The 72,089-nt window shown below is 45.8% G+C and overlaps 1 long non-coding RNA gene across 1 annotated transcript; it reads left to right on the top strand.

Moving 5' to 3' along the window:
- Window positions 1-24,133: 24,133 nt before the first annotated feature.
- Window positions 24,134-36,575, top strand: LOC141102451 (uncharacterized). The gene is made up of 3 exons (XR_012235112.1): window positions 24,134-24,246; window positions 36,073-36,204; window positions 36,294-36,575. It is a non-coding gene; the product is annotated as an uncharacterized lncRNA (long non-coding RNA).
- Window positions 36,576-72,089: the final 35,514 nt, after the last annotated feature.

The raw sequence follows: 72,089 nt of genomic DNA, 5'->3' as shown, positions 1-72,089 counted from the left end.
AGATAAAAAGGACTAACACCAGCACCGAGATAGAAAGGACTGACACCAGCACCGAGATAGAGAGCACTGACACCAGCACCAAGATAGAGAGCACTGACACCAGCACCAAGATAGAGAGCACTGACACCAGCACCAAGATAGAGAGCACTGACACCAGCACCAAGATAAAAAGGACTGACACCAGCACCGAGATAGAAAGGACTGACACCAGCACTGAGATGGAGAGAACTGACACCAGCACTGAGATGGAGAGAACTGACACCAGCACTTTAAAGCTCTTAATGTATGCAATTTAGAAATTATTATTTTTCCCATTATAGGCATGAGGGGGGCCTCATGTCTAGGTTTTGCCTAAGGCCTCACAAAGTCTAGAGCCACCTCTGTCGAAGGTTACGAGATGACAGCCAGACCCTCTCTTCAACTTTGTAGGAAGGCGCAGGTAGGTGACAGCAGTCATCATGGAGTCTGTACCTATCATTGGCACGTCGCTAGGACTCATGGACCTGCACCCAAGTGGAACAGAGATCACGGAGATGCTCCTCTAATGCAGGAATTCTTTGAGGAACAAATGTGTCAGGACACATTGATGGCTGGAACCCATAATTCACCATAAACGGAGACAATCGGGAAGCAGCATTGACAGCACTTTTGTGAGCAAACTCCACCAAAGGCAAGAGGTCTGACCAGTTGTTATGGTGATCAGAAATATAGCAATTTAGAAACTGCTCCAAGACTTGGTTGGCTCGTTCTGCGGCCCCCTTGGACTGCGGGTGATACACTGAGGAGAAGAAAAGCTGAATTCCCAACTGTGCACAAAAGGCTTGCCAAAACCTGGAGACAAATTGGCTACCCCTGTCTGAGATGATAACCTTGGGTAGCCCATGTAACTGAAAGATCTCCAGAGCGAAAATGGATGCCAGTTCTTTGGATGTAGGCAACTTCTTAAGTGGAATACAATGTGACATTTTCGAGAACTGGTCAACCACCATAAGGATAACTGTGTTGCCCTGGGAGTTGGGTAACTCCAAAATAAAATCCATAGACAAGTCCAAGGCCTCTCTCCATTGGGTATGGGTTGTAGGATGCCCACTGGAAGGTGTTGTGGTATTTTACTCTGAGCACATACGGAACAAGCGGCTTCGAAGGTGGTTACATCAGCTCAAAGACTAGGCCACTAGAATTGTTGATAAATAGACCAGATGAGTTGATTTCTCCCAGAGTGACCAACTGCCTTGGGAGAATGATAAGTCTGGAGCAAAGCAGTGCGGAGATTCTCTGGGACAAAGCAGCGGTCACAAGGTTTCTTAGGAAGAGAATGGATCTGAGCTGCAAGAATTCTGTCACCCAAAGGGGAAGTGAGACTAGTGTTAATAGTGGCTAGAATGCAATCGGGGGGTATCACAGAAGTAGGAACTGACTCCATCTTGGAGGAGGAAGAAAATTGTCCTGACAATGCATCGACCCTTACATTCTTAGTACCGGGTAAGAATGAGACTATGTAATTGAAGCTTGACAGAAAAAGAGCCCATCGCGCCCTTCTGGGAGATAAGCATTTTGCCTCAGACAAGAATGTGGGATTCATATGGTCAGTCAAAATGAGGACCGGTACAGTGGTACCCTCGAGGAGATGCCTCCATTTCTTAGGAGCTAAAATTATAGCTAACAATTCTCTATCCCCAATCTCGTAATTGCATTCTGCAGGAGACAATTTCTTAGAAAAGTAGCCACAAGGATGCATATCCCTCTCAGAGGTAGGACTTTGAGACAGAAGGGTGCCTACTCCAGTCTCAAACGCATCAAGGGTAACGTAGGATCAGGATGTGCCAACACAGGAGCTGAAATGAAGGCAGCCTTGAGAGGCTCAAAGGCTTTAAGGGAATCTGGAGACCAATTCTGTGAGTTACCGTCCTTTCTGATCATATCAGTCAGGGGTTTCAAAAGCGTCTGTAACGCTATGGCAAAATGGTCTTGCTCATTCAATCTGGAAAAAATATTACCACTAGGTGGATTGCCTGCATCTTTTGAATTCATGGCCTTCGCCTAATGTCAGGAACCATGAATCAGATTGAAACAGAAAAATCACACCTTTTAATGTAATGGTAAAAATGATACAGATCAGTAAACGTAGTCAAAATATAGCCAATGTGGGTAGTCGGAGAGTAATCAGGAAACCAGAGATCAGCGTAGTCCGAGGAAGAAGAACAGGATCAGGAACCAGAAGGGACTTCAGCAGGGCAAAGTCTTTCACAGGAACACAGCAGAGAATCTTCAGCTATGTTGACCAAGGCAAAGGCATGAAAGTAATGAACAAGTCAGTTTAAATAGCTAGAGGGGGCTGGCTGTAGGGAGGATTGATGAGCAGGGAATGATCACCAAGTGAGCCACTGTGGAAACCATGAGTGCTGACAACTATCCATCAGCTGAGCAGCCTAAGCACAGAGAAGAGAGCTGCTGAGAGCCCAGCCCTAACAACCTGTATATTATAGGTAAGCATAATAATGAATGATAGGATGCAATTGGTAACAGTTGATATATAGTATATTTTATACTCTAAGATGATTAGATAAGATAATCAAAATATAGGAATTTAGGGGAAAATGTAAGAGAATTATATGCCCATTGAGATTATTTTTTGATATTTGTCGTAGCATGAAAATGGTGAACTCCTGGAGTGCTCCTGTGGTTTTCCCAAGTATATTAGCACTGGGTCAGCCTCTGCTAGTGGAACAAAGTTATTATTATTTTTTTTTTATTCAAAAGAGTACCTTGGTATAATGTATTGAATATTATTATAATTCAATATATGGCAACAATAAACTATATCACATTGCAGAGAGAATTGTACATTATCATTTTTACATTCGTGTCCTAGAATGTGAACTTAAAGTGATTGTAAAGTAATTTTTTTTATAACAAACATTAAATCAAATGTATACTAGAAAGTCAATGCTCAGAGGAAATAGGCAGCTAGCAAACAAATGGGTTGGTACTCAGACCCTATGTGAAATAGCGTGAAAATAAGTGGTAGAATTAGGGAGTGTGGTGGAATTCCCTAACCAGAAAGGAGGCTTCCAATTCAGTGATGATGTGGTCCATAAGTGCATTTCTGACTAGGTTGGTTGCCTCTATGGTGAATTGCGGTAGTGGGTTGATGCAGAGCTTGAAGTAGGTGTAGGTGTGCTTCTGAGACATAGTCAACTCTATTTTGTATAACTATGCCTCCTCCTTTGTCCGCAGATTTGATGACAAGTTGTTGGTGAGTGTGTCTAGAGCACGAGCCCCTAAGCATGTCCACTTATGCCAATTGGCACCATAGGTTTAGTCTACTTGCCTGTGTGTATGTGGGGATATAAAAAGGAGTGAGACCTCCTGCAGGGGCAGCTCTCTGGATATATTAACTCATCCATCACACTTACATTGTCCTCGATATATCATGTTCGTATGCTCACAGCAAAGACCATATAACTTTTTTATATATAGATATATATTTTTATATATTGTTTTCCTTACTTGTGACGTTGCTGAAACGTGCTGTCCCCTGCTGCACAGTATTTCATCTGTCCAGTTACTTTTATTATACTTGTTATCATATTTCCCCCATTTATGGTGTTGCTGACTCTTGTAGTCCCATGCTGCACACCTTGCATCCCATATGAGTGTTTACACTCTGTCTAAATCGAAATGTAAATTATCTATTTTCTACTTGCAGTTCTTTCAGGTAAGTGTTTATGCCTTGTGTATCTTTACCTTTACTACAGCAAGTTTTTTACTTTATTTGACTGTATTTTATTCCATTGCATACTGCCATCTAATGATCTGGCAGTCGTTATCGGTCCCGCCCACCCCCTGCCCATTTGTCACGCCCCCGACTCTCATATAAACCCCTTCCCCTTGCATTACTCCATTGGTTTGAAGATGGAGCGACTGGGCATGCTCCGAAACATGTCCTGACCACTCTGACATCACTTCCAGTTGCCTGGATTCCATGCTGGTACTCACAGCATGGCTCTCCGTCTTGAATCAGAGACACAGTATTTACCACCGCTGGTTGGCTGGAACTTCCACATGTAGCTGTCTTTACTCACAGGCAGCATCCCACTGGACGTTATGGATTCATTAATATGCCTGTTTTTCACTTCCATCCTGTAAGTGTTTTTAACCCTTCTTTGTCATTAACCACTTCAGCCCCGGAAGCTTTTACCCCCTTCCTTACCAGAGCACTTTTTACAATTTGCGCTGTTTTAACTGGTAATTGCGCGGTCATGCAATGCGGTACTCAAACAAAATTTGCATCCTTTTTTCCCACAAATAGAGCTTTCTTTTGGTGGTATTTGATATCCTCTGTGGTTTTTATTTTTTGCGCTATAAACAAAGAAAAGACAGAAAATTTGGAAAAAAATTGTATTTGCTACTTTTTGTTATAAAAAAATACAATAAACTCAATTTTAGTTATACATTTAGGCCACAATTATATATTGCTCACACATGACATGGGCATATGTGAAATTACTCACCAAAATAAATTTTGCTGCTTCTACTAAAGGCAGGGATACCACATGTGAGACTTTTTGGGAGCCTAGCCCCGTCCAGGACCCCAAAAACCAATCACTGCCTTCAGGCTTTCTAAGGGCATAAAATGGTGATTTCACTCCTCACTACCTATTACAGTTTCAGAGGCCATGATATGCCAAGATAGCACAACCCCCCCCCCCCCAATGACCCAATTTTGAGAAAGTAGACACCCCAAGCTATATGCTAAGAGGCACGTTGAGTCCATGGAATATTTTATATTTTGCAACAAGTTTTGGGAACATGACAAAAGTTATTTATTTTTTTCACAAAATTGTCTCTAAATGATACGCGGCTAGGCTCTCAAAAAGTACTCAGGAGAAGCAGCAGGATGTATTTTGGGGTGTAATTCCACATACACCCATGTCATGTGTGAGCAATATATCATTTAGTGACAACTTTGTGAAAAAAAAAGTTTGTCATTTTCCCGAAACTTGTGGCAAAATATAAAATATTCCATGGACTGAACATGCCTCTCAGCAAATAGCTTGGGGTGTCTACTTTCCAAAATGGGGTAATTTGGGGGGTTTTGAACTGTCCTGGTATTTTATGCACAACATTAGAAGCGTATGCATCATCCACTCTTCTAACCACTTGAAGACAAAGCCCTTTATGACCTTTTTTGTTTACATAGTTACATAATAGGTGAGGTTGAAAAAAGACACATCCAAAAAGTCCATCAAGTCCAACCTATGTGTGTGATTATATGTCAGTTTTACATTGTATATCCCTGTATGTTGTGGTCGTTCAGGTGCTTATCTAATAGTTTTTTGAAACTATTGATGCTCCCCGCTGAGACCACTGCCCGTGGAAGAGAATTCCACATCCTTGCCACTCTTAAAGTAAAGAACCCTCTACGTAGTTTAAGGTTAAACCTCTTTTCTTCTAATTTTAATGAGTGGCCATGTGTCTTGTTAAACTCCCTTCCGCGAAAAAGTTTTATCCCTATTGTGGGGTCACCAGTACGGTATACGGTACATGAATAAATATATATATTTTTTTTGCTAGAAAATGACTTTGAACTCCACAACATTATATATTTTTTCAAAGCAAAGACCCTACAGATTAAAATGGTGGGTGTTGCATAGGAGATTGACAGGGGGGCAAAGAGAGAGACACCAATGGAAGTGGTGGGTTGCGTTCCCCTTTAGGAGAAGTGAGGTTGGACAGGGTTTGACTTCCGTAAGCTGTAATTGGCACATAGGTGCCAAAAGGAAACTATGTGTTTCGCCCTCTAGTTCGGAACGGGGGGGATATGTGACAGTATAGTTCCCTGTCCTGGTAATTGTCGCCCAGGGTTCTCAAATAGGCAGGTTGAGGGGCTCCAGGTGTATTTAATATGGAGGAATCTGTTTTATCAGTTTCCTCCAAAGTTTGTAAAATCCAGTTGGGGACCTGGAGCCCAAAGATTCCATAGCGTTATGGGTGGGACGGAATCTCCAATCCTGGGACCGGGTTTTGGGAACAGCCAGGAGTCTGGCTGGTTTATTAAGCAGGTGGGTCCTGGGTAGGGATGAGCTGAACACCTCCCTGTTCCGTTCGCACCAGAACTTGCGAACAGGCAAAAAATTTGTTTGAACACGCGAACACCATTAAAGTCTATGGGACACGAACATGAATAATCAAAAGTGCTAATTTTAAAGGCTTATATGCAAGTTTTTGTCATAAAAAAGTATTTGGGGACCTGGGTCCTGCCCCAGGGGACAAGGATCAATGCAAAAAAAAGTTTTAAAAACTGCCTTTTTTCGGGAGCAGTGATTTTAATAATGCTTAAAGTGAAACAATAAAAGTGTAATATCCCTTTAAATTTCGTACCTGGGGGGTGTCTATATTATGCCTGTAAAGGGGCACATGTTTTCCGTGTTTAGAACAGTCTGACAGCAAAATGATATTTCAAAGGAAAAAAAGTCATTTAAAACTACTCGCGGCTATTAATGAATTGCCAGTCCGACAATACACATAAAAGTTCATTGATAAAAAGGGCATGGGAATTCCCCACAGGGGAACCCCGAACCAAAATTTAAAAAAAAAATGACGTGGGGGTCCCCCTAAATTCCATACCAGGCCCTTCAGGTCTGGTATGGATATTAAGGGGAACCCCGGCCCAAATTTTTTAAAAAAATGGCGTGGGGTCCCTATCAAAATCTATACCAGACCCTTCAGGTCTGGTATGGATTTTAAGGGGAACCCCGCGCCAAAAATTTTTATGATAATACCATGAATATAAGCCTTTAAAATTAGCACTTTTGATTTCTCCCATAGACTTTTAAAGGGTGTTCCGCGGCATTCGAATTTGCCGCGAACACCCCAAATTGTTCGCTGTTTGGCGAACTTGCGAACAACCGATATTCGAGTCGAACATAAGTTCGACTTGAACTCGAAGCTCATCCCTAGTCCTGGGCTTATAGCAGAGTCAGGACTAGGGTTCTGGGCTCCACCCTCCCGAGGAGTCCAGGCAAGCAAGGGAGAAGCACGCATGTCTGCATGGTATAGTCAGAGGGCCCAAAGCTGTGGGCTGAGCAGCAAGGAAGCTAAAAAGAGGTACAGTTGTTGTACGGGAACTCTGTTATATGGCCAAGAGGGCTGAAGCGTTAAGCCTAAGCGGTAGTACTGCTGAAGAGAGCCAGGTGGCTTGGTATTTTCTGTTTTACTTACATTAATGCTGTAGCAAATTTGAAACCCCCTGCGTGGGAATTCTCGATGGACATTTTCTTTCTTTAATAAAAGTGGGCCAACAAGCCCTTAAATGGCACAACTGGCATGGACTCTGCTCACTGGTGTGCTCTACACAGAAGCTAAACAACCTCCAATATTACAATATATATATATATATATATATATATATATACACAGTATCTCACAAAAGTTAGTACACACCTCACATTTTTGTAAATATTTTATTATATCTTTTCATGTGACAACACTGAAGAAATGACACTCTGCTACAATGTAAAGTAGTGAGTGTACAGCTTGTATAACAGTGTCAATTTGCTGTCCCCTCAAAGTAACTCATCACACAGCCATTCATGTCTAAATGGCTGGCAACAAAAGTGAGTACACCCCTAAGTTAAAATGTCCAAATTGGGCCCAATTATCCATTTTACCTCCCCGGTGTCATGTGACTCATTAGTGTTACAAGGTCTCAGGTGTGAATGGGAAGGAGGTGTGTTAAATTTGGTGTTATTGCTCTCACTCTCTCATACTGGTCACTGGAAGTTCAACATGGCACCTCATGGCAAAGAACTCTCTGAGAATCTGACAAAAAAAAATTGTTGCTCTACATAAAGATGGGCTAGGATATAAGAAGATTGCCAAGACCCTGAAACTGAGCTGAAGCACAGTTGCCAAGACCATATAGCAGTTTAACAGGACAGATTCCACTCAGAACAGGCCTCGCCATGGTCGACCAAAGAAGTTGAGTGCACGTGCTCAGCATCATATCCAGAGGTTGTCTTTGGGAAATAGACGTATGAGTGCTGCCAGCATTGCAGCAGAGGTTGAAGGGGAGGGGGGGTCAGCCTGTCAGTGCTCAGATCATATGCTGCACACTGCATCAAATTGGTCTGCATGCCTGTTGTCCCAGAAGGAAGCCGCTTCTAAAGATGATACACAAGAAAGCCTGCAAACAGTTTGCTAAAGACAATCAGACTAAGAACATGGATTATATTAAAAGGCAGTACAGCACTAAAAAGTAGAACTAACTGGAACATTCACAATAAAATAAATAGAAATAATAAAAAAGTCCTTTAGAGACAAAAGCAGATATCCGGTGATGAAAGTGAAGAGTTAAACATAAATGGTGACTTCTTCCACCAGCATACGAATTGGCCCTTACCTCATGTAGTGGACCCCTGAGTAAATCAGTCAGGTCTCAAACAGCATTCCCATAAAGTGAATGGTTCGGTAAGCGCAAACAGCAAATGCAGTGGGATGGCAATAGGTGTCTGGATGAGATCTCCTCTTCAACTCCAAAATATGGGTACATGAAATGAGATCGATAACATCTAGTGCTTTCCGAATAGTATATCAAACTCGTGTTTATTAAAAATTAATAAAAACTCACAAAGCTTGCACTGTTCCCCAGTGCTAAGGATGAATAGCATTGTATAACAAAGCGTGTCTACGAGGATCAGCATACAGAGACGTGAGTGAACAGGTCATGTGATGTCCTACGCGTTACGTCCCATAAAGTAGGCTGGACTTCATCAGCGGTAACGGCATGACGTTCATCACCCATTGTTATAGACATACTCAGCTGACCCGTCTAGCCTATGGCAATAGTTGTATACCCGTGGCTACGTGTAAGCCGTCACGATTGCCCCATGTTCTGCACGGGTTACTGCCTTTTTTATGCCGGCTTGTTTTTCATTGTTTTATTGCCTTACGGAGCGTGCACTCTCCGTTTTGGCTTGTATTTTTACCAATAAACTTGTAACGTTTTTACACTATTGGAGCCCCGCTCTTCTGCTTTTTCTTCTACCACACTGGGGGGCAAGGGAACCCTCTCTCCCCCCCTCTCCAGGCGCACTACTTGGACTGGCCCAGATCGGAGGCAGCATTCCTGTCAGCTGATACGGAGATCATCTCAACACGGTCCCTGCAGAGGGCAAAGTCTGCTCGCTCGATAGACCCTGCCAGTGAGAGGGTCCAACGCGGAGGGTAAGGGTCCATTTTTATTTTATTTTACTTCTACCTGTTGGAGCCACTGCCAGTGAAGTCTGTGTCATCCTGCATATCCCTTCTCCCTGCGGATCCATCTATAGGGATATTGTTTGCTGCAAAGTGGATGAAAGCGTTTTTTTCACTGATGAACTCCATATGATTCACTTCATGAACTGGGATTCTTTAGTTTTCACATTTTCATCCAAATTACATTTTCATTTATTTTTATGTGTACACTTTCACAGGTCCCATTTTGCTTTCACTTTATATTTTGATATTTTTCACGTTTTACCTGTACACATTATTTAACATATTGAGTTATCAGCCTGTTTTCTACACATCCTGTGTTGCATATTTGATTATTTGCATCTATATATGTTTTTCCACATTGTAAGCGCACTTTTTATATATTTTATACTTAATAGTTGTATACCCATCACCATAGCAACTGCCAAGCAACAGAACACTGAGAGTCAGGAAGTAAAGACGCTGAATCCCCATCAAGCACTGCTTCCCTATTATATCAAAGGACAGTCAGCAAAGGTTGTTAATATAAACATTACCTAAATGGATATAAATAAACCAACGTAACACCAGCGTCCCTGCTGATACCCCTAGACACCGACAATGAATGGTAAATAGCAATAAACATAATTCAATAAAAAATAACAATAAAAGATCAGAAAAAATGATTCAATTATTAAAAATAATAAAAACATTACCGATCAGAAATAAAACAATTTAGATCAAATTCAACATTCAAACCCCCAGGCACAAGTACCTTGGTGTCATGTATCCAATAAGGTTCCCTGCGACTAATTTGTCGCCGGAAATTAAATCCTCTCCAATGCTTGGCCACTCGCTCAATACTCCAAATATGGAGACATTTAGGGTTTTTGTCATGGACTAATCTGTAATGCTTAGATACATTATACACAGTGATTTAATTCCATTTTTGATATTATTTACATGCTCCCCCAATCTAGCGTGGAGGGGCCTAGAAGTGCTCCCAATATACTGGAGGTCACAGCCACATTGGAGCATGTAAACAACACCTACTGTCGCACATGTAATAAGTTGGTTGATCTTATACTCCTTATTAGTGGCCATTGCCACAAAATTCTTACGTTTTTTAAGATTACATTTAGAATGTCTGCAGGCTGTGCAACACCCACAGGCATAAAACTCAGAGAGGAAGGAGAACAATCTATTCTCTGATTGCACCGGTGGGTCCACCACCCCAGGTGCAAGCCTATCGCGTAAGGACGGGGCTTTTTTGTATATGAAGGCGGGACGTTGTGACAACAAAGGGCCCAGCACTTTGTCTTGTTTAAAGATAAACCAATTTTTTTCAATAACTTTCTCGAATTTCTTGTGCTGGACATTATAATCCAACACCATTCTGAAATTGGACACACTGGTGCTAGTATCTTTCACTTTATCAGCAACTAGTTTGGCCCTATCCATAGAACGCACAAGCTCTATGTCTTTTTCTAGGGTGGTCTTATCATAACCTTTTTTCTTGAAATCTAGAGGACAGCACTAGTGATTGAGAGATAAAATCATCCTCCCGTGTGCAATTACGCCTCAACCTAACAAACTGACCCCGGGGGATGTTGCATAACCAAGATTTATGATGCCAGCTCCGCAGGAGTATATATGAGTTTCGATCAGTCGGCTTAAAATAATTACACAACTGGAAACTGTCACCATCTTTCTTTATCTCAAGATCAAGAAACACTATCCTATCGGTGCTATGGTTCCATGTGAGCTGAATGTTCTTAGTATTAGAATTTAAGGTCTGAATGAATAGATCCAAGCTTCCTTGGTCACCCTCCCAAATAATGAAGAGATCATCTATAAACCTTTTATAGCACACCAACTCAGGGGGGCGACACTTAAAAACAACGTCCTCCTCCCAGTGGGCCATAAATAAATTGGCCACACTGGGAGCAAAACGCGCTCCCATCGCGACCCCCCTTATTTGTAAATAAAATTGTCGGTCGTACCAGAAATAGTTCCTGGCCAAGCAGAAACTTAAACTCTTCAAGATAAACTTTTGATGTTTGTGAGATCAGAAAAAGAAGACATCACCCACTGCACAGAGGACAGGGCATCTTCATGTCCAACAATAGTGTACAGTGATCCGACGTCTGCTGTAACCAGGATACTAGAAGAAGAACACTTTGCTGATTCAATAATTTGAATGATGTGCTTAGTATCTTAGAGGAACGCTTGCGTTTTAGACACCAGTGGTTGGAAGAAGCTATCAATATACTGCCCTACCCTAGAAGAGATGGAATCAATTCCATTCACGATAGGCCTTCCTAGAGGGTTGGTGCTATCCTTATGGATTTTAGGAAGGCAGTATATGATAGGGGTTCTGCAAAAAAGAGGATCAAGATACGCCGCCTCCTTCTTGTTGAGAATGTTAATACCTTTCCCTTCCTCAATCAATCAATGGAGTTCATCCTTATATGTCAGCATCGGGTCTTTATTAAGTACCCTATAGGTATCCTTATCATTTAATAATTTATTCATTTCAGCCAGATATTTGGTTTTATCTTGGATCACCAACCCACCCCCCTTATCAGCGGGGCGTATAATAATGTCATTTCTTTTTTCCAAAGATTCCATACCCTGTGTAATGTATTGGGGGTCAACTATCTTAAGAATTTTCATTTTATCCAAATCATTTAATTTCCTTTTTTTTTTTTGTAAAATCTTTATTTAGCAACATTTTAGTAGAAAACTACACACATTGTAGATATACAGAACAAAACATGTAGAAATTGTACCTTAATACAGGCCAGTGCAAGTGACTATTCCAGACTCAAAGTGACAATACAGCTAGTGGTCAATAAACAACACATTGAGTTAGGATAATCAAGGGATGAGAGTCCGGTAAGGTGCCAAGCTCATCACACCTGAGATGTTGAATGTTCAGGAGGGCAGGGGGGCGCCTCCCTCGGCGGCGGCCCGAGTAGAGGGGGGCTATTCGCCTCCATCAACCTCACCCGACCCGCCACTCCAGCAGAGAGCGCCCCCCGATCCCCGTCACCAGGAGGTAGAAACAAAAGCCCACCCCAATAAGGGAGGATCTCCTTCCCCCCAGCTAACCACTGTGACCCCAAGTCCGGGCAGTGCAACGAATAAAATAAATGGTTACATCCTGATATCAAGGAGGCATTAGGTAGTTAAGGAACTAAAAAGGAAAAAAAGGAGAGAAAGAGAGGAAGAGGTAAAAGGTTATAGGGGGAGAAAGGTAAGAGGAGGGAGGGGGATGGGGAATGGGGAGGGGGGGGTGGAGCAAACCTTTTGGTCTGGAGAAGTCTTGTAGATCTGTGCCAAGCGAGTTCCGCCAAAGACAGATCATCTGTATAGCAGGCAAGGGTGAAGGATGTCTTTCATTGGACATTATTACCATTAAGCGGGATCTTAGGGATGGTTCTGCTAGCTCCAGCAGGGCCAAGTCTAAGCTAGAGGTTACATGATCGGGGTCAGACATATAGTCTTTCCATGGTCTCTATATAGCATCAAAACATTCTACCTTTCCTTTACAGGTCGCTATCCAGTGCTCGGCCTCCCTAATATCATTTACTTTTTTGATCCAGTCTTCCCTTAAAGGGATCCTGGATTGTTTCCAGTAGATTGGGAGAAGGCATCTAGCCGCATTTAAAAGGTGTGGTAGGGCACTTTTTTTGTATCTACTAATCGGTATCTGGGGGACATGCAAGAGGAAGTAAGCTGGAGACAGAGGGATATCGAGATCTAAAATTTCTCTTATTAGAGATTTAATATCCGCCCAATATGGCTTGATCAAAGGGCACTCCCACCAGATGTGGAGGAGTGTACCTTTTTTTGCCACATTCCCTCCAGCATTGATCCGACACTGAGGCATAGATACGAGCTAGGTCAGCCGATACTCTGTACCAGTGTGACAAAATCTTGTTATTTGTTTCTTGGGTTTTGGATACCATAGAGCTCGAGTGAGTGAGCTGGTAGAGGTGTGTCAGTTGGGTTGTGGAAAAATCAAGCTCTAAGTCCCTCTCCCATGCCTGTATGTACGTTGGTCTAAGGTTGTCGGTGGCAGTGCTTAGCAGGCGATACATTTCTGAAATCATGTGTGTGATCGGATCTTCTTCTACGAAAAATTGTTTGAAGGGTGTAAGAGAAGTGATGTCTCTTATAGATTGCCCGCGGACTTAAAAAAAGTGATGGAGCTGCCTTTACCTCCAGAAGTTCATTTTGGAGCCCCCATGTCTAGTCTGCAGGGATTCAAAGCTCATCAGTTTACCATTGTTCATTAGCTTTCCACGACTGGCGTTACCATCATCCACCCAAGGGCCGAAAAAAGCCATTTGCTCACCTGGCGGAAACCACAGGAACCCCCCTAACGGTGCCAGCGGGGACATGGGAGGAGATAAATTGAAAGCCGAATTTATCCTGTCCCACGTGGAAAGAGCGTGCGTCGTCAGTGGGGATGTAGCATCTGACAGCCCTCTATATTCGGGGACAGCCATGGTGCATAGGCTAAATTGCTTCCCGCCAGCCATTTTTCTAGGGAGACCCAAAGTTTGGACTGGGTGTGGAAACGCCAACTGAGGATTCTCTGGAGAGCGATGGCCCTATGGTATTTCAAAATGTCAGGGATCCCTAGGCCTCCTGTCAGTTTTGAGTGTTTTAGCGTCTTCAGGGCTATTCTGGGTTTCCGTGCATTCCACACAAATCCAGATAGTGTGCTCTTAATCTGGGAGAAGAAATTTCTAGGCAGGGGGATTGGTATCATTTGTAAATAAAAAAGTATGCGGGGCAGAATATTCATTTTTATTATGTTAATACTGCCTATCCATGTAAAAGCGGTCTTGGTCCAGTGCGAGAGATCTTTTTTAATGGTGTTAAGTAAGAGGGGGAAGTTTGCGGCATAGAGGGTATCGTAACGGTCCGTTAATTGTATACCTAAGTATCTAATGGAAGATTTGGCCCAGGAGAAAGGAAAGGCGGATTGTAGGCTGCTTGTCAATGAGGGGGTCAAGTGGATAGGTAAAATTTCCGATTTAGAAATATGAATCTTGAAATTAGAAAGTGACCCGAATTTTTTTAGTTCCCTCATCAGGACTGGCAATGAGAGCAAGGCGTTCTGAGAGGTGGAATAGCACATCGCCCGACAGTTTGTGCTCAGTGTTTCCAACCCTTAAGCCCCTTATGTCCGTATTCGCTCTTACAGTACATAGCAATGGCTCAAGAACTAGAGCGAAGAGGAAGGGAGAAAGGGGGCACCCCTGTCTCGTGCCATTCCAATTTGGGAACTGGGAGTTCCACTCCATTCACTTTGACCTGTGCACAGGGAGTGGAGTCTAGGGCCAAAATAGAGGTCAGCATGCGCATTCTCAGCCCTAGAGCCTCCAATACCGCTTTTAGGTATGACCTGTCTCGTGCCATTCCGAATCGGGAACTGGGAGTTCCACTCCATTCACTTTGACCTGTGCACAGGGAGTGGAGTATAGGGCCAAAATAGAGGTCAGCATGCGCATTCTCAGCCCTAGAGCCTCCAATACCGCTTTTAGGTAGACCAATCAACCCGGTCTAAAGCCTTTTCGGCATCAGTGGAAAGAATTATGTAAGGTTTAGGGTAAGGGCCGGTGCGGGCCCAGTGGATGAGTTGGATGGCTCTAATGGAATTGTCCCTTGCCTCTGTCCCCGTGATAAACCCCGTTTGATCCGGGTGGATAATGTGTGACATAAGACTCCCAAGCCTGTTTGCCAAAACCTTTGCTAGAATCTTAAGGAGGGATATGGGACGTTAAGGAGGGATATGGGACGGTAGCTTTGGGGGATCATCGAATCTTTACCTTCTTTTGGCAGTACCGTAATATGTGCCAGAAGCGCCCCCGTGGGCATGGGAATCCCCTCCGCAATGAAGTTAAAATATTTGCACATGTGGGGCACTAGGAGGGGCAGAAAAGCTTTATAGTATGACCCGGTGTAACCATCCGGTCCGGGGCTCTTCCCCTTGGGTAGGGATTTCACTGTCAATTCAATCTCCCCCGGGGAAATCGGTAGTTTGAGGTCGATACATTGATTAGCACTCAAAGGTGGGATGCCAGCTGAGGCTAAATAATCTTGGATGTCAGCAGACCTGGGTGTCTGAGCGTCTAGAGAGTAATCAGGAGTCAGGTTATAAAGTTGTGTGTGATAGTCCTGAAACCCTGAGGCAATTTTAGAGGACTGGACCGAAATGTTGTCAGACGGGGAGCGGAGCTTTTGTACGTAAGTCTGAGCATGCTTCTTGCGAAGGGCCCTTGCAAGCATACGACCGCATTTATTGCCATGATCGTAATATTTGTGCGACAAGTGTCTGGTCTGTTTGCGTGTTTGCCGATCCAGCAAACGTAAAAACAAATTTCTCAAGTCAGTCAACCTCTGCAGTGCCTCAGGGCCTCCAGTTGGTTTATGTTTAAGTTCTGCTTCCTGAAGAGCGGCCAGCACCCTGGCAAAATCTGCCTGAAGCATCTTTTTAAGTTTGGCACACAGGGATATTAACTCCCCTCTGACTACCGCCTTGTGGCCCTCCCACACCATGCCCGCACTGAGGCCGTCTGTGACATTTTCTCTAAAATGACCTCTGTCACTTTGGCAGCCGCCACTGTATCGTCCAACAGGTTTTCATTCAGCCTCCATGTCCAGGCCCCACGAGAGCTGAATGGGAGTATGAGGGTCCCCCATACTGGTGCGTGATCAGATAGTGTAATATTACCGATGGACGCGGACTGCGGGAGCTCTAGTGTGGGACGGTCAACATATATGTGATCTATGCAGGTATAAACATCATGGACAGCTGAAGTCTCTCTCCGCAGGGTGGAGGACCCTCCAACTATCAAGCAGCAAGTGAGATTGAAGGGACTTTCGTAAATGCTTAAGGAAGGCGTAAGAGTATGAATGAGTGGTGCTAGAGGTGTCTATTAAAGGGTCTGGGCTAACATTAAAGTCCCCCCCCGAGGATAACAAATCCTTCCTTAAATTCTGTTAGCAGTTCAAGGGTATGGTCTATGAAAGGGATTTGGTTAGAGTTAGGCGCATAGACCGAGGCGAATGTGTACCTTCGCCCCGCTATGATACCTTTCAGAAAAATGTAGCGGCCCTGTGGGTCTATTTTGCTATCCAAAAGCTGGTAAGGGCATGTCTTGTGGATCGCAATCGTAGTGCCCTTAGATTTAGAGGTAGGGGAGGTACTATGGAACCATTGATTGAATAAATGGGTAGGTAATCTAGGCAGGGAGTGATGGGTAAAGTGGGTTTCCTGTAAGAAGACCACCTGGGCTTTTAACTTCTTAAGTTCCCACCATAATTTATTTATTTTCCCAGGGGAGCAGAGGCCTCGTATGTTAGAAGATATTACCTTAAGTGTAGACATGAGGGGTAAGGTAGCAGGAAAGTTGTCGAATGATCCAACTCGCCCGGTGCAGGATCCAAAGTGATGAAGTGCTCCTGGGAAAGGAGGGGGAGGAAGGAGGAGGGGTGAAGAAGAAAGAAGAGCAAGGGAAGAAAGAACACAGAGAGTTAACTGTTAGAGTCAACAAAACATAACAACATAACATTAACAGTGTTGGGAATCAAAACATCTGTATGCTAGGTGTGAGGTCCTCCCCAATAAAGGGGGGGGGCAGACCTCAACCTAGTGTCCCAGTAGGGGACTATACCCAATAAAGGGAGCCTATGTGGGGAAACGTGAGCCGACGCACAGGGGGAGACAGGATGTCCCATCTCCGACTACCGCATCTTATAGGGTGTTGGGAGTTGGAAAGGGGGATATGATCTTTAGGGAAAAGTAAACGTTTGCTAACTCCTATTGAGGGCCAAAGTGAAAAGACTATGGAGACCTGTTCATGTCCCAGGTATGGCCTGCAAAGGTCTGCTGGTTGGGGACTTGAAGTAACAGTTAAGCTATCTAAGAGGGATCCGGGCTCGAACTAGAGCAGTCCCAGATTTCAGGCCTGAGTGCCACTTCCCCCCGGGTCAGGCTTAAAAAGATGGGAGAGTGACAAAATGTAGGGGCAGGATCTCCTCCTATCAGATATAGGGAGAGTCAATGGTCACCGTGTGAACACAGAAGGGCCACATCTTCAGGTATAAGAAAATGGGGTAACTGGTGCTACCCTGCAGAACACTAGGTGGCCATCAAGAAGCAGTGTGTAGTATTAGGCTAGACTCCTTACACCAAAATAAACATGCACGCACTCCCACATAAAGTGTGATATGCAAATAGAGCGTGTAAAAAATGTATCAGTACATAATACATTTGATAAGTGCAGAGTACCAAATGGGTAAGTTTGTATTAAAGTGTGTGTAAATGCAGCTAGGGTGCAGCTCAGATAAATAAGTGATGAGGCACGTAAACACCCCAGTAACCAAGCTGATAACCATAAACTAAACAAATCATCAGAAATACTGTGATAAGTAAATATAGAAAAGCAGAGTGCAAACTTATCTACACCTTGACATACAGACACTAGTGTGTAAGCGCACCTAAGCAATAAAGTGCAAGTCCACAGCTAATATATAAGAATAATTAATGTTAGGTATATTAGTCCAAGTCCTTATTCAAACGTGAATAATAAATATAAAAATAGATACAAATTGAAAGAAAAAAATTGAAAGAAAAAAATGAGATCCCAAAAGTCCAATATTGAATAACTCAAGTTACTTTGGTGCACAGCAGGTAATGTGACTGTGGGGCTTCCCCAATGGATCCCCACTCACCGGACATTGTTACCCCTACAGGGGTAGTAAGCATAGAGTGGATAACTATGAATGGATCTCCACCTTGATGGGCTAGCTATTCCTCCATCAGGCTTATCCACTTGTTCAATCGAACTCCAGAATGTGCTCCAGTCAGGGCTTCCCAGATCCACAGCAACAGCAACACAATCCTCACAGGAAAAAACAAGGGGCTCCCATAGTGTAGTATTATAAAAAGGGAATTTATTTTAAAAATATTAATTAAAAAAAATGCTTCCCATCGCTGGTAGGCAAGAGCGAGGAACCACATTGGTTTAGGTAGGCAGGGAGCTGGTCCGTGGCGTGCGTACTACCTGCGCTCCAAGCCCTGAACTTCCAAGTGTGACGTAAGAGCGTGGCTCCACCTTACGCGTTTCGTCACTATACGTTATCAAAGGCGGTGCCATCACTCCACGTCTCAAATAGGCGAGCGGACAGAGCGGTACCTCCCCCCCTTTGCAAACAGCAAATGAGCGGTTAGGAACAGCTAAGGTTACGGATGGCCAGTCAGACCTCCATGATAAGAAATTAAGTCTGTTCGTCCATGAGAAATAACAGACAGGAATAGATAAGAAGCATAACAGACATATTAACCATAATCGCGTATGCATAAATGGGACAAGCATAATATAGTAACAAACCATATAGGTAGACCCACTAAGAGGTACTATTGGTTATAAATGGATAAACATAAATAAAAGTAAGAATAAAAAAATATAAAAAGAAAAGAAAAAGAAGGCGGCCAGGTGGTAAACTAAGGTACTGCATCCAACCCTGATTTAGTAATAGAACTGGGGCATTATCAGCTATTAGTATGTGAACAATAAGTGCAGCACAAGATGGTAATATAATATAGATAACTGAGAACATATGTATAATTAAAGTAACTGACACACTGTGGGCAATCAACCCATATATATTCCTAAAAGGGCCAGAAGGTCAACTGTATACTGCATCCCATTCCGATTTATGTATATCCATAAATGATGGTATACTTATCGATGAGTAAAGGAAACCAAGTAGTAGAAATATGCACAATATATATATAAGGGGAGATATATATACAGTAACATACATTAAGGTTCAGATATACTAAATGTAACATATTCCTAAATATCCCAATTGTTGATCTGCCAATGACAACATTGCCAAAAGCCATCCTACAGGATGAGTATGAGTAATCATCCCCATATGTTCTAGTGCCCATAAAGAACTATACATAAGAGAAGGGGAGAGGTGGCCCTAATTATGTGATGGAGAGGGTGTTATTCTTTGTAATGATTAAATACTGTTACCCAAATGCAAGTAGACATGCCCCGAAAGGGCTAAATCATTAGCAGTTGTTGAGCTGAAATAATATGCCCACCAAGTGCTAGTGCCACATCTTCAGTCCCGGGTAGTGGAAGGGCCCAATAGAGGGTCTCGATTCTGATGTTGTCTGTCCCTCTTGCGATTCTTGCGTGTTACCGTTGACCACTGAGGGGGGAGCTTAATCCCAGAAGCATTGGATGTACCCCTCCAATCCGGAAAGTTCACGGGGTCTAGATGAAGGGAGGAAAGAAAATGTGGGAGGTCATCTTAGTTGCGTAATGTGACTTGCCTTCCATCCTTAGTCACCTGCAGAAAAAAGGGAAAGCCCCAGCGGTATGGTAAACCAGCTTCCTGAAACGCCGTCAGGAGGGGTAAAAGAATAAGTGCGCACCATCAAAATCATAAAAGGGCTTGCCGCGCATTTTTTGCATAATGCGGTCCTTGAGGGTATATTTGTGGAGTTTACAGATTATGTCTCTGGGGTTATCCACTTCTTGAGACAGAGGTCTTAAAGCTCTATGCGCCCGATTAATTTCTATGGGAGCGGAAGCTGATAGGCCCAATATATCTCAAAAGATGTCCGTCAACGTGGGAATGATATCTTTTGAGGCTGTGGCTTCTGGCAGACCCCAGATTCTAATATTAGCCCTCCTGCTGCGATTTTCAGCATCATCGAGTTGACATAGTAGAGTTTCAATCTGCTGGTCCTGCATTTGATATTTAGATTGCAGCAGAGCAATAGTGGGGAGAACCTCCTCCAGCTTTTCCTCTATGGATTCCACCCTGTTACCCAAATGTGAAGTGTCAGCCTTTAGTTGGGCGATATCCTCTGTAAAAGCTTTCTCCACCCTGCAAGCACTCTAGATCTTCTTTAGTGGGCAGGGACATAATATGGCGCCTGATGTCTTCATCACTGAGGTAGTCAGAAACCTCAGAACGGCCATCCAGTGACGCAGGGGAGGTACAGGGGGCCGAATCACTCATCGACCCTGGGGATGGAACCGGAGATGATGGGAAAGCCGTTCCTTTCGGCGGCCGGACCGTGGCTGCTGCTTGCTGGGATGATTTGGCCGCTTTCTGGGCCTTCCCGGTCGGCGCCATCTTGGAGGCCTCCCGGCCTTGTCCTCGGGTCCCAGAAAAGTAAGAATCCAGCTGTCCCTGCCGCGATCTGTCGGTCCTTGCCGGTTGGGAGGACTGCCGCGGTCGTTGTGACATGGGGGATTCTGTAGATGTAAGTATTCCCCTGTTTTTTGACTGATTTTGTGCGGCGGTAGAGCGGAGCTGAGGCAACGCACGTCCTCACTCCTCCATAGCCAGGACACGCCCCCCAAATACCACATTTTTAAACACATCCAAATACTTATTATCAGCATTGAGAGGGTTAAAGGTGGATTTGTTCCGAAGATTGGAATGGGTGCCCTCTTGAACAAAAGTGTGTTTCATAGGGTTAGTCAAAAAATATTTTTTCATATTCAAATTTCTGATGAATTTATGAATATTGACGTATGTATGAAACTTGCTGAGATTTTGAGTGGTAGCGAATTTGAACCCCCGATCCAGCACTTTCATCTCATTCTCACTCAAAGGACAACTGCTTAAATTAAAGATTCCTGCACCTAATGGGGTTTTTGTCTTTTGAATTCTCCTACCCCCTCTCCTTCCTCTCTCTCTTTTCTTTTTCGGTGTTGGGCATTTGGTTGTGGGGACTGCTGGGACTGATGTCTCCACCACTCTCCTTGATTTGATTGGTGCACGGGGGGACCCCTCCCTGGTCCACTCTGTGCCCCCCAAAATCCCCTCCCTCTCATGATCCGTGGGATTGTAAAGGTGCAAATCTATTAGAAATAGGTACCTGATCTCCTCTTTGGGCCTGAAATGACCCTCTCCCTTGGTTCCCATAATAATAGGGGGAGTTCAACCTATACTTATCTCTCCTTGGCGAGGATTCATAGTTTTGCTGGTAATAAGAACTAATTCTGGAGGGAGTGGTGGGAGGGCCTCTCATCCTCCCCTTACCCCTCTTTCCTCTATTGTTCCCTCTGGGTTCTAGAGGGTTCTAGACTCCCCTTAGGTGGTGGGGGACCAGGTGGAGGATGTTCATAACTATAAATAGGTTGATTGTTAAAAGGTGGTACAGAGGGATGCATAACCACCTGACTTGGTGCATCAGCTGGAATAGATGAGTTTAGGCCATTGGCAACTTGCCATTTAAATATATTCCCAATTTTGAAATAATCAGTGTCCCTTATAAATTTCTTCTTTTTCTTAATTTAGACTTCAGTGTCCCATTTAATTAACTTATTAAGATCCGTTGATAACCTCTGATACTCATCACTACCTTTAAAAGTATCTGTGAATTTCTGAATGTCACAAATTTGTGACTCCAGAACTTTCATTTTCCTTTGCTTCCTTGTTAATAAAAGGTCCAGAAGTTCAAAACCCATTTTCACAAAAAATCCCCCCACTCCTTCATGGATTCCTCATCATTGAGACCATCATTAGGTGGGATATCCCATCTAAGACGGTGGGGGATAAGTTTGTCCGTTAAATATTGTTCAAACAAAGCAATATCCACCAGCTCCGTGATGTTGTCATGGAGGAGTGGAAGAGGACTTCAGTGGCAACCTGTGAAGCTCTGGTGAACTCCATGCCCAAGAGGGTTAAGGCAGTGCTGGAAAATAATGGTGGCCACACAAAATACTGTCACTTTGGGCCCAATTTGGACATTTCACTTAGGGGTGTACTCCCTTTGGTTGCCAGTGGTTTAGACATTAATGGCTATGTATTGAGTTATTTTGAGAAGACAGCAAATTTACACTGTTATATAAGCTGTACACTTACTACTTTACATTGTAGCAAAGTGTCACTTCTTCAGTGTTGTCATATGAAAAGATATAAAAAATATTTACAAAAATGTAAGGGTGTAGTCACTTTTGTGAGATACTGTTATATATATATATATATATATATATATATATATATATATATATATATATATATATATAAATAATTTGTTTTATACTTTTATTTGTAACTGTAACGGTTCCAGGTTTGGGTCTCTCAAAATGCAATGGCATTTTTGGAGACCCTGTGAAAGTGTGTCCTATGACTGTGCAGTGCTGTACCCTACGTTAATACTCAACTAGTGTGTGGTAGCGTTCGAATCATTCCCCCGATGCAAAGGCCAGGTTGGGCAGGACAGGAGGGACAATAATAGCGGGTGTCACGCCTATATCCGCATTTTCTACAGTCATGACATCTTCCTTTGGGTGATGGTTGGGTAGGGGTACCAGGGAGGACATACGGAAAATGCCTCTCATTCAGCCGGCTCACTGCATTTGCATTGGGAGGTTGGGCAACAGCACCGTCTGGAAACAGAAGGACTGTGATGATCTCTTCCTGGAATTTAAGGAGGAATCCTGTTCATCCTGAAGCTTTGTATAGCACATAAGCGTTCAGCAGAGCCAATTGGAATAAGTATAGAGACACTTTTTTGTACCAACCTGTGGTCTTAGGCGCAATTAAGTACGGCGCCATCAACTGGTCATTGAGGTCCACCCCTCCCATATTTAGGTTGTATTCGTGGACACAGAGGGGTTTCTTCACAACATCAGTCGCCGTTGGAATTTGGACTGTTGTATCTGTGTGAAGGGAGGACAGAACAAAAACATTCTAATTATCCCTCCTGCGAGCAAATTTTTACTTCTCAAGCAGGCTCTCTCCCCCAGTCTAAGTCGGGACTCTTCAAGCTACTGGAGTAAGCCCCTATCGATTAGATCGCATGGTGCCACATGCGCCAATTCCATGATCAAACAAGTGACTAAAATATGGCACGTTTGTGTAATTATTGTCCAAGTACAAATGGTACCCCTTTCCGAATAAAGGTGACACCAAGTCCCAAACAATCTTGCCAGTGCTCCCTATGTAGTCTGGGCAGTTCTCGGGCTGCACGTGACTATCTTTTCCCTTGTAAACCATAAAACTATATTTATAGCCTGTGGCCCTGTCGCAGAGGTTATACATCTTGACCCCATATCTGGCACGCTTGCTGGGAAGATACTGTTTGAAAGACAAGTGGCCAGAAAACGTAACCAGGGACTCATCAACGCAGACAACTCGATCGGGAGTAAACAGGGCTGCAAACTGTTGGTTGAAGTGAAGATGGGCTGAATTTTTTGGAGCCTATCATGTCCAGGGTCACCCCGAGAATGACAGAGTTCATTGTCATTATCATTAAAATGCATGAACTGCAAGATCTGCTCGTATTGTGTCCTGGTCATGCAAGCAGAGAACATGGGCATATGGTGAATTGAGTCAGTGGACCAATATGACCGCAACTCACTTTTTTTGAGCTATGCCCATGAGGAGGGATAGGCCCAGAAAGGTCTTAAAATCGGAAACCATAATAGGTTTCCATTCTCTTGCAAGGGTCAAATGGGGATTAGTGGAGATGAATTGACCAGCATACAAATTGCTTTGGTCCACAATAGATCTATAGAGATCTTCCGTGAAAAACAGCGAATTAAAGTGACGTAAAATCAACTGTTCCCACCTGAATTCTGGGTTGGCCAGTGAATGAGGGAAGTACGGGTGCAGTGTTGCCAACTGCCCGTGTTTTTACGGGCAGCCCGTAAAAACGGGGCTATTTTTTCATGTCAGTGAAAACCCGTAAAGAAAATTTCATGCCCGTAAAAATGACGGTCCCGGTTCGGAACTGCGCATGTGCAGTCCCGAAGCATCCCGAAGCATTGCCGAGAGTCTCCGATCATCCCTGTGACTGCTGCTACTTGTCTTGTACCCTCCCCCTTCCTCCGACAGCGCGCCTTATTTGATTCTGGGAGATGCTGGGAGGTGGGGGAGGAGAGGAGTGGAGTGAGCGAGCCTGCAGTGAAGTGCCCGCCCGGACGGACTTCAGCCTAGCAGGGGGTAAGCTTATCTAGCCTAGCAATTAGCTAAATGCAGTTGTGTCTTTACTTGTGTTAATGGGCAGGAGGAGGGGGGCAGAGGATGGGCTGTGTTGCAGGCTTCTGTAGCAGGCTTGTGTGCACTGTGCAGATGTTTTTTTTTGTGTGTCAGATCTGCTTTTCTTCTAAAGGGAGGAGGTTTTCTCCCCAATCTCCTATTACCTGCAGTGCTCACCACCAGTACAGGCACAGCCACGTCAGTCCTCCCCAGAGTTAGCAACTCATGTGTCTGTGGCACAGTGGCACTACAAATCCAAGCATGCCAGGAGAGGGGAGGCAGCAGCAGCAGCAATATGATTTGGCTGGTATTTTCTGATGAAAAAGTGCTGCTGTATATTGTGTTTGTACTGTATGGTGATAATATAATTATGTAATCTGCTTGATGGTCTTGAGGTGTTTATTTATATATTTTTTTTTATCTGAGTAAGTAGTGAGCACATTTGGTCTCCTGTACCATGTCCGCAGCCTATGACCGTCTCCTGTAGCATGTTCGCAGCCTATGACCGTCTCCTGTAGCATGTCCGCAGCCTATGACCGTCTCCTGTAGCATGTCCGCAGCCTATGACCGTCTCCTGTAGCATGTCCGCAGCCTATGACCGTCTCCTGTAGCATGTCCGCAGCCTATGACCGTCTTCTGTACCATGTCCGCAGCCTATGACCGTCTCCTGTACCATGTCCGCAGCCTATGACCGTCTTCTGTACCATGTCCGCAGCCTATGACCGTCTTCTGTACCATGTCCGCAGCCTATGACCGTCTCCTGTACCATGTCCGCAGCCTATGACCGTCTTCTGTACCATGTCCGCAGCCTATGACCGTCTCCTGTAGCATGTCCGCAGCCTATGACCGTCTCCTGTAGCATGTCCGCAGCCTATGACCGTCTCCTGTAGCATGTCCGCAGCCTATGACCGTCTTCTGTACCATGTCCGCAGCCTATGACCGTCTTCTGTACCATGTCCGCAGCCTATGACCATCTCCTGTAGCATGTCCGCAGCCTATGACCGTCTCCTGTAGCATGTCCGCAGCCTATGACCGTCTCCTGTAGCATGTCCGCAGCCTATGACCGTCTCCTGTAGCATGTCCGCAGCCTATGACCGTCTCCTGTAGCATGTCCGCAGCCTATGACCGTCTCCTGTAGCATGTCCGCAGCCTATGACCGTCTCCTGTAGCATGTCCGCAGCCTATGACCGTCTCCTGTAGCATGTCCGCAGCCTATGACCGTCTCCTGTAGCATGTCCGCAGCCTATGACCGTCTCCTGTAGCATGTCCGCAGCCTATGACCGTCTCCTGTAGCATGTCCGCAGCCTATGACCGTCTCCTGTAGCATGTCCGCAGCCTATGACCGTCTCCTGTAGCATGTCCGCAGCCTATGACCGTCTCCTGTAGCATGTCCGCAGCCTATGACCGTCTCCTGTAGCATGTCCGCAGCCTATGACCGTCTCCTGTAGCATGTCCGCAGCCTATGACCGTCTCCTGTAGCATGTCCGCAGCCTATGACCGTCTTCTGTACCATGTCCGCAGCCTATGACCGTCTCCTGTACCATGTCCGCAGCCTATGACCGTCTCCTGTACCATGTCCGCAGCCTATGACCGTCTCCTGTAGCATGTCCGCAGCCTATGACCGTCTCCTGTAGCATGTCCGCAGCCTATGACCGTCTCCTGTAGCATGTCCGCAGCCTATGACCGTCTCCTGTAGCATGTCCGCAGCCTATGACCGTCTCCTGTAGCATGTCCGCAGCCTATGACCGTCTCCTGTAGCATGTCCGCAGCCTATGACCGTCTCCTGTAGCATGTCCGCAGCCTATGACCGTCTCCTGTAGCATGTCCGCAGCCTATGACCGTCTCCTGTAGCATGTCCGCAGCCTATGACCGTCTCCTGTAGCATGTCCGCAGCCTATGACCGTCTCCTGTAGCATGTCCGCAGTCTCTGACCGTCTCCTGTAGCATGTCCGCAGTCTCTGACCGTCTCCTGTAGCATGTCCGCAGTCTCTGACCGTCTCCTGTAGCATGTCCGCAGTCTCTGACCGTCTCCTGTAGCATGTCCGCAGTCTCTGACCGTCTCCTGTAGCATGTCCGCAGTCTCTGACCGTCTCCTGTAGCATGTCCGCAGTCTCTGACCGTCTCTTGTAGAATAAAACCCAGAGCCACCAAGCTGGAGCCATTTGACTGAGCCCTGCACGGTGCACCTGAGAGGAGGTCAGTGACAGCGCCGCCAGGCCAATCTGAGGGGGAGTCACTGATGTAAGGGGGCACCGATATAAAGGTTTCCCCCCTATATTAGTAAACCCCCTTACCTTAGTGTATTCACTGTACGGAAGGTGGTCTCTTGTCACCAGAGTGCGCCCCACATCAGAGTTCCTGGCGTTCCCCTTTACATCAGAGTCTGCAGGATTCCCCCTTACAGTGCAACAAGGAACTCAATCTGAGGATCCTGATGTAATTGGGAACTCTGATGTAAAGAGAACAAAGTGGACTCTGATATAAGGTGGTCTCTGGTCACCAGAGCCCCCCTCTACATCAGAGTTCCACCTTAGATCATGATTTGCAGCATTTTCCTTTACATAAGAGTTTCATTTCACTGCAAGAGGGAATCCTGCAGACTCTGATGTAAGGGGGAACTCTGTGCTGGCCGGGTTATAGTAACCTGACCTTCGTGTCAATGCAGAAATATGTTTTTTACTTTTGTTAAACTTAAACACATTGCTAATAGCACTAGATATATGTTTATAGTTTAAATATTCATATTTGCACTGTTTAGCACTGAAAACTGTAATTATAGGTACTTTTTTGCAGTGCCAGTAAAAAATTGGTGCCGTTTGTAAATTTTTGGTATCCTGCCAGTAAATTTTGCCTCGGAAGGTTGGTAACACTGTACGGGTGTTGCAGAAGTGGTGGGCTGCCAATTAGGATTGGCATATTCTGCACTAAGGGCACTATGGGCTTGACGGGCCTGTCTTTGTCTTGGTGGCTGCGGAACACTACTTGTGCTAGCCACTGCATCAGCTGCACTTATGGGACCCGCCACGTCACCACATGATACTGCAGTGCTGGATGTACTACCAGGATGTACTAGGCCGCTGGTGCTTGTCAGTTCACCAGAAGGATGATAGCACAAGTACTAGCTCTCTGCTCCATACGAGTGCCCTGCCATTCTTGCACCTCAACAGAAGAAGAACGAGGTCAGGTACGCTTGACCTTAGCAGGGACCACTACTCCGTCATCAGAGCTATCTGTCAGGGTGCCGCTGCTGTCTACGGGTTCATATTCTGAGCCTGAATCTAACAGATGGGTGACTTCCTCTTCACTCTCATCTGTCATGCTCAGAAACGTGTAGGCCTCTTACTAGTGTACCTCCGATTGGACATTGTGGCCCCTAAATTTATAGGTACAACTAGTGCGACTCACAGACAAAAAGAGCACCTGATAGTCAGAGCCTGCTTCAATTGCTACCAAAAAAAATGTTAGCGTTCGCAGGGATCAGGCCTGACTCTGCGAATGCTGCAGTTGTGTTTTGTAAGTGACAATGATCAATTGATACTGCACTTTCGTGGGCTGAGCTGGGCGGAGGGGCTAAATGCAGGTACTAGCAGGTATCTGGGCTAATCCTGCTAACGCTGCATTTTTGGGAACTCTAAACTACTGGGGACACTAGAATAGATCTCATCAGATCAAAAATATTGATCCGTTCAGACACTCTACTACTAAGGGAGGTGTATGGTGCGTGCGTGGGTGTTAGCGCTACTGACACTACTCTGACACTGAATGGGATTGATGCTGACCCTAACTGATGCTAAAATCTAACTGATGTCACCCGCTGGGTGATCAGGGGGTTAAACCTTTATTGGGTAATATATGGCGGATACCATGACTCTATAAAAAAACTAACCAGCGTCATCCATGACACTCATACAGTGATCACTAGTGACAGGGGGTGAAAGGGTTAACTAGGGGGCAATCAGGGGGTTAAAACCTTTAATAGGTAATATATGGGGGTACCCTGATGTTATAAAAACCGGATGGTAAAACTAACCAACCAACTGGCTAACTAGCATCGCCCATGACACTAAAACGGCGATCAGAAAATAGATCTACTAGTGACACTGGTGACAGGGAGTGAAAGGGTTAACTGGGGGGCAATTAAGGGGTTAAAGCTTTATTAGGGGGGTTTAGGGGTTCCCCTAAAGCTACCTGGGCCTACTACTAACTACCCTAATGCTGATTAGAGTCACAAATGACACCAGTACAGTGATAAGTGAAAAATCTAAAAACTGCACTTGGTGGCACTGTGACAGGGAGTGAAGGGGTTAACTGGGGGGGGTGATCGGGGGGTGATCTGGCGTAAAATTTGTGCCTACGTGTACTGGTGTTAGTGTAGTGTTGGTGCAACTCACAGTTAGATGTCCTCTCTCCTCTCTCTGGAACTGAAAAGAATTCCACGAGGGGAGATGTCATCACTTCCCCTGCCTGTGTTTACACTTACAGGCAGGGAAAGCATTTTTCATTTGTCAGAACCGATCAGCAGGTCCAGGCCAGAAATCATTGGCCTGGACCTGAAGACTGATCAGTTCTGTACTGAATCCGATCATTGTGGGCACGGCAGGGGCACGTCCCCTGCCCACGGGCGCGAGCATCGTACCGGTACGGCGATTCGTGCAGTGGGGCCATTCTGCTGCCGTATATCGACCTGAGCCAGTCGGGAACCGGTTAAAGTATTTTATTACTGCACTTAGAAGAGCCTTGTTCTCTGTAAAAAAAAAAATATAGCATATACAATTGCTACACAAGTCATATTGCAACTGGATGTTATAACAAAATTACCTTTCCTTTTCAGTCTGCAGCGCTGGAGTTTTCTGTGCCACCATAAAATGCAATATGGCAACCTGGAAAGGTTCTGTACATAGATGGTGTACAAAACGGCCCCTAGAAATGTAATTTCTTGCTTGTGTGATTGACTTACTGATTTTCCCAGCTGCACAAAGATACAAATAACTGAAGCAAGTACCGGAGCAGTATTCTCGCCGAACGGGCACGGTGGAGAATCGGGAAACTTCAGGCGGTGATCAAGTCAGGGACCCAGCCAGTCAAGGTGACGCTTGCAGAGCAGCCTTGTGTGCCAAGCCAAGTTTGTTAAAATCCTTGCAATGTGTATAGATCACCCAGAGGGGAATGTTTGCTTCTCATCAAAAGTGAAGTTACTCTTTAAGTCTAGTTGGGCTGCAGCAAAGGAACTGAGTCGCAAGTTTAACTGTTGAGTGCCTTTTTCTTTTCTTGAAAATTTCCACTATTTTTACAGAGTTAACTGTTCAGCTTGAGGAAACTTAGTGCTGATGTCATCTACTAGGGTGAGGGTTGTCCTTGTACATTTCTCACCCTTCAACTTAAAAGCAAATCTCTTTCTGGCACTACTGCTGGTTCTATCACTCTATCGACTATCTGGTTCCCGATCTTGCTTCACTGTCTGCCTTCAGTGACTTGATTACCGCCAGCCACCCATTACTCTCACCCAGGGCTGGTACAAGGGGTGGGCAGAAGGGGCGGGTGCCCTGGGAGGAGTATGACATTAAGGGGGAGGGGGCGTACTGGAGCCGCACTGTTCTGAAGTTGCCTCACTTACAGAAGTGACAGTAGTGTCATTACTATCAGGCAGAGCAGGAATCTTGATAGCTGCTAAAGGGAGGAGACTGCTTTCCCTTCCCTCCAATAGCAACCTGTGGGCATAAGAGAGGAGGACAGCCATGGAGAAAACCTCCTTCTGTGTGTAGCGCTGGTAGATTTCTTGTCTACCGCTGATAGGTAAATTTAGTGGGTTACTTGTTAGGTGAAGTTAGATTTGCCTCTGTTCCAGCTTGGCTGAGTTGGGTGTGGTTTCACACTGCGCCGGTGGGTGTCGTTGTCACCATGGGCCAGTGCTGAAGCGTATGAGTGCTCCTCTGCTCTGGAGACAACTCGGTGGAGGTGGTCCTCCGAGTTGCATTCTGGGAGAGGGTATTTATGGGACAGACGCCATGTTTATGGGTTCGTTTTCAGCCACCTGCTGGCCCTCCTGGCTGACAGGTATGCATTAAGAGTACCACCTCGTGGTCCTCCAATCCGGAGGCCCGCATCGCTGCGGCGTGTGGGTGGGCCCAGAAGCCTGTCTGGGGCCTACCACAGCGGCAGAGGAATGGTCCTGGGCTGTCTATCCTGAGTGAAGAAGCTGGACAACTGAGGAGGTCCCAGGGGAGGACCCATCATGGAAGGATCATGCAAAGTGCTGGTCTGGAGAGGGGCCTGGTGACTCAGTTGGAGCACGTATCCTGAAGTAATCTTACTGCATAGTACTGCCGGGTTGGCTTAAAGGTCCAAGTGCTGTGTCTGATATTCACCGTAAACCATTACATCCTGTGACAGAGGATCGTACGGGTTTTGCTTCAAACAAGTCTGTGGCAGAGACTTTTGTTCGTGCTGCGCACTGGCTACCAGGCGAGTGAGAGTAACCTATCCAGGCGGGCAAAGATTGAATCCCACAAGGGGAGTACATTCAGCTACAAGCGTTCAATTCCTAATGATGTACTAAAGAATACTAAGAAAAGGTATTTGAGCTTCCCTGCAGTTTTCCTTCTGCCTCTTTCCTGCTACTTCCTTTATTGCCCTGTTCATTAAAGCATTGGAAAAGATACTCAAGTGTCTGTAGCCGAGAGTTATTGCTACATGTGGGGGCTCGTCCGGGATTTGTTGGCCATCAACTTCCCGCAACCTAGAGAAGGGTTTCACCGGGAGTTTACAGTAAAGGCTGGACTTTGTCAGTGAAGAAGAAAGGCCTCGTGATCGTGCTGAGAAGATCAGAGTGCAGCCATGTCTTTTTCGGGGATGCAACCAACTATGGGACCTAAGATGTTCCCTACCAGCACCGCTGCGGGTGCTATGCTGACTGGAACCTTGCTTACAGATACCTGTATTCATCTGAAACCGCAGGGGAGGTTTGTCCTCTATACAGTCGGAGATATTGAAGGGCTGGGCATGCTTTGTCACAAGTGTGAGGGACTGGCCATACATCTCCGTCCATTTGTTCGCTGCCTGCAATGTGGAGAATACTTGTTTGTAGTGGAGCAACCTACCATGTCGCCCCGTGCTTATCGTATGGACTGGGCTACAGGTATTGACACAGTGGAAGCTGCTACTACTGCTGAAAAAGAACGGCAGGCCGTGATTTTGCCTGTTGTCACCGAGAGTGTTCCTGAGAGAGATACTGCGGTAAATAACTCATCAGCGGACATTACTTTGATTTCCACGTCCACCAAGCCTATCCCTGTTGTACCTGTCCAGAGACAGATGGGATACATGAAGGCTTCCCGCGGCCGTGGTCGAGGCCTACCCCAGAGACTACCCGAACCGGATCCCGAGGAGTCCACGTCAGGAACGGGTGAGAGATCAAAGGGAAATGTATCTGGGACTTTGTGTAGATATTTGCCAGCGGAGGAGTTGAGAGATTCGAAGATAGATTGCATGTCGGATCTCTCTGGTGATGATGACCTGTTTGAAACGATGTCACAGGAAATGTTATGGGCTCTGAGTTCTGGGAAGACATCATCTTGTGTAGAGCCGCACAGTACTGTAAATGAGACATTGTCTAAAATTGATAGTTTGCTTCCGACACCCGTCGGGTCTATGGTGAGCAAATCATTGAACTCGTGTGTACCTCCTGGTTCGGGGAAAAATAGATCTTTGCCAAAACTTGCAAGTTTGCAGAGAATGCTTAACAAGCGTGTGGCTACGGAATATGGTCCGGAGTTCCCCAATGTTACTCAGGACATTATATAAGAGATTGAAGCTAACCGGGAGCTCTGGTACAGTGAAGCTGTTTGGGACTATTTGTCTGTGCCTAAACCTTTCCGGAAAACTGGATATTCTGTTGCCATGGAACGTTTCAATGGATGTTTCCTACATTGGAGCTATGGTCGGCACATTCATTCTGACAAAGTGGTCATTTGCAGACCGGGAAAAGATGACATTGTGTACTTTATTACTACAGTGGATAAACTGGGAAAGAAACTGACATTGCCAGATCCTCGGTTCTATTGGTAATTATGGATAAAGAACTATGGGGTATGTAGATAGACAGTGTCAGCGTTTAGAGATCTTCGTGATCAAGATTTGATGTTCATCTCAGTGTTTCTAAATCCAAAGGACTCTTTGCTAGCCGGATTTCCTTATTGAAAGGATGTGATTTACCTAAAAAAAAAAAAAATAGGGATGGACTTCTAAAGTTTCTTTAGTTTGTTTCTTTAATAGAAGAAAATATACGGGAAGAAAGTGTCATTCTCCTGCTGGAATGAGACTTTGCTCCCAAACTGTTATTGAGGATATTGTACATACTTACGCCCCGTACACACGGTCGGATTTTCCGATGGACAATGTCCGATCGGAGCGTGTTGTCGGAAATTCCGACCGTGTGTGGGCGCCATCGGACATTTTCCATCGGATTTTCCGACACACAAAGTTGGACAGCAGGAGATAAAATTTTCCGACAACAAAATCCGATCGCGTCAATTCCGACCGTGTGTGGCCTGTTCCGACGCACAAAGTGCCACGCATGCTGAGAAGAAATTCCGACACGGGACAGCTCGTTCTGGTAAACGGAGCGTTCGGAATGGATACAGCACTTTCGTCACGCTGCAATGTTCAAAATGGTTTAATACAGCGCACTCTCTTCTTCCTTATAATGTGACAAGAATGAAGTAGTTTTGCTGCTCATATTCACACACACTTCTCACAAACTTATTTCGTTACTATTTATCGGGATTCCCTCAATATATTTTGATTTCTCACATCTGACAACAAAATTTGGTGTTTTTTTTGGACTTTAATGTAGATTCTTTTTTTGTGTTTCTCTTTTTTATTTTTTATTTTTTTGGTGATTTTGATTTGTATTCCCGAAAATGTTTGTGTGTTTTTTGTGACAAGTTCCCACAACACCACTAATATGTTGTTCTATTTAATCTGTAGGAGATTGTTTGGTGTTGTTGTCCCTTGTTAATTTCACATTGTACTTTAGAAATGTACCTGAATCGTCACCAACAAACTGTCCTTTTTGGATGAAAACACACACAGGAGAGTAGAATTTACCCCAAAAAATGTTATTAAGGGCTCACAACTAAACAAAGAGGGAGGCAACGCTGGAGAAACTGCAGAAGTGGGCGAAGCCTTGGACCCCCGGGGCAGACATCAACTATTTAAAAGCAAAATTGGTGGCCTGAGGAGTCCATATCATAAGGGAGGGCAGTCTGGTCCAGAAGTCCCAGAGATCCGGAAAGCAGCAGATGACATCTATGTCCCCAGGCTGTGGTCATACGAGAGACTGCAGCTTCTGTCAGACCAGACTGAACCCAGGGCAATCACTCTCAGGTCTTCTTTCCACGCTTCCTTCCAGCCTTTGGCTGTGGTGGTGGAGTTGTGGCAGCAGGAGGAGGAGGAGGAAGAGGATCGTCGATCTCAATGACATCCGTCTTGTGTGTCAGTTCCCCACTCTCCCCCTTACGAAGGACTTTATAAATCAGGTCCTCAGAGATCTTGCGTTGACCCTCCTGCATGCCCTGCAATTTTGTGGCAGCCATGCAGGCAAAGGCCTCTTCAGGACTGGGGAAGGCTCGGAGGGACGCCGAAGCCTCCTGGATCAGCCTGTACGCTGAATCCTGCACGGGACTCGGAGTGGCCTTCCTGGCTCGTTTATATGGCAGGCGGAGGGGAGGGACCTGAGACTCAGTCAGGCTGCGACTTGTCCCTGGCTTCTCTTGGCTGACACTTAGCCCCGGCTCCTCCTGGCTGCCACTAATCCCCGCCTCCTCCTGACTGCCACATTCCACAGCCTCCTCCTGGCTGAGGTCTTCCTGTGTATGAAAAAGGAACATAGTTTTAGTTTTTTATTCATCAATCACACACAATTTTCACCTCCTGACTGCTGCAAATTGAATGTTAACAAATATAACAGACTATCCTTCTGAGCCCAGCAGTTTTCATTCTTTTCCCAATTTTGGGTGCCCACTACTGTCTATTGATATGTAAAGCACTTTTTTTAATCAGCAATTAGTGATCAATAATAACATCTAATAAACATCATTTATTTATTGACCAGAAATCTGTAGAAGAATGCTATACCTGACTCCAGCTGGGCTCCTCCACTTCTTCCTGGCTGGAAGGCCCAGGTTGGACATCGGAAGCCTCAGCTGGGATGGAAGGAAGCATGGAAGGAAGAGTGGAGAGGGATTCCCTGACTTCAGTGTGGTCTGACAGAAATTGCAGTCTCTCGTAGTACCACAGCCTGGGGACATAAATGTCATCTGCTGCAGCTCCGGACCTCTGGGAATCTGTGACCTTCTTGCGCTCCCTAAGATAAGTGCTCCTCAGGCCACCAATTTTAGCTTTCAAATAAGGGATGGTTGCTGTGGGGACCACCGGCTTCACCAACTCCAGCAGTTTCTCCAGCGCTGCCTGCCTCTTCTGTTTGTGATTATAGTGGGGGTGTCTCACTTGCCACAGACAGGGCAGCTCCCTGTACTTGTCTATGAACAGGGGCAGGAAATTGTGGTCGTTGAACCCATCCATTTTCTCTGTAAGACACAACACAAGACAAAGCCTAATGTCCGGCCAAACTCCCCTAATCTTGTTACAATATAGGCTTCCATTTCGAAGCAGTATAGGCCCAAGTTTAGATCCTACCTTCGTTAGCACGATCGGCATCTCCGATGCTCCTTCCTCCGCTCACAGATCGTACATAAGACGCGCGCGTTACGATTTATACACACTGCGCATGCGTATAACTCCGCCCGCCCCTGACGTTCTTTCTAGTCTATTCCCCGCCCCTTTTCGTTCGGCGCAGTGGGGGAAGAGCACATGGCGGATAGACAGCAGGATCATGCTAATTGTAGCAACGAGGAGGAGGAAAGGCCAGAGCCTGAAACGTCCCGATCCAGAAGGAGATTAAAGGACTCAAATATGTCCTTTGGGGAGATGTTGGAGATGGTGGACATCCTGAAGAAGGCCGACTATGATGGAAAGTATGGGCCTTACCCCAACCACAATGTCCGAAAGGCCAAGATCATGGCGAAAGTGGTCAGGAGTCTGCACCGGAAATTCGGGGTACGACGATCGAAAGATCAGCTCAGGAAGCGGTGGTCGGACCTGAAATTACGAGAACATGAGCAGTACAGAAAGATCCGGAGAGTGCTGCAAAAAAGTAAGTAGTTGTGCTGTGTTCCTATTCTTTATGTTTATTACGTTCGTGCTGCTCCATGTGCTTTTAGGAACTGTTGTACAGTTTAAAATGGCAACTTTCATGTTCATGGACACATTATTCGTTCGGATCACACATTGTTATTTCGGACGATAAAATACCATTGTTTAGGCCATATGCATTTGGCCACCATTTTGACGCCCTATACTTGTCTTCAAAGAATTGGGTTGTGTAGATGGCTTTGTTACTAGAATGAAATGCAAACTAGATTGTGTGTAAGGAGAGGACACTGAGCAGCTGTTTTCACATCTGGACACTGGAGCACTAGTGTGGGACACCAGAACACCATTTTTATTAGGGGGCCACACAGGTGCTCCAGTGTATACTATAGGGGGGGCTACATCTGTGAAGCTTTTACCAAACAGGTAAAGTAGTGCAGCTTGACAAAGGACACAAAAAAAGCTACATGTTGGAACTCTGCTAAAATAGATAATTGTACCCCACTTCCAAGCAATGTTTCATCTTTATAGTTCTGCCATCAAATATCTGTGTGCTAATTATACCATTTTTGTTTTACATAGGGGAGAAAAGACTCGGAGGACACCCCTCATCCGAGGAGACCAGAGCCCCCCCCCCTCTGGAAGAAGGGGAAATCCCCCCAACACAAGCTGAGCAGGAGGATGAAGACGTGGTGGAAGTAGTTACCACAACAGGTGAGTGTCTGCAACCACAGGCTCCGATAAGAGATGGATTGCGGCATTTTTTGGAAACCTAATTTATTTTGGGGTTCCTCTCTTTTTAGGTGATCGTGAGGTTGTGGATCCAGATCCTTTCACATCTGAAAGTGCCCAGATCCTGATTGGGGAGATCATGGGGTGTAATTTACAATTGGAAAACATCAAGCAAAACATCAATGATGTTATTCCAAAATATAAAAATATCATTGATGTTTTGGGGCGAGTTTAAAGCCCCTCCAAATCACTTTCTTCTTTTGTGTGCTACAATGTGCGAAATGTTTTTGTGATTTTTCCAAAAGCCAAATTTGGAAGATGCACACAGTGTGTCAACATGTGCTATCTGCCATCACGGGAGATCAATGGACGCGTTTTGGAGGTGCAACCCCTTCCTCAATAATAAAGTAGCGGTGAGGAAGGGCTTTCTCCCCCAAAACACATCATTGGGAAATTTGTGTGCATCTTCCAAATTTGGCTTTTCCAGGGGTGATTTCCCCCCATCTGAACGCTATATCAAACACAGTTCCTAAATACTCATGTCTGATATTGCCTTCCAGTTCTACCAAATGTGAACTTTGTAAGATCAAGATTTGTGTCTTTCTTGTTGGTTTTACACAGGCCTGTTTTCTATAAAATGCACATTTTGATTTTGGATAATGACACCACAAAAATTGTTATACAACAAACATGTCGGTTTGTCAGAAAAACCTTTGGTAAATGCAGGTATTAAAAAGATTGTTCATCAAGAATGTGTGGATTATTGTCTCACGCTACAACACTTTTGGGGTGATGTAATTGTTGTTTTATGAGAAAATGGGGGTTATTTCCTAAGGGGAAATCCACTTTGCACTACAAGTGCAGTTTCAGTGCAGTTGCAAGTGCACTTGTAGTGAAAAGTGTCTTTGCATTTAGTAAATAACAGCCAACAGTGCTTTGTATAAGGTTACACAATCACGATATTTTCTGCACTCCACACATTTCTGTCAGGGTCAGCTCAAACAAACACAAGCAGTAAATGTCCACAAAGAAGAGCCTGGGGGGAGATGCCTGTCGAGAACTTGAGGTCCTGCAGGCTTCTCCCTGTGGCCAAATACCGCAAGGTAGCGACCAACCTCTGCTCCGGAGTGATGGCTTGCCTCATGCAGGTATCCTGCCTGCTAATATAAGGGGTCAGCAAAGCCAACAAACGGTGAAACACAGGGTCCGTCATCCTGAGAAAGTTCCTGAAATCATCAGGATTATTCTCACGGATCTCACGGAGCAAAAGCATATGAGAGAACTGGTGACGCTGAAGCAACCAATTCTTGGTCCATGAACTCCTCCCCACCCTGTTCATGGACTGGACTTGTGTCAAGGTCAGGACCCCAACACCAAGCCCCCGCACAGCACGAACTCTACGAGGAGTACGCATACGAAACATGGCTAGAAAACGGTCGGCTGCTCAGAACGAAGTAACAGAACGCACTGAAGAACAGCAAGGCCTGTGAAGAGCGACCTGAAAAACAGCAACGAGCAGGCAAGATCACACAGAAAACTCTGATACGAACTGACTGCACACACTGAAGAGCAGATACAAACCCACAAGCACAAACTGAACAGCAGAAAACGATCTGAAAGCCACGAGTCTGAAAAAGCGCGAATCGTCTCTCACCAAACTTTTACTAACACGAGATTAGCAAAAGGAGCCCAAAGGGTGCCGCGCTTGGTTCTGAACCGGCCTTTTCTAGTCTCTTCGTACGTGGTGTACGTGACCGCGTGGTTGTCGATCGGAAATTCCGACAACTTTGTGCGACCGTGTGTAAGCAAAACAAGTTTGAGCCAACATCCGTCGGAAAAAATCCTAGGATTTTGTTGTCGGAATGTCCGAACAAAGTCCGACCGTGTGTACGGGGCATTAGAGTGTGTCTAACTTTGTTTTCTTTTCAGGAGCAATTGGATCCTCCATCAAGTTGTTAGGATTTTCAGCTAGATAGATAGTGGGGTTGTGACAGTCATAATGTGGTTTTGTTTGCGGATGTGAACATATTGTTTTAAAAATGTTGAAATTGTAATGTCTTTCTGCTGTCTTTCCTTCTTCTTTACTTCAATCCAAGTTTTAAGTTCAAATACCTACTCTCAGGCTGGGGAGTTATTTTTGACAGACGTTGAGGACAACGTCTATTGTAGTGGGGGGAGTATGTAGCGCTGGTAGATTTCTAGTCTACCGCTGATAGGTAAATTTAGTGGGTTACTTGTTAGGTGAAGTTAGATTTGCCTCTGTTCCAGCTTGGCTGAGTTGCGTGTAGTTTCACACTGCGCCGGTGGGTGTCATCACCATGGACCAGTGTTGGAGAGGCAACGTGCTGAAGCGCATGAGTGCTCCTCTGTTCCGGAGACAACTCGGTGGAGGTGGTCCTCCGAGTTGCATTCTGGGAGAGGGTATTTATGGGACAGACACCATGTTTAGGGGTTTGTTTTCAGCCACCTGCTGGTCCTCCTGGCCGACAGGTATGCGTTAAGAGTACCACCTTGTGGTCCTCTGATCCGGAGGCCTGCGTCGCTGCGGCGTGTGGGTGGGCCCAGAAGCCTGTCTGGGGCCTACCACAGTGGCAGAGGAATGGTCCTGGGCTGTCTATCCTGAGTGAAGAAGCTGGACAACTGAGGAGATCCCAGGAGAGGACCTGTCATGGAAGGATCATGCAAAGTGCTGGTCTGGAGAAGGGCCTGGTGACTCAGTTGGAGGAAGTATCCTGAAGTAATCTTACTGCATAGTACTGCCGGGTTGGCTTAAAGGTCCAAGTGCTGTATCTGATATTCACCGTAAACCATTACATCCTGTGGCAGAGGATCGTATGGGTTTTGCTTCAAACAAGTCTGTGGCAGAGACTTTTGTTTGTGCTACGCACTGGCTGCTAGGCGAGTGAGAGTAACCTATCCAGGCGGGCAAAGATTGAATCCCACAAGGGGAGTACATTCAGCTACAAGCATTCAATTCCTAATGATGTACTAAAGAATACTAAGAAAAGGTATTTGAGCTTCCCTGCAGTTTTCTGCTACTTCCTAGCTTTCCTGCTACTTCCTTTATTGCCCTGTTCATTAAAGCATTGGAAAAGATACTCAAGTGTCTGGTGCCTAAATTGTCTGGAGGTAAACTCAACGGGACCCTAGACCCGGTCCCGGTGAAATAGAGGTGGCGAAAGTGAAGGTAACAGCCCGCTTTAAACCAGCAGCTCCACCGAGAGTTATTGCTACATGTGTATAGAGCGCTGGGGAGTGAGGGTAAAGCGCCCTTCAGTTTGTTTCCACAGAGCAGAGAAATGCAGATTTTTGCTAATGACAAGAGGAAAAAACAAAACTTATGTGTGTGCAATTTTGGCAGACTTTCCTGACATAGGTTTTAGGTCAGAATGTATTAAAGATAGTAGGTCAGCATAACACCAACTAACTAGCATTCTCAGGAAGAGGTTGGCAGTAAAAGGGCTTATAGTTCACTAATCAGACCTAGTCCCCCTTTTCCCAAACACACAAATTCACAGGACTCTGCTAAGGAGTAGGGGTGCTATAAGTAAAGTGTGATATGCCTTATTGCAGGTGCTTAGGAGATATTATGTTGCCTCTTCTCTACCTGTTTTAGGCTGGGTTCACACTATTGCGATCATAGACATCACGTGTGATTTGCACCGCATTGCTGTGCAGATCACATGCGATGTCTTTGCGATGCAAATTCAGCCATACAGTTTGTATGGCTGAATTCGCATTACATTTTTTTGGTCCGCACTGGAATCGGATGGCATGGGTGTTCACATCCATGCCATCCGATTCTTGTGCCATTTCACAGTACACATTGCGATATGCAAACCAATCTGGGGGTGTCCTTAACTTCATATTGACACCCGCAGCAGTTCGCAGTTGTCAGTGTGAACTACTGGCAATTTAGGTGCAATGCAGAAACCCGCACAGGAATTGCAGGGTTTCCCATATCACACCAGTGAGAACCCAGCCTGAACCTCTAAAAGTCTTCACCGCTGTGCTGTAAATACACAAATTGCAATAGGGTTTCTGGGTGGCCAATTAGGTCATATTCTGCAGGTAGTACTGCCTACCAAGCAATTTTTGCCATACTATGATACAAAGCATCACAGCCTGGCATATGTATACCTTCATATACAAAACAATTTATCAAGATATCTCCATATATCTGTAGCACTAACCCCCGAAGGAGCTGCTGAGTTAAATCGGGCTGTTACCGTCACCTTTTTACCTTTAGTTTCACCAATACCAGAACTTGAATTCCATGTTGAGCTTTGTCTCTGACAATGTAGGCACCAGTCACTTTAGTACTTTTTCAAGTCTTTAATAGGAAGTAACTTGAAGAAGTAGCAGAAAAGAGGTAGAAGAAAAGTTGCAGGGAGGTTCAAATATCTTTTTCTTTATATCACTGCGGACTTTAAATCTCGGGGACGAATATACCTTCAGTCCAAGATTAAATCTTTGCTCACCCGGATAGGTTTCTCTCACTGACCTAGCAGCCGGAGTGTAGCATAAACAAAAAGTCTCTGCCACAGAGTTGAGAAGAACAATTTAACTGTATGATCCTCTGCCACAGGACATAGTAGTTTTAGATGAACAGCAACACAGTACCAGAACCTTTAAGCCGACCCGGCAGTACTTGTGCGATAGATTAGATTAAGATGCATCCTCCAATTGAGTCACCAGGCCCCTCCCGAGACACCAGCGTTCCCCTCGGTCATCTTCAAAGATGGGTCCTCCCCTGGGTCTTCTCAATTGTCCGGCTTCTTCCTGCAGGACAGACAGCACAGGACCATCTCCGTAATAGTAGGCCCTAGACAGGCTTCTGGGCCCACTTGCATGGCTGCAGCAACGCAACCCTCCAGCCTGGAGGGCCACGAGATAGAACTCCCCGTCACATAACTTTAGGCCAGGAGGGCCAGCAGGTGAAAGAAAAATGGCGCCTGCACCTTAAGTACCCTCTCCCAGAGTGCACAGCAGCGGACCACCTCTGCCGAGTTGCCTCCGAGAAAGAAGAGCACTCAATATACTTCAGCTTGTTGCTTTCCAACACTGACCTATGGTGACAACAACACCTACAGGCAACAGTGCGGAACTGCACGCAACACAGCCAACGCTGGAACAGAGGGTAATTTAGCCATAGATTAAATTTGAACTATGTACAGCACAGATGGCCCACTAAATTTACATATAGGCGGTAGATTAGAAATCTACCAGTGCTACATATGCAACATTTACTATAATCTGTACCCAGGACTAGCTACATGTTCTAATGCATATCAGGTCTGACATGCGTACTACTACTCTCTAAGAATAAGGATATATGTATACTCTGATAGGTGAAGACATGCATAAGAGGAAGTATGTCATACCCGATATGTATTATGCCCCGTACACACGGTCGGATTTTCCGATGGACAATGTCCGATCGGAGCGTGTTGTCGGAAATTACGACTGTGTGTGGGCGCCATCGGACATTTTCCATCGGATTTTCCGACACACAAAGTTGGACAGCAGGAGATAAAATTTTCCGACAACAAAATCCGATCGCGTCAATTCCGACCGTGTGTGTGGCCTGTTCCGACGCACAAAGTGCCATGCATGCTCAGAAGAAATTCCGACACGGGACAGCTCGTTCTGGTAAACTTAGCGTTCGCAATGGATACAGCACTTTCGTCACGCTGCAATGTTAACAATGGTTTAATACAGCGCACTCTCTTCTTCTTTATAATGTGACAAGAATTAAGTCGTTTTGCTGCTCATATTCACACACACTTCTCACAAACTTTTATTTGTGTTTTTTTAGTGGGATTCCCTGAATATATTGTTATTAGTTGTCACATCTGACAGTTTTATATTTTTTAATTTTTTTTTATTTTGGATTTTAAGCCTTTTTTTTTCTTTAATGTTTGGATTTTTTCCAAGGCTGATCTTTGTTCAATGTTATTTTTATTTTTACTCCAGAATATTTTTGGGTGTGTTTTGTGTGTCAAGTTACCCCAACACCATTGATATCTTTTATTATTTAATCTCAAGGAGATTGTTTGGTGTTGGTGTCCCTTGTTCATTTCACATTGTATATTTGAAATGTACCTGAATCCTCACAAACAAACTGTCATTTTTGAAGTAAAACACATAGGAGAGTATAATTCAAAACAAAAATCCTTTATTAAGGGATCAGAACCAAACAAAGAGGAAGGCAACACTGGATCAACAAGAGAAATTAGCGAAGCCTGGGACCCCCACGGCAGACATCAATTCTTCAACATCAAAATTGGTGGCCTGAGGAGTCCATATGTAAGGGAGGGCAGTCTGGTCCAGAATTCGCAGAGATCCGGATAGCAGCAGATGACATCTGTGTCCCCAGGCTGTGGTACCACAAGAGGCTGCATCTTTTGGCCGACCAGACTGAACCCAGGGCAATCACTGTCTGGTCTTCCTTCCACGCTTCATTCCGGGCTGTGGCTGTGCTGTTGGAGATGTGGCAGGAGGAGGAGTAGGACCTGGAGGAGGAGGAGGACTGGGAGGACCTGGAGGAGGACTGCGGGGACCTGGAGGAGAGGGAGGAGGAGGAGGAGGACCTGCAGGAGGAGGAGGAGGACCATCCCAAAGATGTGTGTGAGGTGTAATTTGGCCCCTCATACCTTTCTCCAGAGCCTCCGATATGAGGGCCTCACACAAGGCTTTTTGGCCCTCCTCCATCCTCTGCATTTTATAGGCTATGAAGGCAGCAATGTTCTCCTGCATGGTGTGTGGTGCTCCCAGGACCTCTGTAGCCCTCCAAAAGAATGCTATAGCAGCCTCCTCTGGGGTATTCCTCCTACTGCCACTTTCTCTTTTTAGGGGGGGTGGAGGGACCTTGATATCAGCCAGCCGGCTCGGCCCGGCCACCTCCTGGCTGAGACTTCCCTGTGTATGAAAAAGGGACATGGTTTTAGTTTTTGCATCATCAATCACAATCCTAAATTAGTACTCCCAACTAACATCTAGTTAACATCATTGATTGGACAAGCAGAAATATTTAGAGGAATGCTATACCTGGCTCAATCTGGGCTCCTCCACATGTGGCCTGGAAGGCCCAGGTTGGGCGTCAGAAGCCTCAGCCGGGGGGGAAGGAAGCGTGGAAGGAAGACTGGAGAGGGATGACCTGGGTTCAGTCTGGTCTGCCAGAAAGTGCAGCCTGTCGTAGTACAACATCCTGGGGACATAGATGTCATCTGCTGCTCCGGGTCTCTGTGAATCCAGGACTTTCTTGCGCTCCCTCAGATATGTACTCCTCAGGCCACCAATTAATATCTTTAAATAAGTGATGTCTGCCGTGGGGGTCACCTGCTTCACAATTTCACACAATTGCTCCAGTGCTGCCTTCCTCTTTGCTTGGTTCTTGAAATGGGGGTGGGTAATCTCCCACAGACAGGGCAGCTCACTTAGCATATCTATGAATACTGACATGAAGTCATTGTCTTTCATTAAGATATCCATGTTCACTGCAAGACACAACACAAGACAAAGCCTAATGTCAGACAAAACTCTCCTAATCTTGTTACACTATAGGCCTCAATCTAGAAGCAGTATAGGCACAAGTTTGTCTCTTACCTTCGTTCTTACGATCGGCGCGTCCAATGCTCCTTCCTCCTCTCACAGATCGTACGTAATACGCACGCGTGTTACGCTTTATACACACTGCGCATGCGTGTAACTCCGCCCGCCCCTGACGTTCTTTCTGGTGTATTCCCCGCCCCTTTTCGTTCGGCGCAGTGGGTGAAGAGCACATGGCGGAGTTACAGCAGGTGCGTGCTAATTCTAGCAACGAGAAGGAGGAGGAGGAAAGGCCGGATCCAGGCACGTCCCGATCCAGAAGGAGACGTTTTAAGGCCACAATATGTAGTTTGGGGAGATGTTGGAGATGGTCGACATCATGAGGAAGTCCGACTATGACGGAAAATATGGGCCTTACCCCAACCCCAAAATCAGAAAGGCCAAGATCATGGCGAAAGTGGTCAGGAGTCTTGAGAGGAATTTCGGGGTACGAAGATCAAAAGATCAGCTCAGGAAGCGGTGGTCGGACCTGAAGTTGAGAGAGCCAGAGCAGTACCGCAAGATCAGGAGAGTGCTGCAAAAAAGTAAGTAGTTGTGCTGTGTTCCTATTCTTTCTGTCTTTATTACGTTCGTTCTGCTCCATATGCTTTTATTAATTGTAACGTTTAAAAAGGTCAACTTTAATGTTCATGGGCCCATTATTCGTTCGTATCAACCATTTTTCATTCGGCCTCTAGAACACCATTGTTTAGGCCATATGCATTTTCACACATTTTTGGGGGCCTACTTGGATGCCAAATATTTGTTTGTGTAGATGGGTTTGTTACTAGAATGAAATGCAAACTAGATTGTGTGTAAAGAGAGGACACTGAGCAGCTGTTTTCACATCTGGACACTGGAGCACTAGTGTGGGACCCCAGAACACCATTTTTATTAGGGGGGCCACACAGGTGCTCCAGTGTATACTATAGGGGGGGCTACATCTGTGAAGCTTGTACTAAACAGGTAAAGTATTGCAGCTTGACAAAGGACACTAAAAAATATACATCTTGGAACTCGGCTAAAATAGACAATTGTACCCCACTTCCAAGCAATGTTTCCTATTTCTAGTTCTGCCTTCAAATATCTGTGTGCTAAGTATACCATTTTTGTTTTACATAGGGGAGAAAAAACTCGGACACCCCTCATCCCAGGAGACCAGAGACCCCCCCCTCTGGAAGAAGGGGAAATACCAACCCAAGAAGCTGAGCAGGAGGAAGAAGAAGACGTGGTGGAGATTGGCACCACAACAGGTGAGTGTCTGCGACCACAGGCTCAGGTAAAAGAGATGGATGGTGGCAGATTTTTGAGACCTTTTTTTTTGTTCTTTATCTCTTTTTAGGTGATCGTGATCCAGAACGCTTTACATCTGAAAGTGCCCAGATACTCATCGGGGAGATCATGGGGTGTAATCTCCAATTGCAAAACATCCAGCAACAAATCAGTGATGTTATTAAAAAAAAATAATAACATCATTGATGTTTTGGGGCGAATTTAAACCCCACAAAATCACCTGTTTTATCGTACGAAAATTTTTTCAATGTTTAGAAAAGCCAAATTTGGAGGATGCACACAGTGTGCCAACATGTGCTATCTGCCATCACGGGAGATCAATGGACGCGTTTTGGGGGTGCAACCCCTTCCTCAATTATAAAGTCGCATTGAGGAAGGGCTTGCTCCCCCAAAACACGTCCCTTGATCCCCCCTGATGGCAGATAGCACATGTTGACATTCATAAATTGGTGTGCATCTTCCAAATTTGGCTTTTCCAGGGGTGATTTCCCCCCATCTGAACGCTATATCAAACACAGTTCCTAAATACTCATGTCTGATATAGCCTTCAGGTTTTACCATATGTGAACTTTGTAAGTTTAAGTTTTTTGGCTTTCTTGTTGGTTTTACACAGGCCTGTTTTATCTGAAATGGATATTTCGATTTTTGATAATGCTACTGCAAACATTGTTATACAACAAACATGTTGGTTTGTTTTAAAAACCTTTGGTAAATGCACATGTGATTGTGCAGGTATAAAAAAGTGCCTTACTCAAGAATGTGTGGATTATTGTCTCAACACTACAACACTTTTGGGGTGATGTAATTGCTGTTTTATGCAAAAATGGGGGTTATTTCCTAAGGGCAAATACACTTTGCACTACAAGTGCAGGTTCAGTGCAGTTGCAAGTGCACTTGTAGTGAAATGTGTTTTTGCATTTAGGAAGTACCAGCCAACACTGTTTTTTATAAGGTTACCCAATCACGACATTTTCTGCACTCAACACATTTCTGTCAGGGTCAGCTAAAACAAACACAAGCAATAAATGTCCACAAAGAATTTCTTTTGGTTGCTTTTTATTTGAAAAAGGTGTCACAGATTGTCTGGCATATTGATAGCCCCCCTACCCGCAAAGAACTCCAGGTAGCGTAACCGGACATCACGGGCATTCAGGGAGGGCAAGCCAGGACGGCCACTTTCAAGCGCCGTCAGTGTTGATGGATTAGGGATTCCGGCCTCAGGCCCAACTGAGCCAGCATAGTTGGCTGAATGTTTTCTTAAAAAAATATGGAGAACACAGCAGGCAAGTATTATATGGTTCAGTTTATACTCCGCCATATGGATGGGTGTCAGAAATAATCGGAACCGGCTGGCCAGGATTACAAATGTGTTCTCCACCACTCTTCGGGCTCTGGCCAGCCGGTAATTAAAAACCCTCTGTTCCGGGGTGAGGGTCCTCATCGGGAATGGCCGCATCAGGTGGTCCCCCAGCGCAAATGCTTCATCAGCAACGAACACAAATGGGAGACCTTCAACATTGTCCTCTGGAGGTGGCAAGTCCAAGCTGCCATTCTGGAGACGCCTGTAGAACTCCGTCTGGGCGATCACTCCCCCATCGGACATCCGGCCATTCTTCCCCACGTCCACATACAAGAACTCGTAATTAGCCGACACCACCGCCAACATCACTATACTATTAAACCCTTTGTAATTATAATAGTACGACCCCGAGTTGGGTGGTGGGACGATGTGGACGTGTTTCCCATCAATTGCCCCTCCGCAGTTAGGAAAGTCCCACCGCTGGGCAAAGTGGGAGGCCACAGTCTGCCATTCCTGTGGCGTTGAAGGAAACTGTTGAGGAAAAAACAATAAACATTACTATTTTTTCAAAGATACATGGCAAGCAGATTATACACAAACATTATGGGGCAACCTCCAGATAGCATTTACTAAGGGGAATTTAACAAGGCCAAAGTATAAGGTACACCTATCATATTCCCCCTCCCCCCCTCTCATGGGCCATTTCTAACATTATAGGGGGGGGGGGGAACTCTTGGACAGGTAACCCTCTTCACTTCATTGAGAGATGAATGCCTAAATAATGGGTATTACTTGGAACAGCCCCTCCTTAGTTACACTATTGGCAGACCACTGGACAGGTAAGAAGTGTCATAATACAAAGATATAAATACACACTGTACACATTTGAGGACATTTGAACATTCTGCTATTACCTATCAAGATAATAATAGGATACCAAAACTTTAAACAGTACCATTGGAAAGTATACAGGCAGGCCCTTGCACTACATGCTTTGGGGAATTCATCCATACATCTGACCAGTAAAGAGGTGGGTATAGTGTGTATGGGTTTGGCAAAGTCAGCAGATAGATGATTGAGGATAGAGAATTGGGATCAGCTGACTTAGCAGTTGGGGGGAGGGAGGGTTAAAAAAAATTTGGGGACACCACAAAAAAAAACCTCTGGCACTCTGCCTGAATTTAAATCAAAAATAACATTTCCAAACATTTTAGGGGGTGTTTGGGGTAAAGCACAACTATGGAGCTGATAAAATACATTGTTAAGTGACTACATGAGGTGAATATAGGCCAGGAAAGACCATGCTGGGGAGGTTATTGAAGGGCAAATATGTATGAAGGACATAAAATAATAATTACCTAAAAATCCAGCATGCATGAGAACAAAGGGGACATTCACAGCATATTACAATCATGGTAATTAGGGAATGAGGGAAGAAATACAATATATTATCAAACATTCAATACAATAAAATGTGATATAAAAGGATAAAAATCTTACCTTCATATACTCCTTCTGCAGGACCTGGATGATGGCAGAACAGGTCTCTGGGATAATGATCCCCAGAGCCTGGGGGGAGATGCCTGTCGAGAACTTGAGGTCCTGCAGGCTTCTCCCTGTGGCCAAATACCGCAAGGTAGCGACCAACCTCTGCTCCAGAGTGATGGCTTGCCTCATGCAGGTATCCTGCCTGCTGATATAGGGGGTCAGCGAAGCCAACAAATGGTGAAATACGGGGTCCGTCATCCTGAGAAAGTTCCTGAAATCATCAGGATTATTCTCACGGATCTCACGGAGCAAAGGCATATGACAGAACTGGTCACGCTGAAGCAACCAATTCTTGGTCCATGAACTCCTCCCCACCCTGTTCATGGACTGGACTTGTGTCAAGGTCAGGACCCCAACACCAAGCCCCCGCACAGCACGAACTCTACGAGGAGTACGCATACGAAACATGGCTAGAAAACGGTCGGCTGCTCAGAACGAAGTAACAGAACGCACTGAAGAACAGCAAGGCCTGTAAAGAGCGACCTGAAAAACAGCAATGAGCGGGCAAGATCGCACAGAAAACTCTGATACGAACTGACTGCACGCACTGAAGAGCAGATACAAACCCACAAGCACAAACTGAACGGCAGAAAACGATCTGAAAGCCACGAGTCTGAAAAAGCGTGAATCGTCTCTCACCAAACTAACACGAGATTAGCAAAAGGAGCCCAATGGGTGCCGCGCTTGTATCTGAACCGGCCTTTTCTAGTCTCGTCGTACGTGGTGTACGTCACCGCGTTCTTGGCGATCAGAAATTCCAACAACTTTGTGCGACCGTGTGTAGGCAAAACAAGTTTGAGCCAACATCCGTCGGAAAAAATCCTAGGATTTTGTTGTCGGAATGTCCGAACAAAGTCCGACCGTGTGTACGGGGCATTAGAGTGTATAGCTTCATATATCTGCTTTTGCAATTAAGGGATCATTGGGAGATTTGGTAAGTTGTAATCATTGCAGCAGCCTGCTGTGACCAGTACATACATTTCAGCGCTGCATATACATCTCTAACTCCTCCCAACTCCTTGGCGGGGGGGGCGCAGTTTGGCATTTTCGCCCTGGGCACTAGTTGACCTTGTCCCACCACTGCGTTGTTAATTCACTAGGCCTTGCCTTTTTTGGGGTATAGTTGCTTACCACCATCCTGTGCAACATATGTGTTAAAAGATGCTCAGAAGACAGTCCTGCTACCATGGGTGATCTCACTACATACTCCCCTACTGTTTCAGGGATTCATTCATCGGTATCCTGAGAGGGAACCAATGCCTGTATTTTGGATCCTGGGACCATTGTTCTGTAGGACTTATCAGCAACTTTTATAACCCTGCTTCCATCCAGGCTGATGCAGGAGGCAATGTTTTCGCCTCCAAAATGCATTCTGATTGGTCACAGCACTGTGGATGGTTGACAGCTTTCTGACAGATCGAGTCTCCCATGATGGCTTGCTTGCTTGGAATCCTGCCCCGGCTTCACTGTGCTCCTGTCAGTGGCTCTGGTGTGGACAGAATTCACAACAGATGACTTTTACATGAAGCTTGTTTCAATGCTTAACACCAGCGATGTCTGTGAGAGCATACGCTTTATATTTTTTCTTATTTTTTTTACTAATAAAACTCTCTACATTATTGGCGGCTTGGCGCCTCTCTCACCATCATTTTTCTGAACCCTGCTTCCTAAGCCTGTGATCTGCACTGTATACCAGGCCTCATTTAGGCCCGTTTCACACTGAGGCGCTTTACAGGCGCTACAGCGCTAAAAATAGCGCCTGTATAGCGCCTGTAAAGCGCCTCTGTGTCTCCAGTGTGAAAGCCCTCACGGGCGGTTTTAACCCTTTTTTTGGCCTCTAGCGGGGATTAAAACCGCCCCGCTAGTGGCCGAATAGCGCCGCTTTACTGCACTGCTTTACTGCCAACGCCCACAACGCCTCAGTCTGAAAGTAGGCTAAGGATTTTGTGTCTCTTGCAGAGATTTGATCCACACCATCTGTGGGAGAACCTTGTTCTAATCCTGCTGTGCCTTTATTGCTTAGAGTGCCTGAGGCCCTTAAAATTATCTCTGATTCAGAACATTCACAGTCAAATCCTGTAGAGACTGTATTTGACCAGGTTCCTGATAATGTTAATATGCACACTGTTGTTTCCAATCTGACTGATGCAATACACTCTGCTATGCAATTGCTGTAGATAATCGCACCTGATGTACCAGGTCCTCTGTTCTAGAATAGTTCCTCTTATGCCGTGTACACACAGGCGGACTTTTCGACCGGACTGGTCCGACGGAACAAATCCATCGGACAATCCGACAGTGTGTGGGCTTTATCGGACCTTCAGCTGACTTTTTCTGTCGAAAATCAGACGGACTTTAGATTTGGAACATGTTTCAAATCTTTCTGCCGGAACTCCGCAGGACCCAGTTCCTATCAAGAAATCCGCTCGTCTGTATGCTAGTCCGACAGACGAAAAGCTAGGGCAGCTATTGGCTACTGGCTATGAACTTCCTTATCTTAGTCCGGCTGTACATCATTATGTACGAATCCCTCGGACTTTGGTGTGATCGTGTGTAGGCAAGTCCGTTCGTTAGAGAGTCTGTCGAAAGTCCGTCGTAACTCCGTCGAAAGTCCGTCGGAAAGACCGTCGGACCTTTGATGCCGAAAGTCCGCCCGTGTGTACACGACATTAGAGAACTGGGAGCATACCATGCTTTCATGATTTCCTCCTAATGAAGTGATAAGGAATTCCCTATAAAGGGGAAAATGCTTCAACAAACAGTCTCTGACTTTTGTGGACTCTTAAGTTCTTCACTTTTGATGACATTGGCTGATGTTACCTTTACCTTCAGGGCTAGTTGGACTCCGTATTTAAATCTCAGTTTTAATTAACTGAAACAACTCTCCATCCTTTGTTGGCAGTGACTTTAATTTACTTTAAATTGACTTTAAAGAGGAAGTAAACCCTGATGGGTATTACTTCCTCTTTTGTCCCTTGCAAACCCTGCACAGTAAAAGCATAATGGGCTAGTATGCATCGCATACTAGCCCATTATGTGGCATTTACCTGCAAATGAAGCCCGCGCTGTCCCAGCTGGTGGCCACATCCATCTCCACCCCTCTTCCTTCCGGGGGCCGCGGACTCCGGCTCTGTGACTGGCTGGACCCGCGAGAAGTCACTCCCGCGCATGCGCACCAGAGCCGCCAGTCACAGCACTCGCTCAGGAAGAAACGGCACGGAGGGCGCAGGCGTACTCCAAGGTACAAATCTCCTAAATGCTGCACATTTAGGAGATATTTACAGTACCTATAGGTAAGCCTTATTCTAGGCTTACCTATAGGTACACATTCTTCTTAGAGGGACTCCTCTAATAGAGAACAATACCCTAGCACTTTGCAACTTGTTGAGCAAATGTCTGAAGCACCCCACCTCAGTTATGATGGCCGCTTATAGGCATCTAAGTTGATGTATCACATGACAGTAATGTCCGCACACACAAGGCTACATTCCTTAGATGTAGAAGAGAAGTTTAAACAATGCCCTATTCACTTGCTCTTTGAAGATAGGTGTATAACCAAATAGATGCCTATTTGGTTATACACCTATAACCAAATAGGCATCAAACGTTAGTTTCCTGATGTTTTTTAGTGAATGTGCATTTAATTATATTCATTTTCCAGAATATTTCAGGACTACAGCACTGGCGATCATGTTCACACTAGTGCTCCCTGTCTTCCTAGCTTTCCCATTGTGGAATGCCTAATGGATCCTTACCTAAAACTGTCAGTGTCCTAGATTCTGACAGTTTCCATTATTCTAACTATCATATTCTCACTACTCTTTGAGTATAGCACATGCTATCCCCTTTATCCCCCTTTGAGGATTGTGGAATTGATGGGAACTCCATTAACATTCTTCTGTTTTGTACAATGCTGTGAAAAAGTATTTGCCCCTTTCTGATTTTTTATTTTTGTGCATATTTGTGACACTTAAATGACTCAGATCATCAAACACATTTTATCATTACACAAAGATAACCCGAGTAAATACAAAATGCAGTTTTTAAATGATGGTTTCATTTATTAAGGCAAAAAAACTGTCCAAAACTGCCTGGCTCTATGTGAAAAAGTAATTGCCCCCTAAACCTAATAACTGTTTGTGCCACCCTTGATGGCAACAACTGCAATCAAGCCTTTTTGCGATAACTGGCAATGAGTCTTTCACATTGCTGTGGAGCAATTTTGGCCCACTTTTCTTTGCAGAATTGTTTTAATTCAGCCACATTGGAGGGTTTTCCAGCATGAACGGCCTGTGTAAGGTCATGATATAGCATCTCAATTGGATTTAAGTCCAGGTTTTGACTAGGCCACTCCAAAACCTAAATTTTGCTTTGTTTGAACCATTTGGAGGTGGACTTGCTGTTGTGTTTCGGATCATTGTCCTGCTGCATAACCCAGGTGCACTTGAGCTTGAGGTCACGAACTGATGGCCGGACATTCTCCTTTAGGATTTTCTGGTAGAGCTCAGAATTCATGGTTCCATCAATTATGGTAAGTCGATGTCTAGGACCTGAAGCTGCAAAGCAGCCCCAGACCATCACGCTACCACCACCATGTCTGACTGTTGGTATGATGTTCTTGTTATGAAATGCTGTATTAGTTTTATGCCAGATGTAACAGGATGCACACCTTACAAAAAGTTACATTTTTGTCTCATCAGTCCACAGAATATTTACCTAAATGTCTTGAGGATAATCAAGATGTTTTTGGTAAATGTGAGATGAGCCTTTGTATACAAATGTGTGAAACAATCAGCGCCACCCTAATAATGAATCAAGTGCAAAGTTGCAGCCGCTATACACTTTAACACTTTAAGTGTAATCACTACACTTTAAAAATAAAAATAAAAAATAAATAAATTATATATATATATATATATATATATATATATATATATATATATATATATATATATATATATATATATATATATATATATATATATATATATATAATGTGTGTGTGTGTGTGTACCAAAAGACACACACATACACACATACACACAGTGCAGCGCTACTACAGTGATAATTCAATGCTATATTTAGTGCCATGTATACATGCAATAAAATTCAAAATTATAAAATTCATAATAAATGTCCCATAAATCAATATCAATCTTGATAGTAGTGCTCCAGTGTTATTATCATATCACCGTGCTTCTCAATAATTCTTATTGCTTGTGCACACCACCACCAGCTATTTAATCTGCTCACCTCAAGGATGAGTCAGGAAGACACAAATGAACTCTTTATTTTCACTCCCCAAATGTCTTTTCTTTCTCTCAAGACTCAGCTATTTGTTTTCTCCCTTTCACAATCTCCACTCCACCCAACGTGTCCCTCACAGATTCACAGATGGGGGGTTGATCTCAGAGATTATTTAGCTGTTCCTCCACTTCAAGGAACTCATGTATCACATAATTAAAAACACAGCCGACATAGTGCTCTCTGCTTTAAAACTTTTATTTAAAACCCCGCTAAAAGAGGACACTTACTAGAAATAAAAACAAAATTTGCTTGTTACATGGATTTAGAGCATCCGCTCGCTCACCACCTTGGCTGCGCAACGTCACAGGCTCGGATCCTCTCCTCTGCACATGTTTCAACCTCTGAATGGTCTTCCTCAGCAGATGAGCCTTTGTGTTCTTTTTGGTCAGCAGTGGCTTTGGCCTTGGAACTCTCCCATGGATGCCATTTTTGCCCAGTCTCTTTCTTATTGTTGAATCATGAACACTGATCTTAGCTGAGGCAAGGGAGGCCTGTAGTTCTTACATGTTGTTCTGGGTTCTTTTATGACCTCCTGGATGAGTCGTCGTCATGCTCTTGGAGTAATTTTTGTAGGCCGGCCATTCCTGGGAAGGTTCACCACTGTTCCAATTCATCTCCATTCATGGATAATGGTTCCCCCCATGGTTCACTGGAGTTCCAAAGCCTTAGAAATGACTTTGAAACCCTTCCTAGACCGATACATGTACATTACTTTGTTTCTAATCTGTTCTTGAATTTTTTTTAGATTGTGGCATGATGTGTGGCTTTTTGTGATCTATTAGCGTGCTTCATTTTTTCAGACAGCTTCTATTTATGTGATTTCTTGATTCAGCAGGTCTGGCAGTAATCAGGCCTGGGTGTGGCAAGTGAAATTTAACTCATCTTTCCAAAAAATTGTGGTTAATCACAGTTCATTCATGATTCAGCATGGGAGGGGGCAATTACTTTTTCACATAGGGCCAGCTGTTTTCTCTTAATAAATGAAATAATAATTAAAAAACTGCATCATGGATTTTCTTGGGTTATCTTTGTGTAATATAAAAATGTATTTGATGATCCGAATCATTTAAGTATGAGAAATATGCAAAAAAAATAAAAAATCAGGAAGGGGGCAAATACTTTTTCACAGCACTGTATATTCTCTTAATACTATTTTGTCTTTGGTCTTGAGTTGCAGACTCTGGATTTTGGGTAATTTATAAATATGGTCCTTGATCTAGCAAATCCCATTTATCTCTTTTCTTCCATCTTGGAAATATTTTCTAACTGGAAGAATACTTTTTCTTACTCTTGGGACTGGTTCTATGGAGCAGTCAGCTTTCCAGGGATTCTGTATATGAATCAGTCATTTAGGCTGAATCGCTACACTTTATTAGAATGTGCAATACTCTCAGTGACTGATGTCTGCCTCATTATGCTGGACAGTGTTGACGTTGTTTCATAGGGGCTGCTTTACTAAAACTGGAGAGTACAAAATCTGGTGCAGCTCTGCATAGAAAACTTCGATTTTTTTTTTGTCAAAGTTTAACTGAATTGAACTGAATTTTGCACTCTCCAATTTTAGTACATCAGCCCCATACTGTCCACATTATTTTCATGCGAGGCTCATGTTTTGCTTCACAATCCATGCATTTGAGTTTTCACCCTCCTTATGCAGTACGATCTGTTTGAACATTGTCTGGCAGCATAAACAGATTACACCACATCCCTAATATTGAAGGATAACAAAGGATGGGGCAATGGGACTTTTCAGGTGCCACTTATAGATACAGTTTTTTTCAGCCAACATTTTGTTAAAACATATCTTTTTAAACATTGTGTTTAAAAACAAAAATTTCCCAATATACCTTCAACAATAAATGCCCTCCAAAACCCCAAATTGTTCATCATGTCTAAAGCAAGCTTCTGAGAAACTTGCTGATCCAACTAATGGTGTCGGAATATGCGTTTCTAGGCTATCCAGCTTGTTTCATCAAGAAGTTGTGGAACTCGTTTCTATAAAATTAATTGTTGCCATTGAATGTTTCAGATGATACAACTAACATACCTTTACAGAGAAGTAGGTGAAAAACTTACATATGTCTGTCAATTGGGAGCGTGTTCCACAGCTGGGCGATCCCTTTTGCCTACTGCCCCTCTGCTACAAGTGACAGAGGAGCCTGTGACACCTCCCCCGCCGTGCTTAATAGTAGACAATGTACACTTGTCTTTGTACGGCTCAGGTGGTTGCTGCCACACACGCCCGACCCAAACTGTATCACCTGCACCACCACCCCCACCGGAACCTACCCACATATATCCGGTGATAGACCAGTCCTCGGTATCGTATTACAGTTCCCCCCTCCACGCCTCCAGAGAGACTGGTGGCGTGGAGGGGGGAACTGTAATGCGATGAGAGAGGAGTGAGGACCTGCCTACCCTCAGACATCCCGATCCTCACTCCTCTCTCATCGCAAGTTAATGGCGTCCATGACCGAGCGTACATTTCGGTTGGCGGGATTGGTGATCTTGTGGATCTTTTAGAGGTTTTCTCAAGAGGTGACCCCTTTCTGACCCAATACCCAATTACTTTTGAGGATATGAAACAGGTTTTTGGATTTGTATGGTACAGAGCCCAACCTACCCCATTAATAACAAGTGTACATTCTGGGGAAGATTCAGACAGCTCCCAAGGGGGGAAACGCAGACACTCAAGCCTCAGGAGGTTCCCCCCTTGGCCTTTCTGCCCTAATAGACCTGTGACTAGGGATGAGCTTCGTGTTCGAGTCGAACCCATGTTCGACTCGAACATCGGCTGTTCGATCGTTCGCCGAATTGCGAACGTTATGGGCCGTTCGCGCTAAATTCGTGTGGCGCGTCACGGCCCATAATTCACTGCGGCATCGCAGTGCATTGCTGGCTGATGATTGGCCAAGCATGCACTATGACCCGCATGCTTGGCCAATCACAGCGCTGTCAGTAGAGAGAGCTGTAATTGGCCAAAGCCAGGGTGGCTTTGGCCAATTACGGCTCAGGGCATTTAGTACACACCCCACACTATATAAGGCCGCCTGCACGGCGGCCCTGTGTAGTGTGTGTTCCGGTGTGCTGAGAGATAGAGAGAGAGAGAGACAGTGTCATTTGATTTGAGTTAGATAGATTAGGCAGAACAGTCAGTCAGTTAGCTGCACTTACAGTGTATTGTGTATATATATGCATCCCAGGTGTTGCATATATATATATACACTGTATTCAGTTTAGCTAGATCCGTTCCTGTTATCTTCTATCTAGACTATTTACATTTAATGCAGTGCGTCCTGCTCACAGTGTTCAGCTAGATCCGTTCCTGTTATCTTCTAGACTATTTACATTTAGTGCAGTGCGTCCTGCTCACAGTGTTCAGCTAGATCCGTTCCTGCTATTTACATTTAGTGCAGTGCGTCCTGCTCACAGTGTTCAGCTAGATCCGTTCCTGTTAAATTCCTACTGACCGGCAGGCTTGTCTGGTTACAGTATATAAAGCTACCTGAAGAAAATTACAGGTGTTCTATTTGATCCTATTAGTACCACGGTCAGGCAGCTAGACTATTTACATTTAGTACAGTGCGTCCTGCTCACAGTGTTCAGCTAGATCCGTTCCTGTTATCTTCCTACTGACAGGCAGGCTTGTCTGGTTACAGTATATAAAGCTACCTGAAGAAAATTACAGGTGTTCTATTTGATCCTATTAGTACCACGGTCAGGCAGCTAGACTATTTACATTTAGTACAGTGCGTCCTGCTCACAGTGTACAGCTAGATCCGTTCCTGTTATCTTCCTACTGACAGGCAGGCTTGTCTGGTTACAGTATATAAAGCTACCTGAAGAAAATTACAGGTGTTCTATTTGATCCTATTAGTACCACGGTCAGGCAGCTAGACTATTTACATTTAGTACAGTGCGTCCTGCTCACAGTGTACAGCTAGATCCGTTCCTGTTATCTTCCTACTGACAGGCAGGCTTGTCTGGTTACAGTATATAAAGCTACCTGAAGAAAATTACAGGTGTTCTATTTGATCCTATTAGTACCACGGTCAGGCAGCTAGACTATTTACATTTAGTACAGTGCGTCCTGCTCACAGTGTTCAGCTAGATCCGTTCCTGTTATCTTCCTACTGACAGGCAGGCTTGTCTGGTTACAGTATATAAAGCTACTTGAAGAAAATTACAGGTGTTCTATCCCAGCTTAGTGCAGCTACAGGCCATTAGTATGTCTGGAAGGCCAAGAAGGAGAGGCAGACAGTCACAAGCCAATAAGAGAGGGCAAGCAGGCTCTGTGTCTAGTGCTGGTCGTGGAGACGGTGCATCCTCATCAGCACGTGGCCATGGGACACGCTTGGCCTTTTTTTCGGCAGCTGGCCATGTTGAGCCGCAACATGCGGAAGACTTGGTCGAGTGGATGACCAAGCCGTCCTCATCCTCCTCATCCTCTCTCACCCATGCCCAGGGTGCTTTGTCTGGCAAAGCAGCGGCCTCTTCCCTCAGCTCAATGTCATCAGTGACTCCTTCCCTAGCTCCACCATGTCCTCATGAGGATTCCCTCGAACTGTTTGACCACAGTGTTGGGTACATGCTCCAGGAGGATGCCCAGCGTTTGGAAGGCTCTGATGACGATACTGAGCTCGATGAAGGCAGTAACATGAGCGCGGACAGAGGGGGTGCCCAAGAAGGACAGCAATCTGGCAGTCATGCTCCCCCTGCTGCAGCATACTGCCAGGTTTGCTCCAGTGATGAGGAGGGAGGGGATGATGAGGTCACTGACTCAACGTGGGTGCCTGATAGGAGAGAGGAGGAGGAGGAGGAGGAGGAGGAGGAGGAGGAGGAGGAGGCGGCAGCACATCACCAACGAGGCAGGATGCCCTCCAGGGGCCAGCCTAAGGGCAACACATTGACTGCATCACACCCCAAAGCTCCACATGTGCAGGGCGCTGCAGTCTCTGCGCGTTATTCAAAAAGTTCTTTGGTGTGGGCCTTTTTTGAGACGAGTGCATCAGATCGCACCGCTGCTATTTGCAACATATGTCTCAAGCGTATCTCGCGTGGCCAAAATATCTCCCGCTTGGGTACCACATGCTTGACCAGACATATGTTGACCTGCCATGCAGTTCGTTGGCAAGCGTATCTAAAAGACCCACACCAAAGAACAAAGAGGATCTCTCCTTGCTCCTCATCAGCTGAGATTTCCAACCCCACTAGACCTTCAGTCCTCTCTGAGACCTGCAGTGAGAGGAATGAAGGTGTAGAATTAGGTGTGTCACAGCCAAGTACTTGTGGGCAATCTGCTTTTGGTACACCGACGTCAGATTGTACCAGGCAAATTTCCCTGCCCCAGCTGCTGCACCGCCGAAAGAAGTTTGCTCCCAGCCATCCACATGCCCAGCGGTTGAATGCTAGCTTGGCAAAATTGCTAGCACTTCAACTGCTGCCTTTTCAGTTGGTAGACTCTGCCCCCTTCCGTGAGTTTGTGGAATGTGCGGTTCCTCAGTGGCAGGTACCCAAACGCCACTTTTTCTCACGGAAGGCGATTCCGGCTCTCTACCGGCATGTGGAAGGCAATGTCCATGCCTCGCTGGACAGGGCGGTCAGCGGTAAGGTGCATATTACCGCTGACTCATGGTCCAGCAGGCATGGACAGGGACGTTACCTAAGTTTCACGGCGCATTGGGTGACTCTGCTGGCAGCTGGGAAGGATGCAGGACAAGGTGCAGTAGTGTTGGAGGTTGTTCTGCCACCACGCCTCCAAAATGCTGATTGTGACACACCTCTCTCCTCCACCCCCTCCTCTTCTTCTTCCTCCATGGCCTCTTCCTCGGAACCAGCGGTGCTCCGTAGGCGTTCAAGGGGCTACGCAAGTACGCAGGCCAAAAGATGCCATGCGGTGCTTGAGCTGGTGTGCTTGGGGGACAGGAGCCACACTGGGGCAGAGGTTCTGTCAGCTCTGCAGGGGCAGGTTCAGAGGTGGTTGACGCCACGCCAACTTAAGGCAGGAATGGTGGTTTGCGACAATGGCACCAACCTCCTCTCTGCCCTCCGACAGGGACAAATGACCCATGTGCCCTGTTTGGCTCACGTCCTTAACTTGGTGGTGCAGCGGTTCTTGGGCAGGTACCCGGGCTTACAGGATGTCCTGAGGCAGGCCAGGAAAGTCTGTGTGCATTTCCGCCGGTCATATAATGCCAGTGCTCGGCTGACGGACCTCCAAAAGGAGTTTAACCTGCCCAAGAACCGCCTAATCTGTGACATGCCCACCAGGTGGAACTCAACGTTGGCCATGCTGCAGCGGCTGCACACGCAGCAGAGGGCCATCAATGAGTACCTGTGCGACTATGGCACCAGGACAGGGTCAGGGGAGCTTGGTTTTTTTTCCCCACGCCAGTGGGCCATGATCAGGGATGCATGCACTGTCCTGTCACCATTCGAGGAGGCCACGAGGATGGTGAGCAGTGACAGTGCATGCATCAGTGACACTGTCCCCCTTGTCCACCTGTTGGAGCACACGCTGCGTGGAATAATGGACAGGGCACTTGAGGCAGAACAGAGGCAGGAAGAGGAGGACTTCCTTAGCTCTCAAGGCCCCCTTTATCCAGACAGTGTTCCTGCGTGCCCGCCGATCACACAGGAAGAGGACGAGGAGGAAGAGGAGGAGGAGGAAGATTGTGTCAGTATGGAGGTGGAGCCTGGCACTCAGCATCAGCAGCAGTCTTTAAGGGATCAGTCCCAAGAAACACATGGACTTGTACGTGGCTGGGAGGAGGTGGCTGCGGACCATGTCGTTCTTAGTGACCCAGAGGACTCCGGACCGAATGCCTCAGCAAACCTACGCTGCATGGCCTCCCTGATCCTGCAAAGCCTGCGTAAGGATCCTCGTATTCGTGGTATCAAGGAGAAGGACCAATACTGGCTGGCAACCCTCCTTGATCCACGTTACAAGGGTAAGGTTGCGGACCTTATCTTGCCATCGCAGAGGGAGCAGAGGATGAAACATCTTCGGGAGGCCTTGCAGAAAGGTCTGTGCAACGCGTTCCCAGAGACTGGGAGGTTACAAACTCCTGTTTCTGGACAACGTGTTGCTGAGGCTTCGGTCAGTCAAAGAAGGAGCGGTGGAGAAGGTGGCCGTCTGACCGATGCGTTCAGACAATTTTTTGGTCCGCAGCCCCAAGGTATGATCGGTTCCAGCAACCATCGCCAGCGTCTGTTTTACATGGTGCAGGAATACCTAGGGGCAAGATCAGACTTGGACACCTTTCCCACCGAAAATCCTCTGGGTTACTGGGTCTTGAGGATGGATCACTGGCCAGAGCTTGCACAGTATGCAATTGAGCTACTGGCCTGTCCTGCATCCAGCGTTCTTTCGGAACGCACATTCAGTGCTGCTGGAGGCGTGGTAACCGATCACAGGGTGCGTCTGTCCACCGACTCGGTCGATCGGCTGACCTTCATAAAAATGAATGAGTCTTGGATCACCACCAGCTACCAAGCACCTGATGCTGATGTAACCGAATAATTTTTTTTGAAATCTCAGATCCCTTCAAAGACTGCCTATGCTGATGCTGAGTGACTATCCCTGAGTAATTATCCTCTTCCTCCTCAATCATCACGCTGATAGCTTGTAAGAACATTTTTGGTTCTGGGCGCCACCACCAGTGCCTAAGGCACAATTTTTCAGCCCCTGTTTAACAGGGGCGTGTAATTACAATTTTTGATGTAATACTTTGCAGCAGGGCTCGTTCCTGCATTCCAACTAGAGTGTCTGTGAGGGGTTGCAGTGTTGTGGCACCAGCACCAGTGCCTAGGGCCCAATTTTTCTGCCCCTGTCTAACAGGGGCGTGTAATTACAATTTTTGATGCAATACTTTGCAGCAGGGCTCGTTCCTGCGTTCCAACTAGAGTGTCTGTGAGGGGTTGCAGTGTTGTGGCACCAGCACCAGTGCCTAAGGCCCAATTTTTCTGCCCCTGTCTAACAGGGGCGTGTAATTACAATTTTTGATGCAATACTTTGCAGCAGGGCTCGTTCCTGCGTTCCAACTAGAGTGTCTGTGAGGGGTTGCAGTGTTGTGGCACCAGCACCAGTGCCTAAGGCCCAATTTTTCTGCCCCTGTCTAACAGGGGCGTGTAATTACAATTTTTGAAGCAATAATTTGCAGCAGGGCTCGTTCCTGCGTTCCAACTAGAGTGTCTGTGAGGGGTTGCAGTGTTGTGGCACCAGCACCAGTGCCTAAGGCCTAATTTTTCAGCTCCTGTTCAACAGGGGCATGTAATTACAATTCTTGATCTAATATTTCACAGCAGGGCCCTGTGAGGGCTTACAGTGTTGTGGCCACAGCAACACCTAAGGCCCAAATTTCTGCTGAGTATATAGGGCAGGACCCTACTTTCAAACATCTAACTTACAAACGACTCCTACTTGCAAACGGAAGGAGACAACAGGAAGTGAGATGAAATCTACCCCTAGGAAGGGAAATTCTCTCCTGTAAGAGTTAATATGGGAAAACAATTTCTCCTTTCCACTGATGCTTTCCAATCCTTGTTCCACAAAAAAACCCAAATTTTCAAAAAACATTTTTCATTGGGACAAAAAAGTGAGGTGAAATCTTCTGAAGAGGAGGAAAGACAGCAAAACAAATGTCACAGGGGTGATAACCCTTCCCTATGTTTTCCAAAAAGCTTAGAAAAGATTTTTTGGCTGGAGCTAAACACGTTAAAAATGTTCAAAATTACAAACAGATTCTACTTAACAACAAACCTACAGTCCCTGTCTTGTTTGCACCGCCTGTATACTGCTGTTCAGAGTATATAGGGCCTGGTGGCCCCACACCTTTCCTTATTTTAATTTGGGTGCGGGGTTCCCCTTAATATTCATACAAGACCCAAAGGGCCTGGTAATGGACTGGGGGGTACCCATGCCGTTTGTCTCACTGATTTTCATCCATATTGCCATGACCCGACATGACATTAAACCCGCAAGCAGTTTTAAATGAGATTTTTTCCTTTAAAAATGACATTTGGTGCAGGGACTGTTCTAAACATGGGAAACACGCGTCACTTTACAGGCATACTATAGACACCCCCCAGGTACGATATTTAAAGGAATATTTCACTTTTTTTTTTTTACTTTAAGCATCATTAAAATCACTGCTCCCGAAAAAACGGCCGTTTTTAAAAGTTTTTTTTGCATTGATACATGTCCCCTGGGGTAGGACCCGGGTCCCCAAACCCTTTTTAGGACAATACCATGCAAATTAGCCTTTAAAATGAGCACTTTTGATTTCGAACGTTCGAGTCCCATAGACGTCAATGGGGTTCTAACGTTCGTGCGAACTTTCGGTCCGTTCGCGGGTTCTGGTGCGAACCGAACCGGGGGGTGTTCGGCTCATCCCTACCTGTGACTAGGGACTCAGACTCAGCCCGACCTAATGCTAATAGACCAGGGGACAAACCTCAGCCCCAACCCGGTCCCTCCTCTCAAAGTCCTGACCAGAGTCACGCCAGCCCTGCCAGGATGCACCAAGTTGACAGGCATGCTGGGCTGGAACAGGTACAACCCCGAAATGTCAGACTGGTACATTTCAAGGCCCACCCCGCATTGGATCCATCCCCATGTATGACTCATCAGCTGGGGCAATGGGTTCCTTCGCACCATTGTCCAACGACCCATTTGACCACCTATATGGTGACACACGTTTACAGTCCCTCTCACGCCCCTTGCAATCCAGCAGCCATTACCCAGTACTTTCCCTGAACCCCCTTTGAATGGGTTCCTGGACCCTCATACCACCAAAGACAACAGTCCCTTCCCTTCATCACTGAGAGTCTGAGAGTCTGACTTTAAGGAGTTTCTCTAATAACAGTGAATGTAGCAAATGTGCTATATTTATGCAAATAATTTTAATTGTGTTTAAGCTTTATTAGCAATAACCGGTTTAAAATGTTCTTCACTTTTGATGACATTGGCTGATGTTACCTTTACCTTCAGGGCTAGTTGTACTCCGTATTTAAATCTCAGTTTTAATTAACTGAAACAACTCTCCATCCTTTGTTGGCAGTGACTTTAATTTACTTTAAATTGACTTTAAAGAGGAAGTAAACCCTGATGGGTATTACTTCCTCTTTTGTCCTTTGCAAACCCTGCACAGTAAAAGCATAATGGGCTAGTATGCATCGCATACTAACCCATTATGTGGCATTTACCTGCAAACGAAGCCCGCGCTGCCCCAGCTGGTGGCCACATCCATCTTCACCCCTCTTCCTTCCGGGGGCCGCGGACTCCGGCTCTGTGACTGGCTGGACCCGCGAGAAGTCACTCCCGCGCATGCGCACCAGAGCCGCCAGTCACAGCACTCGCTCAGGAAGAAACGGCACGGAGGGCGCAGGCGCACACTCCAAGGTACAAATCTCCTAAACGCTGAACATTTAGGAGATATTTACAGTACCTATAGGTAAGCCTTATTCTAGGCTTACCTATACGTACACATTCTAAAAAGGGGTTTACAACCATTTTAAGAGGGACTCCTCTAATAGAGAACAATACCCTAGCACTTTGCAACTTGTTGAGCAAATGTCTGAAGCACCCCACCTCAGTTATGATGGCCGCTTATAGGCATCTAAGTTGATGTATCACATGACAGTAATGTCCCGCACACAAGGCTACATTCCTTAGATGTAGAAGAGAAGTTTAAACAATGCCCTATTCACTTGCTCTTTGAAGATAGGTGTATAACCAAATAGATGTCTATTTGGTTATACACCTATAACCAAATAGGCATCAAACGTTAGTTTCCTGATGTTTTTTAGGGAATGTGCATTTAATTATATTCATTTTCCAGAATATTTCAGGACTACAGCACTGGCGATCATGTTCACACTAGTGCTCCCTGTCTTCCTAGCTTTCCCATTGTGGAATGCCTAATGGATCCTTACCTAAAACTGTCAGTGTCCTAGATTCTGACAGTTTCTGTTATTCTAACTATTATATTCTCACTATTCTTTGAGTATAGCACATGCTATCCCCTTTATCCCCCTTTGAGGATTGTGGAATTGATGGGAACTCCATTAACATTCTTCTGTTTTGTACAATGCTGTGAAAAAGTATTTGCCCCTTTCTGATTTTTTATTTTTGTGCATATTTGTGACACTTAAATGACTCAGATCATCAAACACATTTTATCATTACACAAAGATAACCCGAGTAAATACAAAATGCAGTTTTTAAATGATGGTTTCATTTATTAAGGCAAAAAAACTGTCCAAAACTGCCTGGCTCTATGTGAAAAAGTAATTGCCCCCTAAACCTAATAACTGTTTGTGCCACCCTTGATGGCAACAACTGCAATCAAGCCTTTTTGCGATAACTGGCAATGAGTCTTTCACATTGCTGTGGAGCAATTTTGGCCCACTTTTCTTTGCAGAATTGTTTTAATTCAGCCACATTGGAGGGTTTTCCAGCATGAACGGCCTGTGTAAGGTCATGATATAGCATCTCAATTGGATTTAAGTCCAGGTTTTGACTAGGCCATTCCAAAACCTAAATTTTGCTTTGTTTGAACCATTTGGAGGTGGACTTGCTGTTGTGTTTCGGATCATTGTCCTGCTGCATAACCCAGGTGCACTTGAGCTTGAGGTCACGAACTGATGGCCGGACATTCTCCTTTAGGATTTTCTGGTAGAGCTCAGAATTCATGGTTCCATCAATTATGGTAAGTCGATGTCTAGGACCTGAAGCTGCAAAGCAGCCCCAGACCATCACGCTACCACCACCATGTCTGACTGTTGGTATGATGTTCTTGTTATGAAATGCTGTATTAGTTTTATGCCAGATGTAGGGATGAGCCGAACACCCCCCGGTTCGGTTCGCACCAGAACCTGCGAACGGACCGAAAGTTCGCACGAACGTTAGAACCCCATTGACGTCTATGGGATTCGAACGTTCGAAATCAAAAGTGCTCATTTTAAAGGCTAATTTGCATGGTATTGTCCTAAAAAGGGTTTGGGGACCCGGGTCCTACCCCAGGGGACATGTATCAATGCAAAAAAAACTTTTAAAAACGGCCGTTTTTTCGGGAGCAGTGATTTTAATGATGCTTAAAGTAAAAAAAAAAAAAGTGAAATATTCCTTTAAATATCGTACCTGAGGGGTGTCTATAGTATGCCTGTAAAGTGACGCGTGTTTCCCGTGTTTAGAACAGTCCCTGCACCAAATGTCATTTTTAAAGGAAAAAATCTCATTTAAAACTGCTTGCGGGTTTAATGTAATGTCGGGTCCTGGCAATATGGATGAAAATCAGTGAGACAAACGGCATGGGTACCCCCCAGTCCATTACCAGGCCCTTTGGGTCTTGTATGGATATTAAGGGGAACCCCGCACCCAAATTAAAATAAGGAAAGGTGTGGGGCCACCAGGCCCTATATACTCTGAACAGCAGTATACAGGCTGTAGGTTTGTTGTTAAGTAGAATCTCTTTGTAATTTTGAATGGGTACATTTTTAACGTGTTTAGCTCCAGCCAAAAAATCTTTTTTAAGCTTTTTGGAAAACATAGGGAAGGGTTATCACCCCTGTGACATTTGTTTTGCTGTCTTTCCTCCTCTTCAGAAGATTTCACCTCACTTTTTGTCCCAATGGATTGGAAAGCATCAGTGGAAAGGAGAAATGTTTTTCCCATATTAACTCTTACAGGAGAGAATTTCCCTTCCTAGGGGTAGATTTATTCTCACTTCCTGTTGTCTCCTTCCGTTTGCAAGTAGGAGTCGTTTGTAAGTTAGTTGTTTGAAAGTAGGGTCCTGCCCTATATACTCAGCAGAAATTTGGGCCTTAGGTGTTGCTGTGGCCACAACACTGTAAGCCCTCACAGGGCTCTGCTGTGAAATATTAGATCAAGAATTGTAATTACATGTCCCTGTTGAACAGGAGCTGAAAAATTAGGCCTTAGGCACTGGTGCTGGTGCCACAACACTGCAACCCCTCACAGACACTCTAGTTGGAATGCAGGAACGAGCCCTGCTGCAAAGTATTGCATCAAAAATTGTAATTACACGCCCCTGTTAAACAAGGGCTGAAAAATTGGGCCTTAGGCACTGGTGCTGGTGCCACAACACTGCAACCCCTCACAGACACTCTAGTTGGAATGCAGGAACGAGCCCTGCTGCAAAGTATTACATCAAAAATCGTAATTACACGCCCCTGTTAAACAGGGGCTGAAAAATTGTGCCTTAGGCACTGGTGGTGGCACCCAGAACCAAAAATGTTCTTACAAGCTATCAGCGTGATGATTGAGGAGGAAGAGGATAATTACTCAGGGATAGTCACTCAGCATCAGCATAGGCAGTCTTTGAAGGGATCTGAGATTTCAAAAAAAATTATTCGGTTACATCAGCATCAGGTGCTTGGTAGCTGGTGGTGATCCAAGACTCATTCATTTTTATGAAGGTCAGTCGATCGACCGAGTCAGTGGACAGACGCACCCTGTGATCGGTTACCACGCCTCCAGCAGCACTGAATGTGCGTTCCGAAAGAACGCTGGATGCAGGACAGGCCAGTAGCTCAATTGCATACTGTGCAAGCTCTGGCCAGTGATCCATCCTCAAGACCCAGTAACCCAGAGGATTTTCGGTGGGAAAGGTGTCCAAGTCTGATCTTGCCCCTAGGTATTCCTGCACCATGTAAAACAGACGCTGGCGATGGTTGCTGGAACCGATCATACCTTGGGGCTGCGGACCAAAAAATTGTCTGAACGCATCGGTCAGACGGCCACCTTCTCCACCGCTCCTTCTTTGACTGACCGAAGCCTCAGCAACACGTTGTCCAGAAACAGGAGTTTGTAACCTCCCAGTCTCTGGGAACGCGTTGCACAGACCTTTCTGCAAGGCCTCCCGAAGATGTTTCATCCTCTGCTCCCTCTGCGATGGCAAGATAAGGTCCGCAACCTTACCCTTGTAACGTGGATCAAGGAGGGTTGCCAGCCAGTATTGGTCCTTCTCCTTGATACCACGAATACGAGGATCCTTACGCAGGCTTTGCAGGATCAGGGAGGCCATGCAGCGTAGGTTTGCTGAGGCATTCGGTCCGGAGTCCTCTGGGTCACTAAGGACGACATGGTCCGCAGCCACCTCCTCCCAGCCACGTACAAGTCCATGTGTTTCTTGGGACTGATCCCTTAAAGACTGCTGCTGATGCTGAGTGCCAGGCTCCACCTCCATACTGACACAATCTTCCTCCTCCTCCTCCTCCTCCTCTTCCTCCTCGTCCTCTTCCTGTGTGATCGGCGGGCATGCAGGAACACTGTCTGGATAAAGGGGGCCTTGAGAGCTAAGGAAGTCCTCCTCTTCCTGCCTCTGTTCTGCCTCAAGTGCCCTGTCCATTATTCCACGCAGCGTGTGCTCCAACAGGTGGACAAGGGGGACAGTGTCACTGATGCATGCACTGTCACTGCTCACCATCCTCGTGGCCTCCTCAAATGGTGACAGGACAGTGCATGCATCCCTGATCATGGCCCACTGGCGTGGGGAAAAAAACCAAGCTCCCCTGACCCTGTCCTGGTGCCATAGTCGCACAGGTACTCATTGATGGCCCTCTGCTGCGTGTGCAGCCGCTGCAGCATGGCCAACGTTGAGTTCCACCTGGTGGGCATGTCACAGATTAGGCGGTTCTTGGGCAGGTTAAACTCCTTTTGGAGGTCCGTCAGCCGAGCACTGGCATTATATGACCGGCGGAAATGCACACAGACTTTCCTGGCCTGCCTCAGGACATCCTGTAAGCCCGGGTACCTGCCCAAGAACCGCTGCACCACCAAGTTAAGGACGTGAGCCAAACAGGGCACATGGGTCATTTGTCCCTGTCGGAGGGCAGAGAGGAGGTTGGTGCCATTGTCGCAAACCACCATTCCTGCCTTAAGTTGGCGTGGCGTCAACCACCTCTGAACCTGCCCCTGCAGAGCTGACAGAACCTCTGCCCCAGTGTGGCTCCTGTCCCCCAAGCACACCAGCTCAAGCACCGCATGGCATCTTTTGGCCTGCGTACTTGCGTAGCCCCTTGAACGACTACGGAGCACCGCTGGTTCCGAGGAAGAGGCCATGGAGGAAGAAGAAGAGGAGGGGGTGGAGGAGAGAGGTGTGTCACAATCATTAGCATTTTGGAGGCGTGGTGGCGGAACAACCTCCAACACTACTGCACCTTGTCCTGCATCCTTCCCAGCTGCCAGCAGAGTCACCCAATGTGCCGTGAAACTTAGGTAACGTCCCTGTCCATGCCTGCTGGACCATGAGTCAACGGTAATATGCACCTTACCGCTGACCGCCCTGTCCAGCGAGGCATGGACATTGCCTTCCACATGCTGGTAGAGAGCCGGAATCGCCTTTCGTGAGAAAAAGTGGCGTTTGGGTACCTGCCACTGAGGAACCGCACATTCCACAAACTCACGGAAGGGGGCAGAGTCTACCAACTGAAAAGGCAGCAGTTGAAGTGCTAGCAATTTTGCCAAGCTAGCATTCAACCGTTGGGCATGTGGATGGCTGGGAGCAAACTTCTTTCGGCGGTGCAGCAGCTGGGGCAGGGAAATTTGCCTGGTACAATCTGACGTCGGTGTACCAAAATCAGATTGCCCACAAGTACATGGCTGTGACACACCTAATTCTACACCTTCATTCCTCTCAGTGCAGGTCTCAGAGAGGACTGAAGGTCTAGTGGGGTTGGAAATCTCAGCTGATGAGGAGCAAGCAGAGGTCCTCTTTGTTCTTTGGTGTGGGTCTTTTAGATACGCTTGCCAACGAACTGCATGGCAGGTCAACATATGTCTGGTCAAGCATGTGGTACCCAAGCGGGAGATGTTTTGGCCACGCGAGATACGCTTGAGACATATGTTGCAAATAGCAGCGGTGCGATCTGATGCACTCGTCTCAAAAAAGGCCCACACCAAAGAACTTTTTGAATAACGCGCAGAGACTGCAGCGCCCTGCACATGTGGAGCTTTGGGGTGTGATGCAGTCAATGTGCTGCCCTTAGGCTGGCCCCTGGAGGGCATCCTGCCTCGTTGGTGATGTGCCGCCTCCTCCTCCTCCTCCTCTCTCCTATCAGGCACCCACGTTGAGTCAGTGACCTCATCATCCCCTCCCTCCTCATCACTGGAGCAAACCTGGCAGTATGCTGCAGCAGGGGGAGCATGACTGCCAGATTGCTGTCCTTCTTGGGCACCCCCTCTGTCCGTGCTCGTTTTGCTGCCTTCATCGAGCTCAGTATCATCATCAGAGCCTTCCAAACGCTGGGCATCCTCCTGGAGCATGTACCCAACACTGTGGTCAAACAGTTCGAGGGACTCCTCAGGGGGACATGGTGGGGCTAGGGAAGGAGTCACTGATGACATTGAGCCGAGGGAAGAGGCCGCTGCTTTGCCAGAAAAAGTACCCTGGGCATGGGTGAGAGAGGATGAGGAGGATGAGGACGGCTTGGTCATCCACTCGACCAAGTCTTCCGCATGTTACGGCTCAACATGGCCAGCTGCTGAAAAAAAGGCCAAGCGTGTCCCATGGCCACGTGCTGATGAGGATGCACCGTCTCCACGACCAGCACTAGACACAGAGCCTGCTTGCCCTCTCTTATTGGCTTGTGACTGTCTGCCTCTCCTTCTTGGCCTTCCAGACATACTAATGGCCTGTAGCTGCACTAAGCTGGGATATATATATATATATATATATATATATATGTACTGATACTGCAGCTAGCAAAATCAACTGCCTGCCTGTAGTATGAGAACACCACCAACCTTCTACAGGTAGCTTTAGCTGAACACTGTGAGGTGGACGCACCCCACTAACTTGTAGGTTTAGCTGAACACTGTGAGCAGGACGCACCCCACTAACTTGTAGGTTTAGCAGAACACTGTGAGCAGGACGCACTGCACTAACTGTAAATAGTCTAGCTGCCTGACTGTGGTACTAATAGGATCAAAAGAACACCAGCAATTTTCTTTAAAATACTGTAACAAGACAAGCCTGCCTGTCAGTAAGAAGATAACAGGAACGGATCTAGCTGAACACTGTGAGCAGGACGCACCCCACTAGCTTGTAGGTTTAGCTGAATACTGTGAGGTGGACGCACCCCACTAACTTGTAGGTTTAGCTGAACACTGTGAGCAGGACGCACCCCACTAACTTGTAGGTTTAGCAGAACACTGTGAGCAGGACGCACTGCACTAACTGTAAATAGTCTAGCTGCCTGACTGTGGTACTAATAGGATCAAAAGAACACCAGCAATTTTCTTCAGGTAGCTGTATTTACTGTAACAAGACAAGCTTGCCTGTCAGTAAGAAGATAACAGGAACGGATCTAGCTGAACACTGTGAGCAGGACGCACCCCACTAGCTTGTAGATTTAGCTGAACACTGTGAGGTGGACGCACCCCACTAACTTGTAGGTTTAGCTGAACACTGTGAGCAGGACGCACCCCACTAACTTGTAGGTTTAGCAGAACACTGTGAGCAGGACGCACTGCACTAACTGTAAATAGTCTAGCTGCCTGACTGTGGTACTAATAGGATCAAAAGAACACCAGCAATTTTCTTCAGGTAGCTGTATTTACTGTAACAAGACAAGCCTGCCTGTCAGTAAGAAGATAACAGAAACGGATCTAGCTGAACACTGTGAGCAGGACGCACCCCACTAGCTTGTAGGTTTAGCTGAACACTGTGAGGTGGACGCACCCCACTAACTTGTAGGTTTAGCTGAACACTGTGAGCAGGACGCACCCCACTAACTTGTAGGTTTAGCAGAACACTGTGAGCAGGACGCACTGCACTAACTGTAAATAGTCTAGCTGCCTGACTGTGGTACTAATAGGATCAAAAGAACACCAGCAATTTTCTTCAGGTAGCTGTATTTACTGTAACAAGACAAGCCTGCCTGTTAGTAAGAAGATAACAGAAACAGATCTAGCTGAACACTGTGAGCAGGACGCACCCCACTAGCTTGTAGGTTTAGCTGAACACTGTGAGGTGGACGCACCCCACTAACTTGTAGGTTTAGCTGAACACTGTGAGCAGGACGCACTGCACTAACTGTAAATAGTCTAGCTGCCTGACTGTGGTACTAATAGGATCAAAAGAACACCAGCAATTTTCTTCAGGTAGCTGTATTTACTGTAACAAGACAAGCCTGCCTGTTAGTAAGAAGATAACAGAAACGGATCTAGCTGAACACTGTGAGCACGACGCACCCCACTAGCTTGTAGGTTTAGCTGAACACTGTGAGGTGGACGCACCCCACTAACTTGTAGGTTTAGCTGAACACTGTGAGCAGGACACACCCCACTTACTTGTAGGTTTAGCAGAACACTGTGGGCAGGACGCACTGCACTAACTGTAAATAGTCTAGCTGCCTGACTGTGGTACTAATAGGATCAAAAGAACACCAGTAATTTTCTTTAAAATACTGTAACAAGACAAGCCTGCCTGTCAGTAAGAAGATAACAGGAACGGATCTAGCTGAACACTGTGAGCAGGACGCACTGCACTAAATGTAAATAGTCTAGCTGCCTGACTGTGGTACTAATAGGATCAAAAGAACACCAGTAATTTTCTTCAAAATACTGTAACAAGACAAGCCTGCCTGTCAGTAGGAATATAACAGGAACGGATCTAGCTGAACACTGTGAGCAGGACGCAGTGCACTAAATGTAAATAGTCTAGAAGATAACAGGAACGGATCTAGCTAAACTGAATACAGTGTGTATATATATATATATATATATATATATATGCAACACCTGGGATGCATATATATACACAATACACTTTAAGTGCAGCTAACTGACTGACTGTCCTGCCTA

The sequence above is a fragment of the Aquarana catesbeiana genome, linkage group LG07, assembly GCF_042186555.1.
Source record: "Aquarana catesbeiana isolate 2022-GZ linkage group LG07, ASM4218655v1, whole genome shotgun sequence".
NCBI lineage: Eukaryota > Metazoa > Chordata > Amphibia > Anura > Ranidae > Aquarana > Aquarana catesbeiana.
The sequence above is the reverse complement of the archived record's forward strand: the minus strand, read 5'-3'. Positions and strand labels throughout refer to the sequence as shown.